The sequence below is a fragment of the Columba livia genome, chromosome 5 (genome assembly GCF_036013475.1).
Source record: "Columba livia isolate bColLiv1 breed racing homer chromosome 5, bColLiv1.pat.W.v2, whole genome shotgun sequence".
Taxonomy (NCBI): domain Eukaryota; kingdom Metazoa; phylum Chordata; class Aves; order Columbiformes; family Columbidae; genus Columba; species Columba livia.
The window spans coordinates 2,150,249-2,222,337 of record NC_088606.1 but is presented as its reverse complement, the minus strand read 5'-3'; the positions used below and the strand labels follow the sequence as shown (position 1 = coordinate 2,222,337).

At 42.3% G+C, this 72,089-nt stretch overlaps 1 long non-coding RNA gene across 2 annotated transcripts; it reads left to right on the top strand.

Moving 5' to 3' along the window:
* The first annotated feature begins 18,339 nt into the window (after positions 1-18,339).
* LOC110363832 (uncharacterized) lies at positions 18,340-63,547 on the top strand. Of its 2 annotated transcripts, XR_002422167.2 has the most exons (5): positions 18,340-18,443; positions 45,094-45,198; positions 47,568-47,827; positions 56,065-56,173; positions 61,544-63,547. It is a non-coding gene; the product is annotated as an uncharacterized LOC110363832 (long non-coding RNA). The 2 variants fall into 2 exon arrangements; XR_010472666.1 differs by lacking the exon at positions 56,065-56,173.
* The last annotated feature ends 8,542 nt before the right edge of the window (positions 63,548-72,089 follow it).

Here is a 72,089-nt window from a genome sequence, read left to right as displayed (position 1 = left end):
ACTCTTTAATTATGTTTCATTTAAGAGAAGAACAAATAAAATCAATTTATTTTCTGACAGGGAAAAGGGAACACGCAGTATTTCTCAGCGATTTGAAAAGCAGCATCCTACGTCTTGAGCATATCTATTAAAATAATGTGCTTAAAGCAAGCAGTCATTTTTAATTAAAAGAGCTACTTGCTAAAAGCAGCTTATATATCAAAGCATCGTATATATTTTCAGGGTGGAAACAGCTGGGGCTGTCCTTAGCTGGCTTTCCTGGTGACCCAAGTAGGCTTTAGAAGGCATAAAACTTAAGTTTAGTGATAAATTTTCATGACAGTATATCTTAAATACCAAAATCCTCCAAAGTTTTTTAAAATTTCCTCTCTTCAGGATGCATCGAGCAAAACATTCGTAGTTGGGATTTTTGATCTCAGTTGTAAAGTTTGGAACAGAAATATCAAAGATAAAATGTGAATGATCTCATATTGCATTTGCATGCACAGCATTGTTTCTCCTCTTAAGAACAGTGACGTTTCTAGTTTTGTTTTGGGACAGTTTTCTCTCTCTTGCTCGCCCTGTGCTGTTTTTTGCTTTAGAACAAAGGGAGGGTATTAAAAATTCCCCTTACTCCAGACAGGGAGAGAGCAGGGAAATGGCAAAAGCAATTCTTCTGCCTTTCTATCACTTCTTACACTTTTTCCTTGCTCTTTCCCCACTGGAAAGATTAAAAGAAGAAATAAGAAGAGCGGGTTCCTGCTTTACTCCTATTCTGTCACTGATAGGCTTTGCTGGGAATCAGGTCTTTCCATTTAATGGGAAATCTCAATTTGGAGGTGGAGGGGAAGGTTTTGATAATAATAATGTGTTTTCTTGGAGTGGGGAAGCCAGAATGTCGGGAAGGATAGATTAATGTTTTCTTTTGAGCATTTTGGGACACTTTGCAGGCTGCTGGGTGTGCTGCAGCCACCATGGGGGAGGGCAATGAGAGGTGCAGGGACACCCCAAAACCATGGTGGGGTCCGGTCCTTCGTGGACCCTCAGCAGCTGTTGGGGATGGATGTCAAGGGTGGATAGAGGATGTGTGCAGCGGCTCGGTGGCATCATTGTCCTCAGAGCTGCCCTCCTGGGGCTGGGGGACACCAAGTCCCTTCCCAAATCAGGAGGCTCTCTCCAGCTGAGTGTTCTCGCAATGGCTTTAGGTTGGTTGTTTTTTCACTGCAGTAGGAAAGGCTGATGGGGTAGGAAAGGGCAAAAGGTGCTTGTTTCATGGAATCATAGAATCATTTTGGTTGGAAAAGCCCCTCAGGATCATCAAGTTCAACCATTACCCCACCCCTGTCCCTGCCCCATGTCCCTGAGAACCTCATCTCTGTTCAACCCACCAGGGATGGTGACTCCACCACTGCCCTGGGCAGCCTGTCCCGGTACTTGACAATGTGTCTGGAATCACTCACAGGCTGAAAGCCCAAAACTCTGTAATGGGAAAATCTTCTCTGGTCCAATCGCAAACTGGGAGCAGGGGTGTGTGAGGCTTCGGGGTCTTGCAGCGCTGCAGCCAAGTCCCTGCCAGAAGCGACTTTCCTTCCCCCTCAAACTCCTTTTCCTTATTTTGCACCCCTGAAGGAAAAATACCAAACGTAAATTACATGCGGTTTGATGGGGCTGAAAGCAGAAAAAGCACCAACACCTTTCTATGCTCTCCTCCGCACGTCACCCATTGCGCAGTGTGGGCAGCAGATGCTCTTCAGCCCACCAGCCTCTGCTTTAGCGAGCACGTACTTCAAAATGCAATTAACAGCTGATGAGGTGGGGATTTGGTTGTTTCAGTCCGAAGATGATTAAACATTTACTGACATGCACAAGCAAACATGGGGTGAGCTGTCGGGGTTTGAAGTGCTCTGACTATGCTGTGTGTGGAGCAATGTGTTCTGCAGAGCAGGTGGGGTAAGGATTAAATGGAACAGATGTATTTACACACATGCCTGTAGCAAACTTTGATGGGGTTACTTTACATAATAGCCCCCTTTCTTTTTTTCTAAAGGTAGGGATGGCCCCAGTTGCTAGCTGGAAAGGATGCTCACACTGTGTTCACCTCTGCGTTCCAGTTACAGCCGCCCCACTCTTGTTAGTTGTGTGTATTGAGGCTCTCTCATTGTGGACACTTTAGTGAAAGTATTTTCCTTTATATTTTCTGTCTTTTTGTCAAAAAAAGGCAGAATCTTATTATTTTTTCCAAGTTGCAATGGAAACACAGAAACCTTCCACCAGAATGAGAAAATGGTACTTAAAAAAAGAAAGCAGAATACAAATGATTGCTAACCCATATGAATAGAAAAATGTCAATTTGCTGCAAAGGTCACATTAGGAGATTTCAGTTTAATAGCCAGTTACTGTGAAGTCTTTGGTTGGTATCAAGGCAAAGGAGAATTTTAACAGTCATTTGAAAGAGTATAATGAACTGGAGGGAGGATAATGCACAGTGTTGTATACAGACCTTACATACTTGGGTCACATTTTTCCAGAGCGATAGGGACTCTATGACAAAGCCAAAGTTGATTTTCTAAACTATTTGGGCTTCACCAGTGCTGGGTCACAGGATTTGTGTGTTTGGTCTGTGCTGTGGCTGGTGTCAGCAGCATCTTGTCATTGATTTTTAAGTGTTTTGGGGGATTCTGTGTCTCCAGATGTGGAAATTTTGCAGTTCCTTGGTTAATCCACAGAAAAACTGGGTGAAATGGAACACTTAATTTAGCTAAAACCAAGCAGTGTCCTTCTTATTTCTACTGTTTTCCTAAAGAGCTAAACCAATAAACAACAACTGAGGGAAATTTGTTTAAAATAGACAGAAACCCCCAAAGCTCAAACTTGTTTCAAAATATAAAAGAAACCCCCCAAGTTGGTTCATTCAAGAAATGAGAAAATGAAACATTTTCACTTTCCTAAGCTATTATTGTTTTTTTCTTCTACACTTTCATCCCAAGCAGAAGTTTTAGAGAAGCCAATATGCATTTGTAAATCATTCTGATGTATCTGAACCTGCAGTTTTTAGCGTGAAAACAAATGTTGATCAAAAATAGCCAGATCCAGGGGAACTGACTGTATTCTTTTGTATGGTGACCTTCCTATATAGATTTGCTTAAAAATGAACAACATTGGTAATAAACCCCAAACCAGGAGATGTTTTTATTCATGTATTTTATGGGGCTCTTTCCCCAGGGACAAATTTGGGAGGATCCATGTGGAATAGCTAATCCCTACTTCAGCTCTATTTGCAAGAAGCAGTGCACAAAAAATAACCCCCAAAAAACTAATTACAGGTTTGGAACATCCCCAGGGGAATATCTTTATTTTTTAGGATTTTCTAATCAAACTATTTTAGTGCTTTGTTACAATTATTTTCCCACTCCATCGTCATATTTCCCATTCCCATACTTTATTTATAGCCCATCTACTTCTTAAAGAATCTTAGCTGAAAAATATTTCACTTAAGAAATTGTTTCAACATGAAGAATGTTTCATTGGCCAATTTGAAGCCTGAACTATCTAATGAATTTGACCTGAGTTTAAAATAGCTTCATTTCCACCAAAACTCGACTCCATGGCAAATTTACTATTCACAAAAGAGAAACCCTGGATTTAAATTCATTGACTTACTTCAGTAGCAGGAGTCTGCTGGCTTAAATTCTGAATAAATTCAGGAAGAGAAAATACCATCAATACTGCGGAGCCCAAAATAAACAAAGAAAGAAAATAGGGATTATCCTGCATTTATATAACATAATCAAGTTCAAATTTACCTAGGTGTAGAGTAATATAATTGGCGATTTGAGTGAATCGCAGAGCCAATGGCGTCTTTCAGAGATAACCAGTCTTTTTAGAAATGAGAGTAAGTGGAGAGAAAGTCTAGTTATGCTAATTAAAGGGGGACAAAAGAAAAAAAAAAAAAGGAGCCAAAGAAATAATTAGATAATTGAATGGGTGATGATTTTACCAACAGGGCAGTTTGAATCCAGCAGAGAAAGTCTGTGTGGAGATGATGGAGCTGATGCTGATGCTCCAGCAGCGCCTGAGAAGCCACGAACAGAATCACAGAATCCCAGAATGTCAGGGGTTGAAGGGCCCTGGAAAGCTCATCCAGTGCAATCCCCCCATGGAGCAGGAACACCCAGATGAGGTTACACAGGAAGGTGTCCAGGCGGGTTGGAATGTCTGCAGAGAAGGAGACTCCACAACCCCCCTGGGCAGCCTGTTCCAGTGTTCTGTTACCCTCACTGAGAAGAAGTTTCTTCTCAAATTTAAGTGGAACCTTTTGTGTTGCAGTTTGTACCCATTATTCCTTGTCCTGTTACTGGTTGTCACCAGAAGAGCCTGGCTCCATCCTCCTGACACTCCCCCTTTCCATACTGATCCCCGTGAATGAGTCACCCCTCAGTCTCCTCTTGTCCAGCTCCAGAGCCCCAGCTCCCTCAGCCTTTCCTCACACGGGAGATGCTCCACTCCCTTCAGCATCTTGGTGGCTGCGCTGGACTCTCTCCAGCAGGACAGGGAACTGCTGGAACTGAGGGGCCACAACTGGACACAATATTCCAGGTGTGGTCTCCCCAGGGCAGAGTGGGACTTCCAGGGGCAGCTCGAGACACATGTCCTCCTGCCGACCACAACAGTTCCAGCAGGTTCAATATACGCTTTGCAATCAAAATGAGGAACCTCTCCAGGAGGAGGCTCTGCAGGGCTGTATGCCCGCCCCAGCACTGAGCACAAGTTCTGCTCTTTGCAAAAATTCAGCGCAGCTGTGTGACACTTTCAGTCCCACCTATTAAACCTGGAGAGGTTAGCAACATTATTTTTTCCCAATTTATTAGTTTTCCAACTCACAACTTCAAAATATATATATATATATATTTTTTTTTTTTCCTAGACTATTTTACTTGTGCTCAGTGGCCCAGCAGTTTCCTCCCTCCTCCTTTTGTTTCCTCAGTATTGGTGGCTCTGCTGAAGTCAATTTTGATTTCTCCATCTTTCCCTGGGCAGTGGACCTGGTCACCCTCTTGCCTTACTTGCCCCTTGGCTTAATGGCAAGTGCAGCTGCCAGGGATGGCGGTCCCAGAGAGCAGCTAAATGCGTATTTTCACCATCTTTTCTACCAGTGGTGCCCTTTCTTCTCCAGTTAGCATTTTCCATAGCCAAAATTTTGAGGCTGACCTCTTCTTTTGCAAAGTCCTACATGGTCCTCTTGTTTGGGAGAGGAGATTTTGGCCAGAGCCTTGTTGCAGCAAAGCTCTGGGTGAGGGCATCACATCTCAGGCCACATCTGCCATCTGAACCATAAGAAATAGGGACCTGAAACAGCTGGAACAGCATAGAAGTGGCAACCTGCAGGGTTTTGTAATAATTTAAGAGTTTAACTGAATTTGCATGAGCAAAAGTGCAAATTTTTGCTCCTTTAAGATACTGTTTGACAGTTCACCACTTGCTAGCCAGAACACACCACCCGACTTACCCTTTTTTAGGGATATCTGCTGCTTTCAAAGGTCATCCTGATTGTGTTCTTTGTCAGTTCTTGGCAGCAGCAAAGAGCTGGTGTGCTCAGAGACCACTGCCCATCCTGACTGATGCTTTATCATCGTTTCCTTGCATTTCCTCACCGTGCATTCATCTGTTGTTGCTTGGACTTGCTGTATCCAAGTTTCTATATTTAGATAATTAAAAAAAAACCCCAGATTGATTAGGGCCCATCTGGTCATACAGCACCATGCAAAAAGGATCCAGCACTTACTCACCACTGCAATACAAATGAGATGTATATACATTCTTTGGAATTGACGGAAGTTTTTTCATGAATGTCTGCGCACACACAGACTCACAGTTTAATTTAGTTGGTGGCTGAAGCAACTGTACCTCTTAATGCCAGTGACTTTACAAGGATTAGGTGTAATTTAAGAGCAGGACTTGGTTCTGTGCAAACAGTGCATGTAATTTAATAGAGGATCTTCTCTGTTTCTATGTCTGGGATGTAATGCTTTTGAAATGCGTATTGGTATACTTACATCTGGTGCATTTACCAACTCTTGACTCATTGAAGGAAGATAAAGGATCAATGGATTTCCTAGTTTTAGAAGAAGGGAATTCTTCCTCCCAGGGGAATCTCTGGATAAGCAAAACATTTTGCTTGTTCAAGCGGAAATATTTATAAGTTGACTCCCAGGGAAAATGTTTGCTCGATTGGTGTAATGTGGTAATTCTCTCATTTGCACCCTCTCTAAGAAGCATCTGTGGTCCCGGTAAGTACAGAAGAGCCTCAGAAATAGTGATAGGATGAAGACCAATCATTAGCGTTGTTGTTTTGCTGGTTAAAATTGAAAGGTGAGCATTTGCTTGTGCACTTGTGCTGAGAATTACATTACAGATAAAGCAGCTCCCTTTATTCCCAAGCAATCATGGTGTGTGCTGTATGTTTAAGCACATTATTTCTTGGCTCTTTGCCAAGGATTTTTGTGCTGAAAAGTTAGCCAGAAGGAACTGTTTGATTTGGAACAGGCACGATTCCACGCGGTGTGAACATTTGCCTGTGAAATTCCTTCCCAACACTGCATTTTATTTCACGGGAACTGGTGGGAAGAATCAGTGTTGTAATTCCATGCATTTTCTGTTCCATAGATGCTGACCATAATTATGATTTATGAATTGGATTAACTTCTTTTTCTCTCTAAGCCACCTTACGCTGTGATGAAGACGACTTTAATGAAATTGCACCTAACTCCAATATCTACTTGAATTCCTTCCTTACCTATGAAGTGCTGCGTGCATTGCTGGTGCTTGCAGAGATGCGGACTTTGGTGTGAATATCCAGCAGATCTGGCAAAGTCTGGGGAAGATGGGGCTATGGGCAATTTCACCCATGGATGCACCTCCAGATCCTGCCTGGGCGTAAATAGGTGAGCATTGGGTAAGAGGGTGTGAAATGCAGCTATTAGCCTACCAAAACCATTATTTCTACTCTCAAAACCTCATTTGTGAGCAAAGAGGAAGCACAGAGTACACATAAAGACCAGGATTTATTTTTAAGATTTATTGAAATCTTAATAGTCTAATCCAAGAATCATCATTATTAGCCCAGATGTGTTTGTTGTAGAAAGACAAAGAATACATATATGCAGAAAATATTGTAACAGTAGAACTAATAATAATAGTAATACAGTTAAAATTGTTACTCGCATACTCTGTAGTTTCTACTCCTCTCCTGGCATTACGGTCCCGCTGCTCCTCTGGGCGTTATGGTGGGCGGTTCACCTTGGGGCATGTGTCAGCATCAGTGGTCCTTTGCTGGGGTGGGATGTCCATGCTGATGGTTTCTTCTTCCTCACCACTTGCAGTCACTTTTGTATGCTTGCTAAGGTGCTTTTGTACGTTTTCCTTTCTTTGTTGGCCCCCATCTCCATATCACATCCCAATTTACTATATGCGGTGCCCTTTGTGCATGTTAGATACTATTTCAGAGTGTCTGAAATGCAGAAAACAGAGATGCCCTTCTCTTGGTTACTCCAGAAACCAGGTCTCCACTTCTCAAAGCCTCCGCTGCAGTAACACCTCTGGATTTCTCTACTCATCAGTGTGTTAGGGAGAAATATCTCACCCTACCTAGAATAAGTGTGTGTTGCTGCCGTCTGTATAAAACTGTGGTTGTTCCGCACAAAGATAAACAAACCAAATTAGCCACGGACAGCTGGTCAACTAGAAAAAGCGCTGTTACAGCTAAAGCAAGTCAGAGAAAGCGCAGGCAGGTCAGGAAAAGTTCAGGCAGAGCAGAGCTGAGGCCGTGCAAACTTTGGGCGACATTTTTGTCCTGTAAGTAGCAATGGCGATGCCCTGTCAAAGTGCATACGAGAAGAAAAAGATACGTGGTTTTCCCGATCTCTCCCTTCTAAGATGCTGAAGTGCGAGGAGAAGTTTGCAGGTTGGTTCTGAAGTGCTTTGATTTGCTGTTTAACACCTGGGAGCCCTGGGGGTTTGGATGTGATGGTGGTCACACCAGACTGGTAAGTGATGGAGCTTCTGCAGACCAGGAGCTGGTCTGGGACCATGCGAGCCTTGGCTCCTTTTATTCAGTGAAACAGAGGAGAATCATCCAGAGCACAGCATTTAATAGAAGGAGGCTGCAGTAGAGGCAAACGGTTGATTTTTCAGGCTCTTTGATGGGTGAGGACCCCAATTCTGCTCACAAGGAGCAAAAACCTCAGCACTGCACTCAGAATTTAGGAAGCTACTTTTGAAAATTGGACATCTGGTGTCGATGAGGCTGTTAGTGCTATTTGTGAGCCGAACACATTGCTTTTCCCAAGGGCGGTGATGCATTGTAATTCTTTGCTGTTCATTAAACAGAATATTTTCCCGGTTTAATATCATAATAGTCATAATTGCTCTGCTCATAGGGACCAGGGTTTACTAAATTCAAATGGTGCAATGGATGCAAAACCCGCGTAAGAGTATTTTATCACTGATACTATAAAGACTTCCCCATAGCAAACATATTTTTATGCTCTGAAAAAAGCTTTAGAAGATTAACAGGAAACATCATGGAAATACTCCTTAAATTAAAGATTGCATTGACGTTAGTGATTTACCCTTCCCTCATACTACCATTCCAGCAATAAAAACATGATTATGTTTACGTGGTTTCTAAACCATAAACCACCCATTTTTCATTATTTCTCCAATCTCATAATGTAGAGTTGTGTTTATCTATAACTCAATACATTTTAAGAAAAAGCCTGACATGTGAGTGAATGCTGATAGCAAACAAGCACAGAAAACAGTTTATAAACAAATTAATAAGATTACTGCAAGAAAATTAATTGGAAATAAAAACTGGATGTATCAAAGAAACATACTGATAGGTAGTTTGTACCTGAGGTGCATTTTTCCATGAGTTTTTAAAAGCATTATCAACATAGGGTTCCAAAATTACCAAAATAGCAGAAAAATATAATGACAATACACTTTTTTTTCCCAGATCTCCTGCCTTTTTGAATAGTCAGTGGCAGTTCCAGGCAGGTGCAAAATTGTCTGGTCCATAATTTGGGCAGAAGAAAAAGTAAGAACAAATAATTACAGCGGAAAGCAATTATAGCCTTAGCACACTTTAATGAACCGGTGACTTCTCAAATATTTCTCTTGGTGGTAGACAGGAACACAATATAATGGATTATTTGTCACTACTCTGGAATTTTAATGTATGTCTGCGAAATAGTTTGCAGGACACCGTTTCCTAATAGGAAGTACCATATTATTTCCTAGACAAAACTTTATTCTGCTCTTTGTTTACTAGAATTAAAAATACTCATCTGCTTGGGAAGCACAAGTCCTCTAACAGCAATTGCTCTCACACACAGTGGCAATACTGGATCCATTAATATAATCGTATTAATGTATAGGGGATGTTGTATATTATTAGGCTAGAGGAAGGCAGGGAGTGGGATTAAACACATCATCCAACCAACTCCGAAGATGTAATTCAATATAAATCATTTTTTAATCAACGGGAGGACGTGTTGAAGTCATTTGTTTGTGGTGCCTGTTTGTATTGAGAAAATGCAGCCATATTAAAAATGAGTTTATGTCAATGGATGTATTTTTTTGTTTTATTGGCCCATAGTACAATAGGCAAATGAAATATTTGTCATCTGAGATGGTTACATGTCTTTTGTAAGGAGCATCCCACCTCAAACTGTTGGTTGAACAAACCTAGTCTTTAGTCTTTGTGTTTTACCTGTTGCCCCCATTTTGCCTTTATGTGATAGCTCCCTTTCACAGTCAATAGCAGAATATGTGGCTGTGCTTGGCTGAGCACCCTGCCCTCAGCACCACTGCTGGAGGCACGCTCCCACTTTATCTGCTGAATTTAACCCCGTTACGCTAACAGATGGCAAAGAAACTATTTAATTGTCTCCTGCACTCCGAAGATTAGCAGTTTTAATTGCATTTAGATAGTTTAATGTATTAGAAGTTATTATTTCAGTGTAAAATGGCATCTTTAGGAGGGCAGGGGGATGTCCTCTCGTACCTGCCTTGAGTCAGTGCAGGACAGCAGCTGAGATGGAGCAGTGCTGGAGAAAGAAAGACTGAATTTGTGCTATTTCTGAAAAAAAAAAAGGTTGGTTCTGTGGGGTGGCACAGCGGCTGCTCTCTCTTCTAAATGTCAGAGATTCCCCCTTCCCGATTAAAGACGTGATGCTGGTGGGTTGGATGGGTAGCCTGACCTTTTCCAGCAAGGAGGAGCTGATTCCAGTAGGATTTTAGCAGTGCCCTGGTCAGGTGTTGCTCATGGTCTGTGGCTTGTGGGACACCCGTGGGACATGAGAAGGACCCCAGGGGCAAGTTGAGAGACAGACTGAGAGAGCTGGGGTGTTCAGCTGGAGAAGAAAAGCTCTGGGGGGACCCTAGTGTGGCCTTTCCAGACTTAAAAGGGGCTGATAAGAAAGATGGGGACAAACTTATGAGCAGGGCCTGTTGCAATAGGACAAGGGGTAATGGGTTTAAACTAAAGGAGGGAGATTGAGGCTGGACATGAGGAAGGAATTGTTGACTCTGAGGGTGGTGAGATCCTGGCTGAATGGGGCTCTGAGCAACCTGAGCTGGTGAAGATGTCCCTGCTCATGGCAGGGGTGGCACTGTATGGGCTCTGAAGGTCCCTTCAACCCAAACCACTCTATGATTCCATAAGGTCTGCCCAGCTCTGCCAAGTCTTGGCTTCTCCATCTCTTTGGGGGAAAAAAAATAAATCCATTCCTGCCTTGATTTTCACATCACTTGATCTAAACAATTTTTCAGCTGCTCTGAGATTTCCCAGTGAGCCAGGGCGGGTAACTGGGTCCAGAGGGCACAAATCTCCCTCTTCCTCTAATGGGTGGTGAAGCCTCCTGACCAAGCACCAAAGCAGCTGGAGAGCAGAGAAATGGCACCATTTAAATCAATTAATTAGCCCTGAAAACCCTCTGGTCTTTCATGTCATCTGCACTGCTGATCACTGCTTGGTAGCTGGAGCAGGATCGAAGAACTGACCTCACTTCTCCTTTGCAATTTTTGCACTCTCAAGTAATTTGAAGGGTAAAGAAAAGATCGTTTAGCTAGTACAGCTCTTAACAATTACTCATTGTATGAGCTGGACCTCCCCAAGACAGCTTGCCTAACAAATGAACCCACCGCACTGATATTGGATTCTTCGGAAAATTACTAAAGATTTTCAATTTTACACGCTTCTTTCCCTAAGTTTAAAATTATATGTGCATGCATTATGGACTTAAATTAATACTTGAGCTATTAATTGCAGATTGCACTTGGCACTAGGTTATTTTTTGTGGTACAACACTCATGTTCCCAGAGATAATATCATGGCTGCATTTTTAGCAGCTTATAAATACATAAAAATATGTTAAATTCTTCAAGAACTTCTCGTATCAAGCTATGAAGATGCTATCTGACCTTGCCCTTTGCCTAGTGCTTCTCTGTGCCATCCCTCTGGACCTGGGAGGGATGTATTCAGTGCTCTCAAGGTGTCCAACACAAGAACAACACTACAGCTTTTTAGCATCCCATTGATTTTTGTGCTGGGAACAAAGGTTTGTGAACCATTCAGTGAACTCAATTCCTTTCTTGTGCTTGTGCATTAGCCAGGAGCAACCTGCTATTTTTACGCCTTCACAAATACCTGCAAGGAGCAGTTCTGCATCTGCGTTGAATGAATAGCTGTTTTGTAAGAAGGTTCTTACATGTATTTATTATTAATCAGGTAAAGACTCCAATAATTGGCAAAACACCGTTTTAAGGGTTTATCAGATAACCTGAGCTCTATAGGTGGTGGAAAAAGTCTTTTACATTTGTGGACATTTATAAGCATAGGGTAGGGTCATTTTGTAAACGATGAATTCATCCAGTGACCCACATAGTGTCTAAACTGTTTATTCATAATATCGCATGAATGATAATAAGTGCTTTCATGTGCACATTACTGTGTGTGAGAATGACTAAGAGAAGAAATAGCCTTAATTTGTCAAAAACTCATCAGTCTTTATTCGGATTTTGGTCCCTGCTGACCTCCTCCTGGTTAAGGAATTTATTTCTATGAGCTCCTTCTGTGTTTCTCCAGCCTTGATCCTTTACACATCTTCCCTGACTGCAGAGCAGGTATTTGCTGTTCGAGCCCGGCAAAGCTCTTTTTGTGCCCTTCTAAATCTGTTATCAGTTATGCAACCAGGATATGTACATGAGAGGGGGAAAACATCAACTCACAGGGGTAATTTCATTAGCAAGTTAAATCATTCCCATGTGTCAGCTGTGTTTTAGGAAGACAAAAACTCCCACTAAACTGTTTTCGGTGGCTGATTGTGTCACTCATAAAGGCTGCTGAAATCAAAGGAGGCCGTTTGAATGGTTCACGCGGTTGCCTTTCTGTCCTGGTTCCCATGAAACACTCTCAAACTCATAGCGTTTTTGATCCATCATTCCAAATACCTCTTGCGGTATCTGATTTATAAGCAAAAATAGACACCTCTGGGGCTGTCAGAGAATACAAATAGCTGCTTTTCCTTTTATTAACAAAATTGTTGTCTTCAACATCTCTGCAAACTAAATCTTGGACACCCTTGTCCACTCATTTCTTAAATGGAAATGTGAGCAACTGTATTCAAAGCAGCGCAGGTGGCGTTTCTGTATGTTGTGTGATTTATGGTTTCACTGTAGAGAAGGGAGGTGTACGTGTTTTAACCTCCAAGTTTTTCCACTTTTCCTCATTTGTATGTTGATTATGAAACAGGCTATACCTGGGGGAATCCAAGCACGGTTGCACAGAGCAAAATGAATCAAAGTTCGTTTCACAGCAGAAGTGAAACACGGGAAAACCTGCAGGAGAGACTTCAGGGAGGGCTGAGGCAGGTCAGCCCAACTCCTGCTCCTTCTCTGTGTTCATCTGGCCAAAATGGACCTTGTGACTGTCCCACTTCACACCAGAAACAAGTGCTGGTTTGAATGTTCCCATGGGCAAAGTTCATGTTCGTTCCTGGTGGAGGATTTGGAGATGGGTCTTCTATTGGCAATAGAGATGTAGTGGTGTCATGCACAGGACACTGGTGCTAAACAGACGGGTAAATGTCCCTCTGCATTGGTCCCTTCTCTGTAGAGTGGCAGCTCTTTGCTTGACAAAAACAATGGGTTTGGAAAAGCCCTCATTCATGGTGACAGACTAACATCTTACTGTACCTTCTCTGCTTGCTCTCCTATTGGAAATCCCTGTTGAGCTACAGAGATTTTACAAGTCCCTTCCAACCGAACCATTCGATGATTCAAACCACTGGTAGCCCGTTGTTTTGCGGCCAACATCACTGGGTTGTCCTTGAATTCAGGTGTTTATCCATGCCATGGAAGAGCCTTTAGCATCTTGTCTGTGAACCACCCTGCAAGTTGCCTTTCTCTTTTCTGCAGTATTTGTATTTTTGAGGGTCCTTGTGCACATGAAGACTTTACTATAAGGGCTGTAAGGGCAGGATAGTTGGCTCTGCTAGGTCTAAACAAAAAGAACAGGTTACAAATTACTGTTTGCCATTTTTCACTTTGATCTCATATTTAAGTGGTTTGAGATTTAGAGTCTACTCAGTAGCTGAGATGTTGCCTAGTTACCATTTTTGATATCTCAGAGCAAGAATAAATAAAATGACATTTTAATATTAAATGCTGTGGCTCGAGAATTGCAGATGCGCTGCCTGTGCGTCAGGCAGCAAAGTCGGAAATTCTCTTTTGAAAAAGCTCAGATTCTTCCCAGGACTCTTTCAAAACTGTCCTGTTCTATATTTTTTTATAACAGTCCCTGCATTGCATTTGCTCTGCAGTAGAGTCTGAGACAGGGCATATTGGTGGCAGAGCCCATTAACCCCAAGCATAAATTCTTGTTACTGGAGCGTGTTGGTACAGGCACAGGGAAGTCCAGCACTGCAGTAACCACCACCCCAGGTGTTGCTCCTAATTGTGGCGTCCAGATACGCAGTCCTATATTTCGACCTGCCATATGCTCATCATACTCATCGCAATTTATTACAGCTCCCCACCAAGCTGCCTTAGGAGAGCAGACAGCTACTGCTGCTCAATGGTGACAACTTATGGGCAGTGCCAGCTTTTGAGGGGCTCTTTGCTGATCCCTTTTCATCCTTGGTGCCTTGTAACACAGGAATTAAACATTCTTCTTGCTTCCTAACCCTGACATTTGAGACGTGCATGCAGGGCTGAGAAATCTTTCATTCTGCAGCAGCTGTCTAATCAGTGGAAAGGTGAATGTCTGTGCGGGCACAGCGGAAATTTCTTGGGTTCCGCCTGATTGTTGAAAATCTTTGTATCTTTAACACTGAGCGTATTTAGCACAATCTGGCATACAAAAGGTGTCAGTCCCTGTCAGTCCATCAGCCCATCATGAACTCAGGTTGCCTGAAGTTGCGCCAGGGGAGGTTGAGGTTGGATCTGGGGAACAATTTCTTCCCCAAAGGGCTGTGGGGCATTGGAACAGGCTGCCCAGGGCAGTGCTGGAGTCACCAGCCCTGGAGGGCTGGACAGATGGACATGAGGTTCTTGGGGACATGGGGCAGGGACAGTGGCTTTTGAGTGAGTTTGTTGTTGTGATGATGTGTATTCAGGCTTTCCTGGTTAAAACACAAAATTTCTGTGTATGCTTTCCCCTATTTAAGAAAACGCATGAAGAAACACAGAAAAAAACCACGTTAAATTATGGAGTTCAGTAAGTACTTCATAATCAAGAATTATAAACCCAGCTGGCATTTATATATAAGAGGAATTTATGAAATGGTAAGAAATGTGTAGCTCAGGAATCTGAAGTGCCTTTCAAATCATTAAAATTTAGAGATATAGAGACTGAAATACTCTAACTGTATGGCTGTTGCATATGTCACCGCATCACTTAATAACTGGCAGGACTAAGCACTATATTAGATGCTGAAGATAACACTAATTCACGAAAAGCCTTTCAATTGATTTTAATTCCTGCAGCAACATAAAGTGATGAGAAAGTTCCATTATAGCCAGGAAAAATCGGTGAATCTTTCCCCAAACATTAACAGCAAGATATAAATGTATGTATATAGAGAGATAAATAACTATAGACATAGATATTTTAAAAGTTTGCAGTGCATATTTTTCCAGTAGCTAGAAATATCACATAGTAGGATTTTTCTACGTCTCTTGTTAATGAATCAGATATTTTTTTTGTGGTACAAGGAATTTTTTGGGAGAAAGTCTACGTTGGAGTTGTGGCTGAAGACGTATTCATAATTTAAGATTAATATTCTTCCCAGGAATCACACTGCGATACTTTATTTCAAAGCAAGCAATGCACAGTATGAGCTTCTCAGGGCACTAATAATTGTTTAGAATTAGGATGAACGTCAAAGCACTTTCTCTCCATTTCTAGTTCTTTCTAGCTCAGAGATAAATGTTTTCTTTTGATACTCCTGATCAGTAGGACAATTGTGTCCTTGTGATGCAGGATTTCAAGCTAAATTGGCACCAGTGGCATGGGCAGAGTTGCTCTGGGTCTCTGCAGGACAGTAGAACTTGACATCCTCAGTTATGAGCAGATCAATCAAAATAAAGCACCATTTCAAAATGGGAAAGAAGATTTTGATTTAAGATGAAAATATCAAGTGATATTGCAGAAGGAAATCGATCAGTTCTTGATGTGTACGTGTCTGGTAAATGTTTAAGCCAAGGGAGTTGAATAAGTTATCCAAGAAGATAACAAGTGCAGTCATATTCGGAAGTCATTCTTACTTCAAATGTTTGCTGTCTTTTTATGGAAGTACTACCCTCAAAATAGTTACATCTCATTAAAGGATGAACATTTGCCATATTTCATTTTTAGAAACCAAATAGACTTTTTTTTGAGCTGTTCATTAAGGATTTTTAATTTCTAGATTTGCTTTGTTGTTGCTCAAATTACTTAAACTGCAGTCGACTCAGCCTTCTCAGTTTTAAGCAGCTAAACCCCAGTCATCTCTCTGAAGATGACACCTTCACTCTGTAGTTGTCCCAAACATATTTTGTAGCAGAATTAGAAGCTATTAAAAAATAAGCTTTTACTCTGAACACTACAAAAAAAAAATCATCTCAGGTGGCAAAAGCTGTCTTTCCTACAATAAAAACCTTTTCTGAAGATCTGGTTAATGGAAACCACATCATTCAGACTTAGCTGGCTAACAATATCTGCCAGTTTATCCGACAGTTTGGGAAATTAATCCATGAAACTTAACTGGCTTTATATTTTTACATTCAAGTAATTCAAAGGGAATCTCCAGTTTATCTGACGGGTCGCCCACGTTTCTCTTTGATGAGCCTCATCATGAATAAAGATGGTTTCAACCAAGATTCAAAAAGAAACTATAAAGCATTGGAGATCTCGCAAGTCTCCAGGTAAGGCAAGCTACTTATCAAAGACTTATCTTCTAAGCTGGATTTTTCATAAATGTTATGTGAAAGGAGTTGATAGTTGATTTCTTTTTCATTCTGTCCCCCCTCCTCATTCCTCCATCCCTTGGCCACAAGAAAAAGTGATTCCCGTTCTGCCTGTTCCCACAGCCTGGGCTCAGAAATCAGCAAATAACTAATTTTGTTGATTCCTGTCCAAATGCCCATGCTGTCCAACTCAGAGTGTGATTATGTTTATCAGACAAACTGCACCTGCTGTGACACCAGCCATTCACATCTTATAAGAAGATGCTCAGTGGTTTATAAGGAGAATTTAGTGCCTGTTGCAAGCCAAGAAATCAATTTTCCAAGCCTCTGCAGACACCCAGGCCATGAGTCCTTCCTGGAACCGAGCTCAGATTGAATTATTGCTTCAATTCCACCTGGCAAAGATGATGTTAATGCGGAAGATGAGTTAGGAGAAAATAAATAGTGACTGCAGTAAAAATGCATGGGGATGAAAGAGAACGCGCTTAAATGAAATAACGTCTTCTAGATGGCATCACATAAAATCAGGAGCCAGCTTTTAACTCAATAGGCAGGAAATTAGACGTGTGATTCCTGTATTATGAAGGGCAGCTGCATACCTGATTTCCAGCAAGTTATGATGAAAGTCGCCCCAAAGCCTCTACTGGAACAGCAGCTTTTCTAGCAACTGTGCTCCATTTTGGTTACAAGGTTAAGCAGCCCACCACGACTCTACTAAATGTGTTTGCTTCCTCTGAAAACCACTCTCTTGGCCCCTTGATCTCCTGGTGATATCCCACCAACAGTTTTTGTGCAAGATTGTATTTTGAGAGGTGGCAAATGCCTTAAAACTAAATTGTAGCTGCAGGGATCAGAGAGGAATTTGCCTCCCTCTGATGGGACAGTGTGTAATTCTGATTTAACATAATATCAGGAGATGATTTCTAAAGGGAAACCCATCCTAACAACAGCTAAAACTTAGCCCATTCCCCTATGCTCGGCAGAATTACCTCTCACCACACAGAGGGGGATAAATCAAACTGCAGATCAGAAAACAACTGAATTTCAGCATTCAACCATTCCCAGGCAAAATTCCTCCTCCCTTTTGGGATCTAGAAACATAATACAAGCCTGGCATCCTTTTAGTACAGCTTCCCCACTGGTTATGTTTTAGACTAACCTCTTTTAGGCCTAATGAGATAGTAAATTATGTATTTCCATAGCATTAGGCAACATCTTGCTAAGTGCTGGCTGGGTGCATCACTGCTGGCATCCCTGGTTTGCTCTGTCAGCGCTGTGGCTGCCGCATCTTCAAACAGGATGGCTGAGCTCCGTGGGAGCCCCATTCCTCATTCATCCCCTTTACCCACTGTAACTGGGGGATTAGGAGCTACCTGAAGCGTAACAAATTAAAAGGACTTGCACTTGCAGTTACCGCTATCCCAGGGCTTGCTTGATCCCAGGAAAACCAATTTCCAGTTCCCAGCAGGAGAGGAAGGTGTTGGCCCACGTGTACTGCACCAGCGAGTGCTTATGGCAAGACTTGGTGCCAGGGGAAAAGTCATCACATAATGACCAAAACCTGCCATGCTTTATGTCTCATCTTCCAGCAGTCTCCTTTAGGAAGTGGCATTGGTAGCACAGGTGGTGGAGAGCAAAGTCATAGTCAAGGTTTGCAGGAGAAGAGCTTGTGTTCATGCAGTGTCCCATACCTTGGATGGCTGGACATGCCCTCCCAGAAGTGCTATTGCTGCCCCTTCCATACAAATGACTTGTGTCAGACATCTGTAATTGCTTCAGGCAAAACCAATCAGGTTAACGAGGACCTGCTGCTTAAAGGCTGGCTGCTAACCCAGTTTAATTTGGCTGAAATGGGCTTGGAAGTGCTTTGGTAAGCAGCTCTGGAAGGACCATCATCATCTCCAGCCCAGGGACAGTTGCTTGCTGGCAGAGGAAGGCACAGGGTCTGGAGGAGGGTAAGATTCTTGCAATATGGAGTGGATTTTTGTCTTGTTTGCATTTTATATACTGGAATCCACTGTCTCTTGTTTGCTGGATGTTTTCTGCTGTGTTGGGGGCTCCAGTGGGAAATTGCAGAGCAGTGATTAATTGCTTCTCTGTAGGTGACTCACACAAATACATTTTGAGGCAGAAGTACAGAGGTGGGTACAGACAGCACGCCCAAGGAGGCAGTTGGCATCTTACTGAGACAGGTTTTGTGCCAAAGCCACAGAGGATGGACCAATCTACTTGTGTTGTCATGTTTCTGATTGAGCTGCTCTCCAGATTTGTCCTCAATGGCCTTTATAGATAAGAACATCCACCTTACTGCTTTGCAAGCTCCTGTTTTTACCAGCCACCTCACCGTTTACTCATTTAAATCCTAGATTGTAAAGATTATCTTCAGAGCAGAGATAATCTTGCTGTATCTCATTTGCTCAGCACTGGTTCTAATCGTGCTGTGGTCCCTCATTATAATCCTTAAGTGCGACTTCAGTTAAAAATTTGCGTTAGCGGTTTGCCAAATTATCTTTGCTTTCAGGCCTGCTGTGTTGTGTCTCTCTGAAGTCGCCTGGCCACTTGATTATTCCTGTACCCAGGAAATCCTTTGGGAAGTATAATAAGTAGCTTCAGGCCATAGGTAGCAGAGAGAAATTTAGCATCACCAGGCTGTCCACAAGATCCAGGAGGACTTGAGCTTAATTTCCAAGAAGCAAATTGAAAACCAAACCAAGAACCTGTTTTTTACCCGATGTTTAAAATCAATAGCCTCTGGGTATCCCAGTTAAAGAATCCCTACATATGCCCTATTTTCTCTTAAACCTCTAGTTCCTGCCGCCATGCGCACAAGGTTTGCTGGGCTCTGGGGTAGCTATTTTTCTGAATTTGGTAATTTTATTGAGCTGTTGCTTTCTTGGAGCATCCCCAAACCTCACAAGTGTTGCAAACAGCTGCTGATGTGCAGCGCTGGGTGTGCAGTGCTCCAAACCCTGCCCAGCTGCGGGGCCCGGTTTCCTGGATCCATCAAACCGCTGCAATCAGCCTGGAGGATTTTTAGACCTGCAAATGCCAACGGTGATGGCAGCGGGTGGCTTGAGGCTGGGAAGAATGATTTGCACATCCTTTCCTTGCACTTTTGTAGCCTCTCTGTGCACGAGGGCTTGCTGAAATGATAAGGGTGTACCTGAGTTTTGGGCTGGAGTGCAGTGCTGTTTAATCAATGCTGAACTGTGTATGGTAAGTGATGTTCAGCAGGCAAAATTTTCTTAGCATTAAAGCTTCAAATAAATCCAGCTGGCTCTAGAAACAAGAGGTCTTCTCATATTCTCTTATTTTCTTTCCTAGAAGTACTTTCCCAGTGAAATCTATACCTCTTAGATACTGATTTTTTTTTTTTTTTTTGGAGAAAGTAATGAATGTGTTTACCACTGTACTTACCCCAAAGGAAAACAAAAGGAAAATATGATCAGAATTTCTGCTTCCTATTTTATTTATAACATTTTTTTGGTGCTTAAAGTGCTAAATGACTGGCATCACACTAAGTAGATTTGTATTTGTGTTCAATTTTGATTCACCTGACTGAAAGAGGCAGTTTTGGTTAAAATGACTTTGCTAGCTGGCCATTGATGAACTTACACCCATGAAGGGAGAAACCCTGCAGCAGGTAGCAGTGAAGCCTGGATTCCCTCTTCCTCTATTCTCAGTTAATGCACATCAGGGATGATCAGAAATGGCAAATTCATAATGAGCAATTCTTTTTCCCTGAGGGGTGGAGACTACAGTGTTTAAGGGAGATAATATCAGCTGGAGATGTAGCGGGGCTTGAATGCCTAATTCCTATGAAAAGTCCATGCTTGCATGTGTAGGTCTGGAGTTAATGGAAAGAGGATGATTGTCATGGGATCTGTGCCACGTCCTTGGTGAGGAACCCATTGAAGGCCACATGAAGATGGTGCCTGACCCTTCAGCGGCCACTTGCCTTCACTGCTCCTCAGTTTTCCGTGTTAATGTTCTCCTGACTTGATGTTCTTCCACCTTCTGCTGTTTGCACTTCACTACCTTCTTTGAACCCCTCCCCTTGCTCATACCCACCTTCTTCTCATCCCCAGGCTTTTGGCCAGGCCCGGTTCTCTGCTCCTCTCCTCTCCTTGCTTCTTGGCCTTTTCCTTGACTCCTCATCATCTGATACATCTTTTTAGAAGGGTGTGTTATGACAGGACAAGAGGTGATGGTTTTAAACTAGAAGGGGGAAGATTCAGATTAGACATAATCTCTGAGCATGGTGAGAGCCTGGCCCAGGTTGGCCAGAGAGGTGGTGGATGAACCATCCCTGGAGACATCCCAGGCCAGGCTGGACGGGGCTCTGAGCAACCTGAGCTGGTGAAGATGTCCCTGCTCATGGCAGGGGTGGCACTGGGGGAGCTCTGAAGGTCCCATCAACCCAAACTATTCTTTGATTCTATTATATGATCTCGTACAAATAATTATTTCCAGTTGTATCCATTGTCATCTTTTCACAGACCCTTTCTGCAGATGGGGGAGGCAGTGAAGGTGTAGGTCTCATTTTAGGTAACTAGAGGTGTTATTGACCTCTGCTGTGATCAGTTGTTTCATGGTGGTACTGGTCACTCAGATGAACAGGCATGCAGAGATTTGGGGGTTTCATTACTTGTATTGCATGCTGAAAAGTATAGTCAGCATAAATTGCCAACATTTCTGGATGTCACTGTGTAGTGTCTGGGCTCATGGTCATTAAAACTCTTGTTTGCAGCAGGAAGCTGTATGGAAAATGCTGCCAACATGGTCTTGGGGAGAAATCTGGAACTGGAAAGTTCTCACTTCCTTTGACTGTATTTTCTGCTGTCCCACCTCACAATATATCCAGAAGTGCATGAAAATTATTAAAATTCTGATTACTCATATGAACATTGTAGAAAAGAACAGCTTTGGAATTAAAATTCAGAGAGAAAATGAATCCCATAACAGAGTCTGCATCTATATTCAGGATATGCTAATATGCTGTTCTGTGAGTTCTTTGAATTCTATCAGGAAATCACCTAACAATAAAACCCTAAAAATATACAGAAGAGAAGGCAAGTGAGAAAGTGAGTTGATGGCATTGATAAACTCTCAGCACAGATGTAGACAAACCAGACTGATAGCTTATTCTTTTAGATATTAATCCATTTATGGATACTAATCAATTTATGCCCGGTTTCTTTTTGTTTGCTCTTGCTCGATGTTGGCACAGTGAATGAACACAGTCTCTCTTTGGCTTTTGTTTTTATTGTTTTTTCTTCTTTTTTCTCCCCCAGCTAGATCTCGAAGTTTTGAAAGAATGAGCTCATATAGACAAAGCAGTAGGTTTCTAATTTTATGTGTTCATTATGTTATAGAAAACCAAGTTATTGCTGCTTGATATGCCTTGTTAACAAGGGAAAAAGACCAACTCGCATCCAACTCCAGTTCTCATGTTTAGTAGCATCACTTGGCTGTTTGATAGGCATGACAGGAGCTGGTTATTCCTCACCACAGAGCCGTGTGGTTACAGGAGAAAATGTTTGTAGCACAATAAGTAGTGGCAGTGCCCAATGTATAGGATCGCTGCTCAGTGCCTCATGCAGCTGTCTGAGTCCTGACATTCAAATATCTGTGGGAAATTAAGTCCATTGATTATTATGCACATTAAGAACTTGTGTGTATTGAAGTGTCAGCGCTATTTTCATCAGAGAGGTCTCTGACATTGAATGACAGCCTCTTGTATAATTTTGCTGGCGGTCTTGCCCAAAGAAACTAAGTGTTATCAGGAGAGAAAAAAATGTGCATTGCAGGATACAAAGGTTGCTAATTGGCCAGTTTGATGGGAGGTACTGAAGGCTTTTTGCAGAGCTGAAGTATCTCCAGAAGATTTTCTAAAGTAAAGAACATCAAGTATAATAGCCTTATGCAATATGCAAAGCACCTGATTGAACAGTCCAACTGTTTTTCAGAGATCTTGGGTTCGTTGCACGTCTGTGGGGAAGCACTGCGGGGTCACTGTTAAACTGCTGGGGATTTAGTGTGACCCTTCATGTTTACGGGTTGTTCTTCATATAGGGGTCGAATAATTGAATTATTCAGAGGGGTTGCCCTTTGACACAGTGCGATGAGGACCAGCAGCTCACACTGTGGCACACAGAGAAAATGCATCATCTCCAGCATGTGACAATATATAATATCTTGGGAACCTAGAATTTTTATAGGAAAATTACTGTTTTCACTTTAAAAATAAAGGATTGTGAATGCTGCACAGGCACTTTCATGCTGCCACAGGTACCCTGATCATAATGGGTTCCTGCATTACACTGAGCAAAAAGAAGTTTGCAAGCTCTACTTACAAAACTATAATAATTTAATCTTAAATGTTAATTCTCATTTACCTTTGACAACTCTGTGATGTGACCCAGCTTTTTCTAGAGTAATTTACCTACTTTTCATGTGAAATTGTGGTTTGTATAAGAACTATCACATTTTTGGCATAGGCTCGTGGTAAATCTGGACCTATGTATTCATCTCTCTGGCAACCCAGGTAAGATAAGATTAATTTCCAGCCCTTGCCCATAATTAAAAATCATCCAGGTTCAATTCTCCTTAATGACTGCAATCCATTGTGCTGTGTCTTCACACTGATAAATGATTCAATAACAGGGGTTTGTGTTCCTGGTTGTGCTTCTGTTGCTTGTTCTTCCTGGTGCTTTCCAGCAACCAGAAGAGTCAACAGAGAGGAAAAGTGAAAAGCTTCAGGTCTTTATTTATTAATTGCTCTAAGACCTCAGTGCCATGGGAAACCTTACAATGAGTCTGTTCCTCTGCAGGTTGTCCTGCTGGGCAGGTTCCTCTCCTGCATTTGAATGTGTCTGTCAAACTCCAGGAGTTTTTCTTGTCTCTAGAACTGTGCACATCCAGATGTTGGTTGGTTTTGTGATGGTTGCTGTGAAGATGAGGAGAACCTGTACTGCCTAATACAGGGTTCTATAGGGGCAAATAGTGATATCTAAATCCTGATGGACCATTTATTTCTAATGACTGCAGTGCCCGTGGAAAAGGAAGAAAGATATTGAAGACATATATCTGGATACTCCTAAATTCTATACTCTGTCCTATTTATAAAAGTCATTCTGAGCTTATATGGCACAGAAGGACAATAATATTCCAATATCCAAAAATAAACTGTACCCTGACTAGTCTGCTTGAGACCTGGGGAGTTCTCTGTGTAAAGTGTTTGCATTGTGGAGCAGCACAAAGTGTGTGTGGTCAGCAGCTCTGGAGGCTGCTTTTGTGAATTAAATTATAAACAAACCAACTTTAATACTGGAGAGCTTAAAATATTTTGCTGCCAGTGCTCATGTAGGGCATGGATGCGGAATACCTCACCTTTGTGTGCTGCTGCAGAGGTGCTGAGGGGGAGAAAACAACTTGTTTTCATGGGTTTAGGTCAAGGAGAGACCTTTCTGTAATAAATAAATTCAGTCTGGTCCTCTTAATTCTTTGACTAATTGTGAAGAGATTTGAAATTCTTTATGGAATAAACATTTCCTCAAGACTATGTAGAAATTACTTAAATTTTAATCCAGGTTTAACCACTATCTTAATTCGTGTACCAGGCTGAGGTTTCTTCATAAAAACAATATATACCTGCTTGGTTGTTGTTATGTGATTGGTTACTACTAATATTAACTACTGCCATACTATTGATTGATACTATACTATTGATTGCTGATAGTACTTTGTAATACCTTTATCTATATATTTGCTTTATTAATTATAAGTGTATTTGTTAGTGGCGGGTTTGGTTGTGGTGTTTTTCTTTTTTGGTGGTAATCTGGAATAAAGCAGAGAGATTTATAGTATAGAAGCCTCTGTCCTTGTGTATTAAGGAATCCCATGAACCCAGGGCTGTAATCTCCATACCCCCTCAGACTGGGTAACCCTTTATACTATGGCAGACTCTTTTCTGTGGTTGTATTATTATAATATATGTTATAAAGATGCTGGTATGTCCCTTGCACAGCTTTGTGCCAGGCAGGGAAGGCTGGATAGCTCAGGGTAGTATGTGCAAAAGATCAGTTTCTGGGCAGTTTGGAGCTGACCTCTCTGTTTTTTGTTGTTTGTGGTTTTTATCTATTTATTTATTTTCTTTTTCTATGAGAAATTGTAAGTACATAGCTGCAAGTTGTGTTTTCCTGGAGCCGTGGGCCAAGGAGCGGCGCTTAGACAGCTTTATTTACTACTGCACATGTAACTTGAAGCTTTAGCTGGAAAATCCTCCCACAAATGCTGGGTGAGATTCATGGGTGGATTTTATTCCTGTTCATCGCTAAGTCTTTTTGTCAGTGTTTTCTGTCTGTGTTTGCCAGTGTGTTGAGCTGTACATATTGAAGTGTAGGCTCTCAATGGGAGTTGTGAGTCTCAAACGAGTACGGCTTATTTCCCCATTACGGTGCTTTGTTTTTTCACAAGATGCTGTTTCAGGTCTGTTTTTGAGGCAGCTTGTGAACCACAAGATGTCCTTTTCTATAGAAGCAAACTCTACATGTTAGCGGTTGGAAGATGGTTTGTTTGGCTTAGTTACATGAAGCAGAACAGCTATTTACCGTGGCTACAAAGGACGATGAGTTGCTTTAGGTTAGGTACAGACTGATGCAGCTTATGGCTCCAGACAGTGTTAAACAAGAACCATCAGGAAAGGGTCTAAGAAATAGTTAAAAACACTTTTAAAATTGTCTTTTGTGGACAATTTTGGAGGAAATTGGGAGAGAGTTTGGCTCAAATGTCTTCTGAACTAATCATGTAGAAAAGGGTTTTGAACTGAGGCAGCACTATTAGCTCAGGCAATTCCTCCTGCTGAATTTATTCAGCTTTTACTGACTATCAAAACAAAATGGTGGGTTTTTTTTTAACCTGGAGTAAGTTGCTCTCTGCCCCTCAGTGATTGTTATCATTGGTTTGACTAACAAACCAAAGTAATCAATTATTCTCGCAGCTCTATGTGAAACATGCTTTGCTCTCCTACCCAAATCACTGAAGATTGTTGAAACAGTGATGAAAATAGCATGAGGTCATTTGGACTAAAATGTAACATATGGTAGATAAGCCAGATGAATATCAGGGAAAAAGTATTATTGTTCACATCTAACAGCTGGAGAATTGTGTTATTATATGGTTAGTTACTACCTAAGGGATTCACAAACTCACGGCAGGGATCTCCAATACAAATGGCTCCCCCCGACACCCCAGGACTGTGATTTTTTTTTTTTTTTTTTTTAATTTTTTTTTAGCTCTATGCAATATTAGCAGCCTTGGAGTAGATTGTATCAATCATTGTATAATTGACTTGTGTAATTTCAGCATCACAACGGACACTTTGAGAGGTGTTCATGTGAAAGAGGGTACTGTCGGGAGAAGACTCGATAAAGATTGAGCCCTGCATATAAAGCAAGAGAAAAACTTGACACCATCTGTCCTGTAGGCAACTGGAATTTATAAGCAGCAGATGATGGTTTTCAGAGACCATCCTGAGTCTTAGTCCTATGGTAACCAAGCTTTAGGAGCTAAAGTATGTTGGCCTGTGGTGGAAAATATTATAGTCAAGCTCCATGGCCAGGTCAGGCACTGCTTGCTGAAGAGGAGAAACATCTTGGGACAGAAAAATAGATGAAGGCCATGTATCCCTTGACATAGAGATCCTGGGGTTTGGGATACCAAATCATAGAATCACAGAACGGTTTGAGTTGGGAGGTACCTTAAAGTCCAACCTTCTGCCGTGAGCAAGGATACCTTCCACCAGACCAGGTTGCTCCAAGTCCTGTCCAACCTGGCCTTGAACACTTCCGGGGATGCGGCATCCACAGCTTCTCTGGGCAGCCTGTTCCAGTGCTTACGATGCAAAATGAACTTGGCTCACCGTGGTCCTCTTTTCTTCTTCTTTGCCCTCAGTTACTCTACAGGGAGTCATAATTTGGCGACTTGTGTGTATCCTGTCTGTTCTCCTCCTTTCATGTGTTGGCATTCAGATAAAGAAACAGAGCTGTTGGCATCAATCACCCACTCAACTGTACATGCACTGCTTGAATTTCAGTGCAGATCTGGTATCTTCTACTAGAACAGTTTTAATGAAGGATTCATCTCAGCAAACCATTAGTTAACGCATTAGAAGGCAATAAGGGGATCTGAACTAAGGAGTGTATTTTGTTTGTCTGCAATTTTAATAAAGTAGTCATTTTTTAAATTTAGCATTCTTTTAGGAACTGAAATGTTCTGCAATGAACAGCGTTGTGTTCCAGGATTGCTGTAATGTGTTTTTGCTGGGGATGCACCAACAATTCAGACTCTGCAGGTATGGCTGAAACATCTGATGAGATAAGATCACCAAGGAATAGACACTTATCAACGTGCCTAATGAAAACCCCATCATACTCTCAGAATTAATGAGATACTGAGTGCTCTAATTAATACTAGGCATTTTGTAGAAGTCTTCCGTGTTTTATGAATTTAGCAGCAAGTCCTAGCAGGTGATGATCAGTAGGAATTGCAACGAAAGTGCTGGATGCTCAGAACATATTCAGAGTTGGATTTAGGCATAGCTAGTCTGGATGCTTAACAAGCCATTTATTATACATTATTTCCTTACAACTAGTTATACTTTAAAAGATGAAAGTGTTGGTATGCTTAGCTCATGTAAGTTTGATCTTTCAAATGAATACTTCCATGCACACTGAGAATTTACATGAATCGGAGCACTGAGTTTACTTAAGCAGAAAGTATATACGTAAACATTCTTGTGTGCAAGACACGCACACTCAAATGCCTATTTGCATAGCTAAATGGAGGAGTTAGAGCTTGGAGATACTGCAGATGTTTTTGTATCTGCATTCAACAGATGCATTAGTTTCCATTTCTAAAAAGTAATGATCTATCAAGTAGTGTAAACAAATCTGCTGTGTGTGTATATATATAGATAAAATCTGTTGTGGTTTTCTTTTTTAACAGAAACAATCAAGACCTACTTGGTAAAACTCTTATTAAATTTGAGCCGGTACTGGAGCTCATACTCAAAGATATTCCCACTTCAAATAAATATATTTTGTTGCTAGTAGTTATATGATCTTACCTTTCTTGCTGCCATCTGGCATATGTGGATACATGTATATTTTTCTCTGAGTAGGAATATGTGCTTAGAATGCAGTTTGGCATTTTGGGAAACAAACCACGACCTCTTATGGTGTGTGGGTTTTCAGAGAACTTCAGATGCTTCTTGTGCATCCCCAAACTTCCATTACAGAAATTAATTGCCAATTGTCCAGTTGCCTTTGCAGATTCATTCAGTCTTCAAGATGGTGATGCTTCGCTAGTTAAGGACAACTGACAAATTTGGGCTTCTCAGTACGTAAAAATTAAAGCCTGAGAAACTTTAAGTTCATTGAATCCAGCTCCATGTAGCCTGAAATTCTGACGCCTTTGACAAATGTAGTCTGAGGCTTATACACTGAAGCCAGAAAGCCCTTTTATTTGAAAAGAAACCTCCTTTTTCCCTTTCTCTAATCTGCTTTCACCGTATGTCCTGTTTCCAGCGACTGAGCTGAAAAGAAAACAGCCATTTGTCTGCACCTCAGTATGATGATATAGATGCCTAAGGGCAAGGGATTTTTGAGCTGAATCTTTATTTGGAAGAGATGTCTGAATATAGTCCAGTATTAGCAATCTAAGACTGAGTGAAAGACACTTGCTTTTAGGTGGTGGTGTCTTATTTTCTTGGTTGATGTAAGCTTTTACCTACTGAAAATCTCCTCTCAGTTTTAAAGCTGTGCATCTCGTATTTAGACATCTGGCCTTTCCCAGTAGCATAAAGAGAATTTAGAGATTTGATTCAGCATCTGATTTCCATACCAGGAAACATTTGCTTCTAATTTGGATGCTACCTTAAGAAAGCCTAATATTATTTGTTTTTGAAATTAATCTTTCCATCTAAATAATAAACTGTACACTTGCTCCCTCTTCACTGCTCTTTTAGAAAAATATATATTGGGTGACAAACACATGATTGCATATAGACATGATTGATGAATTGTTGAATGCATGCAGTTTTTCCAGTTGATTCAAAGACACAAGTAGTCCTATCTTTAAGTGTTGCCAAGGCAGAAGCAGACCTGAAAGGAAATCAAATGCAATCGCTATAATACTTCTGTGGCGTGAAAAGTCATCTCAACATTGGCAGTATCGCTTGTCAAAATCATAGATCTGCTTTGTTAGATGTCAACATCGAAAGCTATTTCTTATTTTACAAAGTCATGATGTTGATCTGCTCTTATAATTCCTGCATTTTTAGTAGCACTATTAAAAACTTCTGGTTTGTAGATGACTTTTGCCAAGGCTTGTGACTTTTTTTGAGGGCAGTCTAATTTTGGCATATGGCTTGCAAAACACCTGCTATTGTGGTATTTTGGTAAGTTTTGAAAATCAGAATTTTGAATTGGGCAGTTCCTCATTGGGAAGATCGGAACTGGATATTTTTACACTTTGGCTTGAGTTTGGCTGATTCTGCAGCTCATGTAAACATTGTTCTGTAAAGCCAGGCTTGTCCCCTCACATTGAAACTCATCATTGGTTTGGCTGATGTTATGATACTGTGCTTAGTTGTAATGACTCAATTTTTCTGAAAGATCATTGAAAAATTGTCGGAAGGGGGGAAAAAGATCCACCGAATGGCCTCGGGGTTGTGGGAAATGCATGATAGCAAGAGACCTCTAGAACACAACCTGTGTAGTCCATCAAACAAAAGGAGATTAAGGTGACCTGATCTCTCTTAGTAACTTCCTGGTGAGGATATATTGGCTCCTAAAGTTGTTTTAATAAAGTAAAAAGGGAGAGAAAGAACCAAGAGTTGGGAGCTGAATTGATAAAAATTTGAACATCAATTAGACCAAATTTTTTTATAGATTAGTTTAGTTAACCACCAGAGTAAGTGTTGGCTTCTGTTGATATCTTCCTAGCACTAGTGAAAATCTGTTTTTAAAGTATGCGTTATCCAGAATGTAATTATTTTTTGGTCATGTATAAGCTATTAGGCTCTATTTAACAGCAGACGGATAAAATACAATATGCAGGATTTTGTTAAGGGACTTGGTGGTCATTAGTGTCAGTAAAAGTATGTAATTTATTGAAGGAATTATATTTATGCTGGGTCAGACCTGAGATCTAAATCTCCTTTCCCCTGACAGGCTGAGGGGCACACAAAAAGCCATGAGAAATAGGGAAATAGAATAAATTCTCCATTAGTGTGAGGTGTTATTTTGAACTCAAGTGTTGGACCAGTGCTGGATGGCAAAAGTATGAAGTTTAGCTCTGATGTAATTTTTAAGTATGAGATTTGATGCATGAAACGTTGAAATACAAAAGCTGACAAGTTGCTCCCTCTCTGTGCTTTGGCCTTAGGAAATAGAACCACTTTCAAAGAGGGTTTTAAATTCTCCTGAACTGCTTTCAAGGAGACAGAAGTATAATGCAAGTTAACATCCTTTGCTTTTTCCAGCATGCTACAGCTTTGGAATTTGTCCTACAGCTTCCAAGTCCTAGAACTGACTGACTGCCTTTGCACTTCTGTATTTCATTGGATATGCTCTTAACACACAGCAAAAAACATGACAAGATGTTATTAAGAATCTGATGTGCTCTTTGTTAGAACCATTTTCTCAGAAAAAATATTGTTTCCTCAGATTCAAAGCTTTTAAAAGAACCTTCCAACTCCAATGAAATTTTATTACAATTGAAAAGAAACAGAGGGCACTTTTTGCTTCATTGTATTTGACACAAAGTTATATAAAACACCTCAGAATAATAAGTATCAGGGATAAATCTGAAGTTTTCTAGGTCCCATTACCCCACATAGTTTAATAAGCTTGTTTTGTGGGAATGATGAGCGTGATGAATGCTCTTGGATGATGACCATGAATTGGAGAGTAATGTACAGTCAATGGAAACATGTTTGCTTTGCTGGGGTGGAATTGCAGGTCTGTGGTGGAATTTGGGAGATTTTTACTCCCAGGTTAAGTCAATTGCCAATAACTAAGTATTTCATAGGTGGCAAGGAGACTGGAGAAAGTAATTTCCTTCAATTGTGATGGAGTTTCATTGGTTTGGTATTCAGGAAATATAGGCAGATGTAATCTGATCTGAAGTCTATAGGTGACACCTTTAATGACTTCACTATATAAACTGCAATAAAATCAACTCTATCTTCGTCACATCTCATGTCGTCAATTTTCCCTGAGTTAGCAGGCCTTTGGCTTCTCTCTCTAAAGCAAATTTTCCTAATATTCATCATCCTGTAGTGATCCTTGTGAGTATCCTCTAACCTTTCCACTTTTTCAGTATATTCCTTGGTTTCCAGCTATAAGAATTACATCTGCGTTGGTTGGTATCTCTGTTCTTGTCCTCCATGTCTTCCACCAGCACTTTCCTCCTTGTCCCAATGTCACCCTGGGAGGTCACAACTGAGAAGTCTTGAGTTTCCAGGTGGGTTCTGGTTGTCTTTTACAGTGTTGTTTTGGCTCCTGACAGTAGGAGCCATGTTCTTTGTCCATGGAAGTCCTGTGACTACTCCTGAGCATCACCCCAGTGGCAGGTTCTCTCTGGCCATCTGCCAGGGAACAGACTACCTGAGCTTGTTGGATTATTGGGTATGCTGCTTATAAAGCTTGTTTAGAAACTGGTTATATAGAATTTGTGTAGTGTAAGCAGGTTTGCTCCGCATAACTTCTGCAAATATAAACCTCTGAACTTTAAAAAAGGCCTTGGAGCCCTCAAGCTATAGAAGACAAGGGGAGCTGTGACCCTGGAGATAAGAAAAAAATGCAGAATGGTCTCAAACAGAAGACCGTTTTGGCTGTTGCCAAGAACTTTTCTCCAGGTGTGGGTGCAAAAATCACAACTGAAGGTCAGGACTGTGATTGACAGCCCACCTGATGAAAATCGAGAGATCGGTGAAGAATGGGGAGACCCCAGACTCTAATTTTGTAACTGGCCTCAAGTGAGGCATGGGGGGTGGGAGCTTGGATTGGGGGGATAGAATTGCCCAAGATTTTTTCCACTGGAGGTCCCACTTCAGGAGGCACCAGCTCAAACTGCTCTATGCTGTACCTTGTGAATAAATTATCAATTTTAGAAGAAATTCTGGTATCTCTGCTGTGGGAAACATGGGGAAAAGGCACTTCTCCAGCACATGTCACACCTCATTGCTCCAGGACATGCTGAGAACCAACATGAGCGGGTCCAGAGAGCTGCTGTGTGTTAACCCAACAAAACCCCCGCTGGAGCACTTGGTAGGCGACCTCAGTTGTCTTCCTAATGTTTAGGGTTTTTCAGGGGTGATATTATCACCAAGGGGTTATTGCTGTTCCCATCTCTGTTGCTAAAAGGACTTCGAGAAGGTTTTCTTGGTGCCCTCAGCCTGTGTTGTTGGAGGCTGATGCCCACCTGCAGCAAAGAAACCTGCGGAGCTGCGTGGAAAAACACAAATCAATAGGACTTTAAGAATAAGGTAGTTGTAGGATCAGAGGTTAGAGCCTGCACTGCTGGGGAATGGGTGATATTTAAAGGGTCATCACCCTGCCATTTTACAAAGAGAATCTTGAGCCTTTGGTACAGAAAAGAATGTTATTCCCAGACACCTACTCTATTCCCTCTATTTCTGTTATTTTCTCATGTGTGCTTGTGTGCTGTATTTCAGATTTTTTTGGTTTTTTGTAACTGAAATTGAGACACCAGCAGTTTCGTCTCTAGCAAGCTACATTTTGCATTTGTGGAACAGGCAGGGCAGATCTGTCTGTGTGTTTATCAGGTGTAACTAAACAGATTTTTGTAAAGGATCCAGAACTTGTGTCCCTTCGGCTTCTCCATTAACCTGCTCACCAACAATAAACATCTCTATGTCGTGGAGCTGGTCAGGTGTAAACTAATAGTAGAAACTCAAGCACCTTTTGGCAGGGTTGCTCCACAGGGGCTGGTACAGTACTGCAGAAGCCTTTAAAATGCTATTTTATGCCAGATGAAGATACGTGCTGTTAGCTATAGCCTCTACTTACTGCGGGCATCATTACATAGTGCTCTTTGCATTTATTTCTGAGTGGGCCATATACTTTTCATTTGGAGAATGAAAGCATAGAGTGAAAGATGTTAATGCAGAGTACGAGAAGATATAGGGGAAGAAAAACTCTTGATGGGTGAGGAAAAAAAATGACATCTGCAGATGAACCTTTCATTAAAATGAAACAATCTGTGCAACCCATTTTTTTTGCCTAGATTTCTTTCCAGTCTGGCTTAACTTGCAGTTATCATAAAACTGGAGATGGGCAATTTGGTTTAGTGGTGATTCAAACACCAGCAGAATAGGGACGTGTTTGCCAGTCCACAAACTTCACAGATATTAGGCTGTTCTCGGCAGTACCAGTTTGCTGTATTATTTCTGCTGGAGAGTCACTTTATGAAAAAGCAACAGCTGCTCACTGAAAAGAAAATACTGCTCTTGATACTGTAAGCAAAATGCTGTCTTTTAATCATTAAATGCTGCATACTGTTTACAAAGCAGCATGTCTTATTGACAAAATTGCAATATTATCACCATCACTCTATTCCCTCCAGTATTGAAGTCTTCTCACTTGTACTGGTTTTCCATGCAGGTGAGTCCTTTGACTTCAATGATGATGTCTTTTAAGTAATTAAGGTAGAATTAGAGCCTTCTAATACCATATCCTAATATACTACAGAATCAATACCTCATTGTGGAGCATGCCCTCAATTTGCTTTCCTATAAATCCTCTTGTTGCCAAAAAAAGTATCTTTGCATTGAAACCCCTGAATGATTAATTCACTATTTAAGAAGGAATGAGCAAACTGTAGAGACTCTAGGTAGGGGAGTTAATTAATACAGGTAGCAAAAGCTTCCTGGTGAAATCTATGGGGAATATACTGCATGTGTGGTGTATTTTTGATTTACTGTCAGTACCTCACTGAGGGACCATGAGAATGCATCTTGAGTTAGAGACTTCACGTGCAGCTAAGGTTCTCCTGAAATGCTCTGAAAACCCCAAAGAATATGCCTCGCTCAGGCAGTGATGCTGCATATACCGTATCTCCCTCGTTTGCTCACGGAAAACCCCTCTTTTTTTGGAGCGCTTTTGATCCCCAGTCCTCTGACACTACCCCAGCACATCTGGATTATTGTAGGACACCTCATGTATGCAACATGCAACCTCGTCTCACACTTTTAAAACCCTATTGTGGTGGCTTTAACACCAGGCATTACAATGAAACAATTGCAAAAGTATTTTAATTACGTGCACTGTTGGGGTTCCACATGGGATCCAGGTAAGAGCTGTGTGTTGGTCCAGGGAGGGCCAGCTCCGAGCTGTGCCTATGTATTAATAAATCACTGCAACATTTAGCGTGTCACCAAGAGCAGATTCCTTTAACAATGTAGACACAGCCCTTGTTAGACTGGCCTGGATTATAAATCTTTATTTTTGCTATTGCAGCTGGAAACTCTGTGATGCATCGTGTTTGGTTAAACCATCTTCTGCTCTGCAAAAGGCAATTACGGGCACAGCCTCTTGTCTTTGCAGCTGAATAAGCTAGGGCTTCTGATAGATCTGGGCAAATGAAAGGAACAGCCTTTTTAGTGGAAAATGTCTCAAGAAATATGTGCCCTGTGTGTGCTCAGAGCTGTGCTAACATACTTGTTAGCCTAAAGCTTTCTACAGGGATTCAGCAGATCAACCATCCATCGTTACATCTATGTCAAACTGTCAGAAACAGCTGATTTGTTGAAACTGAAACTTCATGAAGAGATATGCCTTTTTTTTTTCCCCTTCAAAAAAAGTTATTGGGAAAGATTTCCCTGCTCATAGGTGGAATTTTTGAGCAGACGAATAGTCTTAGTGAAGCAGCTGAGCAAAGTGAGTTTCAAGCTCAGTATTGTTGGACCCCACAGCCAGACCTTTGTCTGCTCCTGTTGCGTTGTCGTGCAATGTTGAGTATTGGGGCCAGTTCTGTTTAATATCTTTATTAATTATCTGGATGAGGGGATTGAGTGTACCCTTAGTAAGTCTGCAGATGACACCAAGTTGGGTGGGAGTGTTGACCCGCTCAAGGGTAAAAAGGCAGATGAATGCTCTTCCAGTCCTTGGAACTGCACCGATGTATTGAGATGTGTTAAAAACATACAGTAACAACTTGTGAATGGCTTGTACTTCTGCCAAGTGATTAAACTATCAGGGAGACCTCACTGGGGCAACTATGGGTTGTTTATCCTTCTTGGCATTGAGTAAAACATGATGTTGGCTGCTTGATTTGCCACCTATGAATCTCTGCTTGCCCCAAGCCCTTGTGCTTTGGTTGGGGTTTGGTGCTTAGAGAAGGATTTTTTAAATGTGATCCTTCTTGGGGCAAACTCTTTGGCTTTGTTCTCATCCCTCTGAGATTTCCAATCCCTTTTGATATCTATCTGTGATGGATGATGCAACAAAAGAAGACTCATTAAATCCCTAAAAATTTAATATGCAAACAGTTTTCCAGAGGAGGGTGAAAAGAAAAAAATATATGATAGGCAAGGCATTAAAACAAATGGCCAGCAATTACAGATTCACTTGTTATTCTCTGCAACCATGAATCCAGAAGGTCTGAACATGCTTTTAAATAGAATATCTGGTCCAGGAAATCTCTTCTAAATCCCTTCAGATTACAGGTTATGATGGTGACTGATCATTCTGAATGGAAATGCCAATTTTTGCAAGTCCAGGACTTGTTGTTCAGATTTCCTGCTATAACTAAGAGACACGTGTGAAAGATTTACTGCCTCTTCTTTATATATATATGTGTGTGTATGTGTGTGTATATTTAAGATTTGATTATTGTGAGGTTACCAAGGGTTTCAGAGAGAAAATGTGAACTATTGTTTCCAAATACTGCCAGCCACCCATACTTACCTGCAGGTAGCTTTTTATTTAGTTCATCTATTTGCTTATGTATTATTTTCACAAAACATGAGGGGTTTTTGACCCGGGGCTGAAACTTCCAATTTAGCAGTGTATCAACATGCGTTAAAATGTACAGGGGAAAAGAGCAGGTTGTTTTGAGGGCTAATTAAGTGTGCCTTTCTCTCGTTCTTGGTTATGGATTTGCATGCTGGTTGTGCCTTGAGCTTATAACTGATGCATATGCAACAAAAACAATTCCTATGCTAAAACTTGGCCATTCAGGGGAGGTGGTGTCCCGGGCATTGCTGTCTGTTCTGGAGGAATTTTGGTGGCTTCTTGGCATATTTGTACCTCTTGGCTTGTGGGTTTTGTGAGAGTGGCCTGGCTTGGTCTGGTGGGAAGGATAAGTCTTGAGCAAAAAAGAAGGGTGAGATCCAGTGGAGATCACTGAGCCAAGAAGGGATTCAGCCTCCACAGTGCCTTGTTAAGATCCCCCTTCCACACCGTTAATTTATTTGGTGTCTTATCTGGCTTTTTAAGAAAAATTCCTAGTGTTCCTATGAATATCCAGTTGCTAGGGATCTTTCGTTTTAATTTCAGCATGACTTGCCTACACAAGTCAAAGCCAGTCCATGCCATCCTTCATGTCACAGAAGCTTTGGTGCAAACACACTGAATTTGTCCTGTGGTTCACCGTGATACCTGTAAGCAGGTGCTTCCATGGATCAGTCCGGTTTGCTGCACTGGTGGCAGTAAAAATGTTGGTGCCACATCCATGCAGACTGATTGGCAGCCAACTTCTGGGGGTTAGTCCAGATACTTTTGTAGCATTAGGCCATAAATTTCATAGATCCCCAAAGTGGTCTTCAAAACAGGTGGGAAATGACTTTCTGAGGCTCTGATAGTGCAAGATTTTTGGGGAGAATGTGTTGATAGTCACTGAGATTTAGAGAGAGAAGGCCAAGAACAGAGCCCCAAGATAGCTTGGTGTTGTGTCAGCATCGCTTGGTCAATCAGTGTTGTTGGAAAGCCTGTGAAAGGAGAGAAGAATGTAACACGGCTTCAAAATCCTTTTTTCTCACTGATGCAATGCAGCTAGGCTGCCTTTTGATGTGCTTTTGTGCTATGGTGATGATGCTTCTGAAAGTCGCCCATCTCACCATCAAGGAAAAGCAAACTGGTGGGAACACTGGTAGGGTCAGCACAAGGGCTTGAACTTTAAGTTGTATATAAATTTAATTGCAATTCTCTAAAACAGCCTGAGCTCTTTATTTGCCCAGCCCTAGTCATCTGGCACTTAGCAATTCTGCTAAAAGGGGGAATGTGGTGCCCGTGGTAGCACTTGGTGCGTTATCAATCTCTGCGTGCCAAAATGACACATCTTTATTTTAGGCTGGCTCTGCAGTCTCTCCCAATGAAATAATCACAGCACTTCTAATATAGTCATTTGATGCTGCGATATCATTTCTACAAGTGCGTGAAGGCAATACTTCAAGAAAAAAAAAAATAAAATGAGTGTGGTTCCCTCGTGTTCAGACTACATGAAGTATATCTGCTATTTAATTTATTGAGTACTCAAGGGCACCTGGCAGGATAGATGTTCCAGTCCCAGCCATCTGAAATAACAAGCCAGGAGAAGTCTCTGCTACTGATATGAAGTGTCAGGAAAGAAGAAAAGCCTGCAGGAAAGAGCTTTACTGAATTTAGGCAACATGCCAGAGTTTAACCCTACAGAGAATCTTAATTTGATTTTTAATCAACCGTTCTTGCAGCAAGTTAGGAAGGAGGGTTTTGGAGGAGACTGAACCCTGGTGATTACGTGGGAGAGGAGGACAGGGCTGCCCTCAAACAGAATCTGTGCTTTTGGGGTGGAAGCAAAATATATGTTCAGCACTTTAGCATATAGATGCCAAGAAATCAAAGCGGGAGGAGGATGTTTAGCATGAATGCAAAAATAATCCATGCAAGAGAAGAGTATGGGGTGAGAGATTGTTGTCAGTGGTGAAAAATCAGGGAGGTGTGATTTCTAAATCAGGGTGAGCTCCTCAGCAGAAGCAGCCTGGAAAGACATGGGAGGCTAAGAGAGGGATGGAGCCAAGAAGCTGCAGCTCCCGCAAGAGCACATCTCCTTCGGAAGGTGCCAAAATGCAGAGAAAGCTTGGAGTGAAACGCAGGGTGAAATGATGGCTTGCAGATGGCAGAGAAGGATGCACAATATCCAGAGTCAGATCACAGGAGGAGATGAGAACTTACAAGCAGTGAAAGAAGAGGATGTATAAGGAAATGGAGCATTTTCAAACCCTTGGCTACCTCTAAACGTTTTATCAGCTGTGCATGAAGGCAAAACACCGGCAGCAAATGGCAGTAAGTTCAGGCATGGATTGTAGGTGCTGATTTAGAGACATTTTAAGAGGGAGTGTTACAGCGGATGGAATGACGGCTCTGGGGCTCTTGTTTTGAGAACTGAAACCAAATCAGTGAAGTATCCAGCTCCTTTCTGCCATGAAAGGTGGTGCTGGGGTGGATGCTTTATACCACCCCATCACATCAGGAACTACGGCACCTTTTTTTTACCTCCTTTCAGATATCTTCATTTCAAATGTTTTTGGTTTTATACCTGGCGATAATAGCAGCCGCAATTCATCTGAGCTGCGCTTGCAACATGACTTAAGGGAAGCATCAGGAAGCTGTTGTGGGACTGGGGGAAACTCAGGCTCAAGTGAGGTGTATTTCTAAATCTGGCATCCTCAGGTGTTTTTTAAACAGGGATTTGTCACCTTTGACCCTTCTCCTCTGGCCTCATTCCAGTAACATATGTTCCAAAATTGCCCCGGGACCATTTTTTGGTTTTCTACCTCATTCCATCCTGCATTGCTCTGTTAGCCTCACCTTCAGGCCCCTCAAATCTGTAATACTAAACACAAACTCTTTTAGGAACTTATCTTTCTTCCAGCATAAGCACTTATGAACTGGAAGATGTGAACTTGAAAATCATGATGGATTTGATGGCTTGTTGTAATGTTTTACTTTTCTTTTTTTCCTAAACCAGCAACTTTTTGCTTTTTCTCATGTTATTTTTCATGCTGATGGGGAAGAGGGGAAATATGTAAAGTGATTCAGACAATGAATTTGTCCAAGTACTATTGGTTGCTGCATGCTGAATTCAAAATTCGATGTGCAAACTTATTCTCCCTTGGCAAGCTGAAATCAGACACTGAGCAGAAAGTCAAGGAATTTTAAATTATAAGTAAAATACAAAACCAAGTAAATGCTCAGTTGTTTAAGGATATCACTGGGACTCAGCATCTCACCTATTTTTGTGACCTTCAAGACAGTGGCTGCCTGAACTTTAAGCTGAAGGGTTGAGAAAGAAACTTCAAAAAACTGCTGGTGAGAGTCCTCTTGTTTGCACATTTCTGTTCACTTCTGTACTCAAAAGGCCACTGCATTATTGGAAAAGACTTTGAAGCTGGCTTGTTCTTCTACCATGAGTATGCGTGGAAGTGCACAGCATGGGACTGATGTAGCTAAGCTCTCCAGGAGCTCATTTAAGGATGTGCCAGACAACTAAATTCACAGCTGGAGCCTGCATTGAGCAGGAAAGTCCCACGTTAGTGTAGAAATATTCTGTCCTGTTTTTCACACAAAGACAAGCATAAGCCAGATCTGTTGCGTTCTTCACCCTTTACTCCTCCAGCCTTTCCCTCCCTGGTGCTGCTTTGATTTCCTTTTCATCCTTTCACTATCAGCTGTTGGGTCTCCTTGGGTTGTTAGTGGTCTAATAAATTATTATGTCTGTGATGAATGGTTAACAGGAAATCAAATTGATCGGATGTGTAAAGTACAATGGCAGAAGGGTGTTTTTCAAAGCACAGCCAGACACTGGAGTAGGAAGTAAATAGTTGGTGGTCCGGCCTGATGGGTCCACGGGGGATGAAATAGTTTGGATTGTGATGTAGTTGGGATTGCAAAGGGGCACTGGAAGGAGACCAGGAATGGGAGCTGGTTCAGCTACTAGGCAAAGCTATGTGGGTTTTGTTGGGGACACCCAAGGAGCTGCTAATGGGTAACTGGCAGCATGGAGACTATTCTTCCCTTGCTTGAAAATGGGGAGCAGAGAGATGAAAAATGGGGAGGGAAAGTGCATCAATTTGACTGCAGCAGAGCTCTGGAGTAATAAATGAAAAATGTGCACTGACCTGGTTAGGGGGTTGTTTACTGCATGAATGCATGGAGTTTGCTTAATAGGGAGCTGCAGGGGGAAAACCTTGAACAATGAGGAAGGGAAAATAATGACTGAGAAAATTCCTATCTTCATTAAAACTGGAAGCTTTTTAAGAGGCAATGTCAGGAGAAGAAAACTTGCAGGCATGGTTAATTTGAAAAGAGAGGAGGATGTTGCATAGTCGAGAGGGAGCAGTAAACAACAGCATCCCTTTTTCCACTGCCCTTTTTCCTCCTGATGGAGCCACTGGCATGGACAGAACCTGTGCAAGGGGGGGTACTTACAGACTGGGACCTTGCACCGTGTTTCATAGGATCATAAAATGGTTTGGGTTGGAATGGACTTTCAAAGCTCCCTCAGTGCCCCCCCTGCCATGAGCAGGGACATCTTCACCAGCTCAGGTTGCTCAGAGCCCCGTCCAGCCTGGCCTGGGATGTCTCCAGGGATGGTTCATCCACCACCTCTCTGGGCAACCTGGGACAGGGTTTTACTGGTTTGCAGGAGTCTTTTATGTTGATCTACAAATATCTGACAGACGTTTGGCTGAGGTTTCCTCTGGAAACTGGCCAGAACTACTCCTCAGGGATGGTTAGATTTGCAAAACTGGAAGGATTTGGGAAAATCTGCAAGAACAAAAGACTTGAGAGAAATTTCATCTCAGAAGGGGTAAAGACTTGAGTCCTGTCACCTCCTGGTGGGGGATGATTCAAAAGAACAGGAGAGGGTCAGCAGTGGAGGAGAGTTTGGGAAGTAGCTTCTATTCTCTTTTTCTCCCTGGGAGAGGAGGAACAATAAAATTGGAGAAGAAACAAGAAATTCAGACATGAAAATTCAGATGCTGTTGGGAGTAGATTATGCAAGAGGAAACTATAGGGACATAATTATCTCGGATACCTAATTAATGAGATGGAAGGGTCTGTGCAGGCCTGCAGCTGTCTTGGTGCAGGAAGGAAAGGCTTGGAGGAAGGGGGGATTTCTGTGCAGTCCTGTTGCTTTGGTGTAAGTAGAGCCTGTGGATATTTTGAGTGGTGGGTGGGAATTAGCAGACCTGGGAAGGTCAAGTGGTTGGGATAAGTTTTGTGGGTATATATAAGGAAGAGTTGGTGGTCTGAAGCAGGACTGGGTGTCCTGGGACAATCATGGATGGATGGGACATCTGGGAGGTAGGTGGCAGTGGCTTGAGAATGGGTGAATTCTGACTCTTTGCTTGTGGGTCAGCTCAACCATGTTCAGCCCATGACCAACAGACAGGTTGGAGTATTGCAGTGGCTCCTCCTTCCCTCAAAAAACTGCATAATCTGCTTTTCTGTAGCGATACCTCCTGCTTCCACCATCTGATTCCAACAAGAGCCTTTCCTTCTCTCCAGATCTGGCCCTCTTTTTTTTTGATGGGGACATTAATAAATAATTTGCTGTAACATAAAGAGATGTGGGTTGTGGAAGCAAGAGAATGATTTGTGGGGTTTTTTTTGTGTTTGATGGTGTGGTGCCTTTCAAAGTAAAGCTGGAGTCTTCATCTGTATTAGATTGTGATGATTAAGGCTTTTTGTCTGAGTACCTTTGTGGTGAACCTCTGTGATTGAAGTGAAAATCATTAACTGGGGCTTTGCAAGTGTTTTTTTAAGACTTCAGGAGCCCTGACTGTACTGGGGGAGGGAAAAAGGGAGAAAACACCCTGGCTTGTCTTTTCTGCTGCACTAAGAAGCTTCCATTAACATGAACGTGTCAAACAGGCAGTGCACAGCTATTGCAGCTCTAAGTAAGTGTAGGCAGATGTGCAATTAAATCAGAGTTTAACAAGTAATCATGTGTCAGCAGAGCCTTCGTCGTTGCCCGTGTGTGAATGTGAAGTTTGCAGCAGAAAGAGGCGATTTCCCGTGGTGTAAAATTGCAATGAGCAAGAATTGCGCTATGTGAAATTACCCAGATTTCTTGTGATCCGAAGGGACGCATGCAAATGGTTTGACAGCTCGGGTGCTGGGTGGCAGCTCATTGAGCTGCAGAAATTTGACAGCATTTCATCCCCCTGAAGCAGGAAGAGCTTTGGAGTCTGGAGGGCTTCTGATGCACTTGCAGGTCACAGTGTATAGAGCATCGTTTGGGCTTTGCAGGGCTGTGAAGCAAAGCAACATTTGAGTTTGCTGAATGCAATGCAACTTCAGGGCCATCAGTGATTCTTCATGTGCTCCTGCTGGGTGGCCACTGCCCCGTGTTGTGACTTTCATGAGTTACAGGACACCGGCTCAGGTGGCAGTGCCATACTGTGTGCTTGTGCATCTGTTAATGGGGCTTGGGGCAAGTCCAGGTCCCCCTGCAATGGATGCTGCTGCTTGTATTGACATGCAGGTGTTTGGGAATGAGCTGCAAGTGACTCCATCCCACTGCAGAATCACAGAACAATCAGGTTGGACAGGATCTCAAGGATCATCTGGTCCAACCTTTCTTGGCAAAGCACAGTCTAGACAAGCTGGCCCAGCACCCTGAGCAGCTGCATCTTAAAAATGGCCAATGCTGGGGAATCCACCACTTTCCTGGGGAGATTATTCCAATGGCTGATTGTTTTCACGGGGAAAAATTTCCCTCTGTGTCTCATCGGAATCTCCCCAGGAGTAACTTGTACCCATTGCCCCTCATCTTCTCCTTGTGACTCCTGGTAAAAAGGGAGTCTTCATCTTCTTTGTAACCACCCTTCAAATACTGGAACACGGTGATGAGGTCTCCCCAGCCTCGCTGGCCCCTCTTTGCCTTCTCACTTGCAAGCACTGAAATGATATGGTAATTGTCCCTGTGTTAGAAAGGCTGAAGCGCAGATGTTGTTGTTGCTATGAAATCAGTTTGTTGATGGAAAAAGGAGTGTGTGGCTGCATGTTGTGACTAGGCCTGGTAATAGGGTGTGATTATTTCTTGCATCAACAGAATTGCTTAATGAAAGAGCCTGCAAAATGACTGCTAAAACGTTTGGTGCAAGGAGGCAGCAGCAGTTATGAAAATGTGGTAACCTGGGGAGGGAGGTTGAGGCAGAGACAGAATTGTCATGGAAAGGGTGGCAATGGGGATATTGTTGTCCTGGATGTGAGGGGAAAATTCATTTATCTGAGGCTGTGTGAAGGGAATGGTGTTGCACTTCTACTTGTCTTGCATTGTTTGCTCCCTGTTCCCACCTGCCAGTCTGTGCAAGGCCTCAGCGTGACCACCGTGGGGTTGGCAGCTCTGTACATTGTGTTTAGCATGGACCTTGCAACTGGGCTTGTATGGCTGAGCTTCAGCTGTGAAAATATTCGGTTCGGGATGATTTTGTACATGCAGCCCTTTGGGACATTGGGCATCCATCATCAGCCTGGGAAGATGTAAGAAGTGAGAGTCTAAACAGTGCATGGCTGAGATTTATCTTGTGGTACACAACTCCTGTCTGTTATGGTGAAGGTGGGTTTAGAGCCAGCAGAGATGATGATGTGAACTGTAACCACGAGTTTGATTTCACTTAAGTTTCATGATATTGATAATATGCAATTGTGTCTGGACTTCACTTCCTTTGGTATAGGCTGGTAGTTCTCTGTTGTGTCCAGGAACGCAAACTGTTCACTTATTTAAAGACTCTAATCACGGCTGTGGTTGGGTTTTGGTTTGTTTTTTTTCTTTAATTTATTTTGCTTTCCTGCATGGTTTGTTTCTACAGTTTTAAAAATGCTTTCACCAGCTAAACTTAAATGCTGGTGGCTCCCCTATTGAAATGAAAAGAGACTGCAAAGGTATTCTTATGATTTGTCTTGATGCTAAGCTGGAGAAGAGGTGCACACTGCCTGCAGCAGAGGATGATAACAAGGGATGGGTGATTCCTTGTTGCTGTTAGGATTACTCAGCCACTCAGTTTAAACCAGCTCCCAGTTAGACCAGTGCAGGAAGCTCCTGAGTAGTTGCTGGGAATGGAGATGTTGATAAATATCTTGTGGAAATGTCTCTTCTTGTCAGTCCCTTGTCTTTGTGTTCCCTGCTTTCATCCCTCCAGGGATAAAAGCCTGGGGTTCTCCTGAATTCAGTTATAATTCAAAAACAAGGCAGAGTTCGAAAAAAGGTCTTCAGTCTGTGCCACTGTGTTGCTGCTGGGCTGATCCTGGCTCTGCTGACGTCATTCCTCCCAGCCTGACGTCATTCCTCCCAGCCTGATGTCAGCAACGAAAAGTCAGTGCTCAGGTTCTCCATGGGGGAGCAGCCAGGGAGTGACTCATCCCTTCTTTTTATATATTTAAATATATACACACATGTCCCCACAAGGTGCCTGCAGGCAGTGACTCACTTCACCTCTCCATCTTCATCTTCATCAATGTGTCAGCTCTGAGCTGCTCAGCAGAGGCATCTGAGCTATGTGTTGTGCTGAAGCAAGGAGGAGGATCGCGCTGTCTTGATTCTTCCCTTCTCTGCTGTCTCTATGCTCTTCTGCCCTGTCCCAGGTGGACTGGATCTTGTCAGGACCAACCCAGCTCATTTGGGGGTTGTACAATGTAGAATAGTTAGATAACAGAAGGCTACGCAGTTCAGGGGATCCTGGATGTTGTCCCTTTGACCCAGGTCAGACTGGTGATAAAGGTAAAAGCAAAATTTTGCTTTTACCATTTTAGGTCTAATCAGCATTCCCATGTTTCTTAAGAAAAAAAGCAAATGCATTGAATTTAATGCGAAGGAGGTAATTGTTGTTTTTGGGACGGAGGAAGATTTTCCACTGCGGAAAGGAAACAGCAGGACTTGTAACTTCTGGACTCAAAGGTATCTTCTGGACTCAAAGGCAACAAACACTCTGCATTCCTTGCTGATGTGAGCCCCTTAAAATCCAGATAAAACAGTCTTGTCTTTCTCAGGCTGCCTTACTGTGGTGCAAGGTGCACTGCTCTTACAATTCTTCCTATTGAAATATCAGAGGAATTTTCCCTTTGCTGGTATATTGTCTTTTTAGTTTTGCTCAGACAGGCTGCAAGTTCAGGGTTTTGCATAGTTTAGATGAGTCTTGAACAACTGAATTTGACCTGCAGTTATAATGGGATGTAAAACTGGGTATTAATTCCCACTAACTTTGACTTTAGAAAAACTGCACATCTAAGTGTGGGGTAGGAAACACCTTTGTCCACAGAAGCATTTTAAGAGGCTTGTGAGAGGCTGAAGAAATATGATTCCTCTGCTCAAAAATGCGACTATTTTAAATAAGGTTTCTAGCTCCATGTTTCTCCAAGTGGTGCAGATTTACATGCCCACACCGCTATGTACAAAAAAACAATTGTATGTGCCCAAGCCAGATAATAAAACATCTAAATTGCCCAACTGCCCAGTCAGTGCCTTTGTCAGGCCATATTTAGATTAGCAGGGAAACTAGATGTAAATATAACTTTCATTTTTCCCCTTTAGGAAACCCACATGCAAACCCAGTTCTAGAGCTGTGAGCAGGCGGTGAAGGGGTACGAAGCAGAGTCCAGCTCAGTCACAAATCATATGCTTTCCATAAAGCTACAGGTACATTCCCCTTCCCTTTTAATAGGAATTATGTTTCCTGGCAATGGTGCACGGTGCATGTTCCATTTGTCAGGCTGCAGAAGAAATCCAGAACTTCACATAATGAATTGCCCCCTCAGCTTGCCAGCTGGCAGCAGGGATTCGAGGCAGTAGCTTTGCTGAAAGCAGTTATTCTCTGAATTTTCAAGCATAAATGAATTTTCAGGCATAAATGAAATCAGAGTCCTGTCACCTGTTGCTTCCAGTTACTATTATTTTATTTGGATACACCAGGATTCACCTTTCTGCTTTGTCTCTTTGCTTGTCATAAGATGCCGATGTTTTCCTTCCCACCCCTAAGAATAATTATACTACCATTAAACCTATTTATAAATAAAATACAGGGCTTTTGTTGGAGGCCCAGGGAGCTTGTATTCATACCTGAGATGTACAGAAATGCTGGACAAGACCATTCCAGCCTCAAAAGAACCAGCATCTCAATCCTGCAGCAGGCAGGTAGTGCACACTGCCACAGCAGAGAATAAACAGCTGCAGACAGGGGCAAGAAATAGGGTTTATGTTGCTAAGAAAAATGCCCTTGTATACAACACTGCATTTTTCTCTCATCTATCTGCCTGCCTTTTGCCTTTGCTGCTATTTCTTTACATATCTCTGCATTTCTTTATTTTTTTCCCCTCTGCATTATTGAAGGAATTGTCCAACAGAAAAAGAGCAGCACACACTTGACTGCTCGAGCAAACAGCCTCAAAGGACCAGCATTTGAATTCTGGGCACAAAGAAGTCATTACTCTGCTGCTCTGTCCATTTGTCATTATATGAAATGCACCCTGACTCGTCTGTAAAAGCTACAAAAAGCCATCTGGTCATATTAGTCTTTCTCTTTGCTGTATCAGTCTGGTTGTATGTCTTTATTATGTTATTTTTAAGAGAATCACAGTGTAAATGCTTGAGGCAGGTGAAGAAAAATCTATGGGTGTATCTCCTTTTGTGATTTTCCATGGGGGAGATTTAATTCATCAAGGAGGTGGAAAAATAATGACAAAATAACTCCCTCCTGTTGCTCATCTCAGGTAAAAGTTGAACCTCCCTGAATTTTGATGCCCATGAATTGAGGTCCTGGCATGGTGCATGTGGAGTGTGAGGGGAAGGAAGAACTGCAGACCTGCAGAGATTGTTCAAACCTTTTCTTCTTGAGAAGTTTGCGTTAAGCAATGTTGAATATGCCCTTTCCAGCATATAAGGGACTGACCCCATGGAGGGGCAGCAGCTGAGAGCTTGTGCGTTGAGGTGACCAAGGGTTTTTGTTCATTGTGTGCAGTCAAAAGGTGATTTGGTTTAGTTTTCTTCTCTGTGGTACCTCAGTGTTCATGCGTTTGCTGTCACACACTGTGTTTCACAACTCAGAACTGAGCTGCTGAGAAAAGAAAGATCCATGTTGCCCGTGTTAACAGCCACCGAGCAGAACTCATTGTGAATTTCTATGAAAAATTTATTGCTGCTTTTCACCGTTTCAAAAACGTCTTTACAGCCTTTTGCCACCGCTCAAGGAACAAAAAAGCTTTCATTGTACAGAACCTTGTAAAACTGCTGTTGCATTTGTGTTAAACGGGCGCATGTGCTGATGGTTTTGGTGGTGGAGGGGACGTGTCCACATATGGCTGCATAAACCCTCATTAAATAGGCAGATAACAGTTATCTTGGGTGTTGATTTGTGAGACAATCCTTTGATAGGATATGAACAGCTCTGTAAAAAGACTTTGCAAGTTGTGATAACTGTTTAATGTGTCACTTAGCAATCCAGCACCATTTGGTAATTTATTTTATACCTTTTTTTTTTTTTCCCATAGATACACTACAGATTGTGGTAAAACAGGAATAAAACATTTTAAGGTCCTTTTGTTCATTACCATTCTGCAAACTGCTGCACAGTTACTTCTACTTCACATATTTCCATGAAGAATTTTTAACCTGTAAGAATATTTTGTTGGCAGCAATCGGGTGATGAATAAGTGGGTTAAAACTTTCAATCTGTTGTCCAGGGGACCCAAGGTCGTTGTTTTACTAGGCATAAAACAAGCTTGTGACAGCTCTTCGGCGGTGAAGTTGACTGAGCAAGGTTAGCCATAGTACTAAACATTTTTATCCCTCCATATAGGATGGATGCCTATAGGTAACCCTTTAAAACCAGTCTTGGGAACCATGTATGGAAATTATTTCAAAGATAGATAAATGGTCTGGGTGAAGCCATGCAAGTCATGTTTGGGTGGGTAATTGCACGGTGTTATTTCTGCTCCTGTTGCAGGGGACTGGCCCCTTGGAAACAGCTCGAGTGCTCTCTTGACCCATCTGCGCTTTGTCTCTCGGCACAGGATCCATGTCATTCACCTTTTGATGCATTTACCGTACACTGAGCAGGAGCAGAGTCACATTTGATGTACGTCTTTACCGGGAGGAAGCTGCCCCTTGTGTTTCAATAATGGACAGAAGAGGTTTTCCAGTACCAAGGAGAAGAGCTGGCTGCTGTAACCCACGTACTCCCAGCACAGTAATTGATTTTTTTTTTGCTTTTTCAAGATGCAAGAAAAGAAAGGAAAATGAGTATCTGTATTTTTCCAAGCTTGTAGATAAGGTAAGCATCCCAGAAAGGGCCTGATGCAGGCAGAGGAAGGGGAGTGGTGATGGACGGAGGTTGCTCATGGGTATTGCTGAAGCTTGGCAGTGATAAGGGCAAGTCTGCTGGGGGCACCTGGTATGGTTGTAGCTTGGAAATAAATGCTGCATATTGGAAGTATGTCCTTAACTTTACCTATGTGCTTCACGTGCTGATGGATGAGTGTCTTGTGTGCTTTTTAACAACATGTGTTTAATATACATCTGTATAAATTACATTTATTCAGACCAAAATATATACATCTGTATATTTTTCTTCTCCAAGATATTGTATGACATGCTCAATGGTTTAAATCTCCATGATATTTAAGCTCTGTGAGGAATTGATTTATTTTCTGCTCTTCAGTGCAAAAGCAGCTAAAAGGTAGGCAATTGGAAAGTGTATTTCTAAGAAATAATATTACCTCATGTCTTGACTGAAACTTTTTGGTTGGATTATCACTTGAAATGGGAGAGGAACAACTTGATTGTGCCTGTGAAATAATCATTATCACTCAGTAATCAACTTGGTGTCACTAAACAGATGACACTTGTGGATGTCATAAAGACACCGCATGGATCACTGTTTTTTTTCCTACTCATGCCTAATTCTGGGGATTACAGCTTTGAAGACCTACGTGGGGAACTGAGCTTTCTGGTGCGCTCTGTGTAGAACCAGTATTCTCCCTTTGGCAAACAATGCAAGATAATACTTTTCCCTGAGCCCACTCATTTTTGGATCTTAGGATACAGACATGAATGAATTTAGGTTACCAGAGTTCGTGTGAGTTTGTCTTTTACAGCATCTCATGCACAGACGAAAGTTAATGCAGTTAGGGAAGTCGCTCCCTGAAAACATGTCTCCTCAAAAAAGTACATGCCAAAACTGAGAAGAAAACCTAAGTTTCTTGATTCTTAGATCCTTAAAATGTATTTACTAAAATGACCGACTAAAATGACTACTTCTCTAAGTTATAAGGCAGTGATTTTTTTTTTTTCCCTCCCCTCCTCCCCCCAATTATTTATCTCCTTTTTCCCTCTTCTTTTTTTTTTCACCATCACCTCTGGAGCATTTTCCACATCACACCAACTTCTTTAGTTTACTCCAAGTGTTCAGACTTCCTAACTCCCCCTAGAACATGCATTTGCCAAGCAGCCTATCTGAGACAGACACGGTTGAGCATCCCTGGATACCAATTCCTGTGGTGTCCCATTGCACCAAGGGGCACCTGCATGGCAGCGTTTGTGCAATCCTGAGGTGCCTGGAAGAAAAAAGAAATTAAAGAACACTACAAATGGTGTAGTTTTAATTTTAAATAGTATTAATATTTTTGTGAAGGGAGTAAACTACCCTCATTCCTTCTCATGGTGCTTTTTTTTGTGCTGCCATCAACTGATGGAATAACCAGTCTGAGCTGCTGGAGATGGAGATGTGTCCCATGCAGGTGACCTTGGCTCTTCATGCTGGACCCAAGGATTCTGCTCCACAGGGTTAGGAGAACCCAGTCCCAAGGCTGAGTCTATGTTATTCTTTAAGGCTAGGCTCAAATACCCCAACCGTACCTGGGTTCCCAGTCAAAAAACAAGCTGCAAGTTCTGCTGTGCCAGCCAAAAGCCCTCGCAGATCCAACAAGAGCTGCCCGGGCTTTGAATTTGACAATAAAAGTGATTTTAATATCTGCAGGCTATGCTGATGCACTCTTCTCCTGCGGTCTGAAATCAATATGTGAAGCTGCTCTGCATGTTTATTACTCAAGCTGCAATGTAACCCCTTGGGCATCTGCTCGCAAGAGTGGTTCACATCCCCGCAAAATATATGTGCTTTCAGTGATGGAAGCTTACGGAAAAAATACCCAGCAAAAAGCTATGGCAGTTTTTTTATGAAGAAAGCTGAGTCCACAGAGGCCCTTTAAAGCTATTAGATATCTGTGTTCTTCATTTTCCTTGGGAAAAGCAGAGAAACATTTTTGAACTCCCCAAATTTTCCCAAATAACAAACTCTATGAGCACTTTGGCATAGCTGGGGCATTTACCTCATACAGGCTGTTTGGGAGATTTGTAGAGGTTATTTTTTGGTTTGTTTTTCTTTTTTTAAATATAGCGAAAAATACAAAGTTCTTCATGAGCTGCTTCAGAAAATCTGGTGACAAGAAACAAATGTTCTAGTCCTGTAAGCAGACGTGCTTGTTGATGTGCTGGGTCAGTGGGGCTGGCAGGTGAGTGAGGAGAAGTTGCCAACCCTGGGAGTGCCAAGCTGTGATTTCCCTAATCAAGGTGTTGAAAAATATGACAGGGCGAGATTGAAAAAGAGCAATGTTGCTAGAGCAGTTTTCTTTGTTCAAGGAACAGATACTGTGTTTTTAGAGTAAAATGGGATATTGCGGGTTGGCTTTGCGCTGTTCTGCTTTTACAGCCGTGTTTACGTACAGCAGACAGCACCACTCTGTTATTTAACCAGTTGTAAGTGAAATGGAGCGTTTCTGCCTCATTCAGGAGCGTTAAAGCAGATGTGCTCTGGCAGGTGGTCTTTGGAGATAGGGCTGCATTTTGCTTTTCTGACCTGTACTTGCTGGTCCCCTGCGCCAGGTCCTCCTCCACTTCCCTCCCAGCATCCTTCACCCAACTTGGACTTGTCGACAACGTTTCCATCACGCCCACCACAAAGCTGCTGCTGGTGGAGAATGGGCAAGATGCCCCTCAAGGTTTTTAAACAGGGGCTAAAACCCTCCCTTGAGTCTCCCACTTGGCTCTGCTGTCTTGCCTGTGCAGTGAAGCTGTCTGTAGCCCTGGGAAAAGATGTCTCAAGGTCTGTTCCAGCTTTACAGATTAATCCTTTCATCTACGGGCAAGGCAAGCGAACGATACTGTCAGGCTTCATTAAAGCTCAGCTACTGTTTAATCCTGTGTTGCAAAATCCAAAGGTTCTGGTTGGGTTTGTGGGGAAAAGGCTGCAAAAACATTTCTCTGGGCTCTGCTGGACCAAAGGCATTGGAGAAGACTATTTAAAGTCTGGTCTTTTGCTGGAAGCACCTCTGATACGCTCTCCTGGTTTACTTCTCATCTGTCTGCACTTCCTTTAGTACCTCACTCAAAAGATTCCCATTCCCTAAACTTAGTGCATGATATAAGAAAACACTTTGTAAAATGCTTTCTGAATTTCCAAACCTTTTACCTTGCACTCAGGTGAGCTGTTAAACTCATTCAGATGAATGGAAGCTGTGAAAGCTGGCATTATGTGTGCCAATAAAAAATAGGGCATGCTTCAAAGAGGAAGGGAATTTACCTTCAGACTCCAGGGGAATTCCCCTGGAAGCTGGAATATTATTGGATATTTTGTGTTCCCTTCACCAGGAAGCATCTAGCCAAGTGCTCAGCAAACTGATTGCAATGAGATCCCAGATAAATTTTCCAAGGATGGTTAATGACTTCATCTCTTTGGTCTCATAGAGGTCATTTATGTCAGCAGCAGCACCCACTTGCACCCTTTCTCCAGGTGCTGTCAGACACGATCAACCACCTGAGGCCACCAGGTCCATCACATTCTCATGGAAATGTTGCTCCTTCCATATGATGCAGAAGGAGAGTCCTGCAGCAGTTCTCCTGCCTCAGTTTCCCTGCATTTCCAAACCACAAGTGGGACCATATTACCTTTCCAGCAAGGGGAAAAGACAAGCCAGGAGAGAATCAACTTTTCAAGCATCAATAGAACAGACCTAATTTCTTGAGCCAGCTAAAACATTGAAAACTAACAACTTTTTTTATTAAGAGATCCTTCCCCTCAACTGGATATTTTGGTTGGAGATAATCCCCGTTTACAGAGGGATTGCTCAAATTTCACAGTTAAATAAGGGATTAAATAACCTGCTGAATATGTGAAAGGGAGCAAGGGCTGATTTTTCCACTGTCAGTTCGACTGGAAATGTCCAGGCAGAAAAACATTCTTGCTGTTCATTTCAGTGATACTCTTGACTAATGGTAGTGGCTGCCTGTGGCCAAATCTATGGTGCGTTCTTCCTTTCTTGGACCTGGACTATGACTAGTCCAGTACACATAGAGTCACTGGAAAGTTGCTTTTACAGAAATCATGTGTTCTTTTGCTGATGTTAACTTGGTATTTTTAATTTGCAGAAAACATAGCAAAGGATAAAGGGATGTTTTCAGTTGTGGTGGGAGAAGTATCTGATCTCCAACTACTGAAAGCTTAAAATGTGAGGAAATAAAAGCCAGCAAGTGTCCCAGCTGCAAATAGCAATAATCTGAAGGAGGTTCAGGGCTGTGACCTGCCGTTACACTCACACGAGGTTCTAGGGGACATATGGATGAAGATCCAGCTCAAAGATTGCTGAACTCTGTTTAGATGTTAGTAGTAATACAGCAAAAGGAAGTAATGGTTGCTTTAGTCTGCAGTTTCTTTTCTAAGCCTCTCTTTCCAGAGCTTTAAGAGAGATTACACTTTTAAGTGGAGGTCTGTCTTTGGGGCATCTTTTTCCCCAAGTTCTCAGTCAATCCTGTCTTAGAGAAGCATTGCTAAAGCAAAAATGCTTTATAGAGGAGCAAAGATTTCCATTTAAGAGCTGGTGAATCCCATTTGGTGGGTAGGTAATCTTCACTAAAGCTTTCTGAAACCAATGGGAGCGTTTAAGCCAGTTACTTACAAGAAAGCCATGTAAGGAGTTGTCTTAAAGCAGAGAAATCAATAACTATTGAGAGTCCTAAAGCTGAAGGAAATCCTGCTACTCATCTCCATTTACTGAAGTTTATAGAATAGTTTGGGTTGGAAGGGACCTTCAAAGCTCATCCAGTGCCACCCCTGCCACGAGCAGGGACACCTTCACCAGCTCAGGTTGCTCAGAGCCCCGTCCAGCCTGGATTCTCTCCTCCCCATAGGATGTTCTCCAGCACTGGAAGTTCAATGCACTGTGGTATAAACTGGGAGATCTGAAGAGTGTGAGAGGTTTGGTGGCCATTAGTCCTTGGGTGGCCATAAATCCAGCAGTGACTGCAGCTGCTCCTCTACGCAAAGACCCGAGCCGTGGCCAGTGAGCTCAGCGTTTTCTGATGTGTTCCTGTCTTTGAGCTTCCTCTGAATCCTTTGATGGTCTCCAGGGTCCACGAGGCAGCTTGTGAAATACTCAGCAGGCAGAAGCATTACTCGCTTGGATCTCAGCATCCCGTTAAAGCCACCCTGGAGATGCGTACGTGTGCGCGTTACCCGGGTGAGGCTTGACATCTTCATCCTGCTGCAGTCAGGATGGAGCAACCTGGAAGGTTTAATCCCCTTCACGCTGTGTTGTTGTTGCCTTCGCTTTCTGCTGCCCTAATTGCCGTTTGCTTGTGCGGGCGATCCGGGCGAGCTGTGATAAAAGCTGAAATTGGAGAGAAAAAAAGAAGTGTGTTTGCTCAGATCAGGTACATTATGTTGTCTGTTCTCTCCATAACTCCCCAAAAGGACGAAACCCACCCGGCTGCCATGCTTGGATGGGTTTGAAAATAGCTGCTGTCATCCTTTTTCTCCTGCTCAGCTTCTCTGTGAATTTATCTCACCAGCCTCTCCACTCCCTGAAGAGGGAGTCCATTTAATCCATACGCAGCACATTTCTAACCACTCTTTTATTTCTTCTTTTGGCAGGGAATTCTTGGAACTTCCTTAAAGTTGGCATTCAAGCTATTTATTTTATTTTCTGGGGTGCTAAGTTAATTTCATCAGGATTTCTCAGGAGTCAAAGTCATCTTTTAAACAAATCCAAAGAACCCTACTACTGTTATGTCTTACAGCTCTCTTTTCAAATGTAATTAATTCTTAAAGAGTTCATAACTTAAGAGCCAATAAAGAAGTCATTGTCCTTTCTGTTGAATTACTGTTGCAGAAGTATCTCTTTTCTGTCTGAGACTGGTAAGGAAGCAGCTACAGCTCTGACAGATAATTGATTTCCCAGTTTAATATTAATTTTTTCACTTAAATCACTTAACCTTTCACAGTAATAGTGAGCACTGACATCAAATGACATTGCAGTATTGTATAAAACCGTCTTCTCTATTCAGATAAAGGGTATCAGGCAGTGGCTACAGAAGAGTCACAGCTGTATCTCCTGTGACCTTTTTTTCCCATTTTTGGGAATTTGAATTTTGCGTTTGGAGAGTGATGGTGAAGACTTGCTTCATAGCTTTCTTAATGACCTGGATAATTCTACAGGCTTCTACAGGCTTCCAAAATTCTGCTGAAGAATAAACTTGTTAAAAGAAGCATAAATATTTGAACAGGTTACTTTGATTTGGGATTTCTGTTGTTTTGGTGTAGATTTTTGTAGCTGACATTGTTTTTAGCTGTGTTAAAGGTCGTGCTTAGTTTAAACTGTTGTCTTGTAAAAGACACTCCGATGTGAGGAGGATGCTCATCTTTATGCAGTGACTTAAATTGTCCTCACTTTCCAGTTTACTCTTTTGCATGAAACATTTTTTATTAAATATAATAGAAAAAGTACTTATTTGAACAACCAATAGTTATATGTGCAAAATTTTGAACATACAGAGCATAAAAATGAATAGTATAGAAAATTCAAGCAATTCAGAAGTTATAAGAGCTGTGTTTCAGAAGCTGTATAAGCACATTTAGATTTTTATGGGCAACCATTCTATCTTTTTTGACACTTGAGACATGTCCCGTGAGCTTTCATTAGTATGTGAGATATCTAAAATATTGCAAATAAGGGGAAACATTTATCTTCCCAAATCACATGTGTATGTTGCAGATAACTTTTTAAATTTCTGTGTTTTTAAGATGCTTAGCTGGGTATCAGAAATAGGAAACCTTCTGCTGGATGAATCTTTTATTCTCTGTATGAGTCTCTCACTGTGTTTGTAAAGAGAAGGAAATGCAAATCATTATATACAACTCAGACCTGGTGGGACAGCATGAGGGGTTGTCGTCTATATATTTCCTATTTTCTTCTAGTTTCTTACTCTAATATAAAGTGGAATCAAGCCCATGCAATCCTGCTGGCATGAGGAACTAAAAACTTGTTTTATGAGATTAATTTAACTTGAAGGTCATGGTGATTATGGCTATTTTTTGTGGGTTTCTAGCCAAGAAAAAGTGACCACTTGGCAAAATTCTAGATTCACTAGACTGCATGTTGTGTCTGTTTTGCTGAGAAATTAAGTAGATTGGATAGAGTCATCTCTGCAGCCTTTCTTGGGGACTTGGAAAGCTCAATGGCGCTGGATCACCAAAATTTGCATGTAATGCAGTGCAAGCCCTTACGTGGTCCTTACAAAAGCAGCTCAGCAGGGCAGTAACAAGTGGAGAGGAACGTCCGAAGTTCTGGGCTAATTCAAATAACTCTCTGCCTGCCGAAAGTATCCTCAGCTGAGGATAAATTAATAAATACTGAGACAAATTCTGCCTAGAGAAGCTGGTGATGGGCAGAGGTTCACTTTTCCAAGCAGCCACAGGTTGTGCAAGTGTTGGTGTTACCCCCATGGCTGCAGAACGAATTTTCAGACTTAATCTGTGCAACAAGCTGGATAGAAATAACAAAATGATGTTTACACCTATTCCCAGCTTCTTAGTTATGCGGTCTGCTGCCACCATCGTTGTTTGGCCAGATTATCGGATAAGTCATTAGCAAAATGACTGACTGTAATTAGCATGATCTGAACCACAGCCCGTCCTTGTTATGGCAGCTCCAACAACTCCTCACTGACCCACAGCTGTCATCGTCACCCTATTTTGTCAGCCTTCCAGGGCAGAATAAATGAGATTGGATTTGTGGGGGCAGATTCGTACAAGGAAGAAATAACGTGGTAGTGCCAAGTCTTGTCTTGCAGAGCCTGGCATTGTGTAATCGCTAAGCGTTGTGTTCCTGGGTTGGCTTGGTGGTGGACCAGTCTGCAGGAGACGTCACCAAAGGGTCTTTCCAGCCTCCAGCTCAGTAATGAGGACCAGTGCATGTTTTTAATGAGACTGGAATCAAACGTGTGAAATAAATAGTCTGTATTTAATTGCTGTTTTGCTGAGATCCAGGCCAAGCAGGAGTCATTGAAAATCTGTGCAAATTCGGCTTTCATCTTTCACTGCTGAGAACAAAGTATCTGGAGTGGGATAGAGAGTGATGTCATCTGTCCTCTTCCAAAATTAATTATACGGAATGTTTTGTCTCCAGTAGACTAAGACTTTAATTGTGCTGTGTGGAGGCTTAACGTTTTCCCTTTTTCAAGGGATTTCGCAGAAGTGATTTCTGCAGAAAGAATCCAGGCTTGGAGTGCAGAGCAGGAGATCTGGACAATGCGGCATCACATGTGTCCCCTGCCTGGAAGACAGGATGAGGTGAGGATGTTCACATGGTGACACCACCAAAAAATAGGGGCTACCTGAAATTAGAGAAGGGGAAAATGTCTATAAGGCTTGGGCGATGTGGAGGGAGGGCAGAGCACCCACTGCAGAGGTGATGCATGTTTCTGGCTACACATGGCAGAGATTTTGGCAGGGTCACTTGTGGGAGATTCACCCATCCCATGGGAAGATGTGGCTTCCAGCTCTGGAAGCCCAAAGCACCGTTTGGTCTCAGCTGTGGGGGGTGTCCTCAGCTCCACGTCCTCCTGGTGCCATTTGGAGGAGAAGTGTTTCTCAGCAACCACCTCTAGAAGATGTTGTGTTTGTTCTTCTGGGTGGCTGCCAGTGGGTCTCTTGGTTGGGGCTTTAATCTGCAAACATTAGCAAGTCACAAATGATTTTCATTTATAAAAGCCCCACATTTTAATTTTTTAAACAACTTCTGGCTCTTTTTCTTTGTGGTGAGGACTGAAAGACTGAGATTCAACAGTATTGAAAATACAGCTTGTGCCTATTTCCCCTTGCTGGGAACAGCTGCAGTAGGATCACAAGAACCATCAGACCAGCAGCCTGTTGGGAACTGGTAGGACTGAAACAATCTAGGTCACCAGTGACAGTTATCTAGGATTTTTCTAGTTATAAACAGGTAGGAAACCTGACCGTTTGACTGTTGTGATCTATTCACCAGTCCTTAAAATCAGTCTTTATGGAAAGATAGACAGATATATATTTTATTATTTTAAATGCTAACATATCTCTGTCTCATTCTAATGCATGCAATGCAACACAATTTTAATTACTTCTTCAAACTTTAAATGCAATATTTAAAAAACCAATTCCCCTGTCTTGGCACCTAACAAAAAGCACAAACTTTTCCTTTACTATTAAGAAAAAAAAGAGTTAGCACTATTAAAAGTAAAATTATGTCAGGGTCCTTTCTTTTTCTTTAGAAGTGGGAACTTTGAGAATACAAGTGCAGATAACTGAGTATCCCAATGAGTGGTGCAAAGGGAAAACTTACATTACTTTAAGAGTCCTCCCACCATCTCCCATGCTTGTAGATGCTATTTTAAAGTAAACGTACACACAACCTAAAACCAAACAAAAATTGTTCGTAAGTCAGCTGGTTTAATGCTCGTAGGAACCAGAACTCAAATCCTATACAGCAATAAATTACGATTATTGCAATAGCTGCGTTTTTTTAAACTCAATAACCTGCGATCAGGTATCCAATAACGCTGCAGGCAGGCTGAATAATTCAGTCCCATCTTTCTTCTAACGCTGGAAATCTTTTGAAATGGACTGATTCTTATCTTCCGCGACAGTCATTAAGGTGTCATTTAAAACCCACACAGCCTTTATGACAGCTTTATGCCTCCCAAAGGATTAAACTATGAAGAGATAAATGCATTCCTTCAGTTTTTAGCAATGAATTCTATATCAAGGGAACGCAGCAGATTGGCATCTTTTAGACTAAAACCCCTCATTAGCTTATATTTGGGTGAAGCTCATTTTGGGTCAGAGAACGTGGTATTATTTGCATCACAAGGATCCGTCTGTGTTGCTGCTAGAGCCTTGACCCTACTTCTTGTTATTTTTTCACTTTCTTCCATAGCTCACACTGACAGCGTCAGCATAAATTTAAAATGGGCTCATGGAAACATGCTGTTTTTTTTTTCCCTAGTATTCTGTGTGAATTTCCAATTTTGGAGTTCTCTATTTTTGTCTCTCCATATGCTTCTCTCATCGGCTGGAGTTGAGCGGTCTCTTGGTTATTGGTAAAATGGAAAGCATCTGTCGGAATCAGAAGTCCAATCAACACTTATCACCCATCAGGGAGCGGAGATTTCTTTTAGTAATAAACGTTTGGTCCAGTTGTAAACATCTCCATACTGAGCCTTCATTTGTGATCCTACAGATAACTCAAAAGCGCTTCTGCGTTAATAGGAAGGCTTAGCGATTGATGGTATAATGGGGCTCAAAGACCTCGGCTGGTTTGCTCTGCTGTTTGCTTGTGTGAAGAACTGGTCCTGAGCATATCTACTATTATCCGGGGCCAAATTCAATTGCAGCCCATTACGCAAATGATTCCACAACAAATTTCCTTCTGCGTTACAGAAGCAAGGATAATAACCTGTGATTGGAACTGCCTGAAAAATGCCATTTGTTGCTTTGGTTTCGTTCCTCCATAGAAAATGTTGAAAGCTTTTGTTTTCTTGTAAATTTTCCCGTGAGCGAGGTGAGGTTTTGTGACAAGAAACTCAGACAAAAAGGATACAGTAAAAATCTCACCGTTCACTGCCTGGCTGGGTTCAAACAAAACAAGACCCTTCAGCTTTTCTGCCGTGTTCTCTGCAGGACCTTGTTCTGTGTGCATCGCTGTGCGAGATGAAAGACAGATTATTGTTATTTTCTTTTAGCTAAAACAAGACGTTTTAACTGATAGAGACCTGGTTTCCTGCTTGCCTTGAAAATAAAATTTAAAAGAAGCTCTAAACCTGAAAAGTTTCTCTTTCAGGCTTTTTTTCTGATGTAGGAAATAAGGATACTCTATAATGCAGAATTTTTCCACCCATGTACAGCAGCAGCTCAGCCTGGTTTAAAGAGCTTGAACAGGGTGTGGGTGAGTGTTCTGGGCTCATCAAGTGTTTCCAGATGAACCTGTAAACACAATAATTAGCACATATAGGCTCTAGTTTAGTACACTACTAGTATGATAGTTGCAGAAGCAGGTTTCTACTTGTAATCTCTCTGCTCTGTTGCCTAAAAGGCATATTTGACTAAAAGGGAGGTGAAGTAAGTGGAGAGGAAAAAAAAAAGTGGGTTTTTCATTTTGGGGGAAGAAAGTGGTGCTTTCTTTCATTAACTCATGATTTTTTAAGAGAAAAATATGCTGTGTAGAAATGCTCAGATTCCTTCCCATTTTAGGAAATCCTGTTGGAATGGATAGGCCAGGGTATATATAGGACCATGCAAAATATAGATGGTTTCCAGCAGGATGCCTGGAGCAAACAGCACAGCTGGGTTTTCATCTCGCAGGTGCTGAGTGCCCTGTGAGACCTGAGGACACGGGGCAATTCTGGGTGTGATTGCTGCCAAGGGACTGCAGGTTTTTGTTACAAGTCAATAATACCCAGTAGAAATCCAGTGTGTCCTTTAGCAACAGCGTGTGGTGAGACATAAATAAATGAAAATAGTTATGTGTGTGAAGGAGGGTCATCAAATTTGGTGCTGAGCTCCAGCTCCCAGCCCTGCAAGATGCTCGGAGGGGTCCTGGGATGAAGATTTTGGAAACAAGTGCAGCTCTTTGTGCCTTTGTATCACATCCCTGTGGACCTCTGAGGGATAGAAAAAGAGATGTGGAAGTCCCTGTGTGGTTTGGGGAAACCTCATTTACTTTTGAAGGCCGAGAGAAAGGGAGGAGGCTCTGGGTGAGCTGAGCTACTGAGACAATTGCCTTCACACACAATAAAAATAGAGAGCTATTTTTGTAAGCTTAGCAGGTATTCGCTCTTGATCACGCTCAAATTATAAATGAATAAGATAATGAGGGCTATTAAAATAATTTTTCATCAAGGCTAATAGATAAATAAGACAATTTAGTGTTGACACCTACATCTTGAGAGTTAATTCTGCAGGGTGCCAAACAAGTTGTCCTCTTCCCAGGGATGCTCAGGATCTGTAGATGCCCTTGGAAAACCCAGCATTAGCCTGTCTCAGTCTGATTCTTCATGAAAGCAGCATGTTCCTGAAATATTTAAGTTATTTAAATAACTGCAGGGACACATTCCTCCTCTGTGTCCTACTTAATGCAGCATTAGTGGATTGGTCACCTCATGCTGCATGAATAATGCAAACACAGATTCAGCAATGTTTACACGAGTAAAAGCAGAGCGTTGAGTTCTGCTGTTTGTTCCCACAAGCACTGGGTGCTCTTGGTGATGCTTTTGAGTCCTGAGTGTTGAAAAATCTCTTTTCCCGAAAGGAAATATATATTTACCTGTGTTTGGAGAGTCATTATTTTTCTGGTTTAAAAATACTTCGAGTGATGCAGCTAGGGAGCTGCTCTAATTCCATGTGTTTTGGCAGCTGATTGTGCTTCAGGAACAGTGAAAGAAGTTGTCAAGAAACACAACATAGGCTGGAAGTCCTTTGTCCAAACTGTTTGGCAAACACCTCAAGCTCCGTTCTGTGTCTACGGGGAGCAGGTGGAATTTGCAGCGGTCAGAGGAGAGGTGATGCACATGGGGGGACCTGTCTGTACCCCTCTCATTCCAGTTAATCTGTCGACTTCTCAGCATCACTCTTTTTTCGACCACGTCTAGCATTGGAAAAGCAGCACAATCTGTTGCATAGAACTTGAGTGAAAGTTTGACTATACTTCAAAATAACCCCAGTGATTCTTTGCAAATAATTTCCACCGGGGTTTCCTTTGTAGTTCTTGATTGGCTTATTAGAACTGGGCTTTTGGCTGCAAACCAGAAAACTCAAGTCCTTTTTGATCATAATTTTTGCCTGTGTTTTTTTTTTTTGGGGGGGGGAAAAGCTTGAAAAGGTGCAAACGAAAAAAACCACTGGAAACCACAGGACTTTGAAGAAATAAAGGGCATATTTTTGAAGGCCGGGTGGTTTAGTGATGCAGAACTCCTTGTTAGCAGCTCCCCAAATCCCTGGGGGGGTCTGAGCTGCTCCGTCGTGGTGCTTCCATGAGCAACACCCGTGGTTTTGCTCCGGTGACAGCAACAACCAGCCCTGCTATGATTCTATATTAGGCATCAGACAGCCTGGAGACAAAAACCTCACTTTATTTCTAAGCATGGAAGATAAGGAGGCTTCAGCTCCCAGAACAAATTTACCAGTTGTCTATTATGCCTGGCTGCATGGCTTGAGCTTGGACTAACGTGTTTGCTAGACAGATTAACCCCTGTGCTTTTGGGAGCAAGAGGGCAGACAAATCCAGGTCTAAAGCTCAGAGAAGATACCAAAATAGCCCAGAGGGCATAAGCATCAGTCACAAATGCTATTTCCGTTCTGGAAGTGCCCAGACACAGCCCTGCATGGGCAAAGGGGGCTACTGAGCCTGGATCACTTCAGGGTGATTTTCATGCCGAGTAAATGATTTCTAGATTGCATTTACATATAGGCACCTAAAGCCAGCCTAAATCCTCCTGTAGGCTCCCAAGCCCCAGCTCTGATCTAGTTTGGAGTGTGATTTGTAATAAGTAATTAAACATTTCAAATAGGCGGCTCCCCTGTGTGGATTGAAAACTGGCTGAACTTGATGGTCTTTCTTTATAATGCAGAAATCTTCTATTTGTTGTTTATGATGTGAAAATATCCACAAGTGCTGTACTTTTCTAACAGGTTGACGACTGCCACCTCCCTGGGAGCAAAAAGCTGAATCATTCAGGAAACTGCTGTGTTGAAATCTACTCCAAAGCCTCATTAATTAAAAGCAAAACCTGGAAATAGCTTTAGCCCCTGAAGATTTTTTTCACTTACGAAATCCCATGTTCAGTTCCTAATTCCTCTGAACACAAACAGCCACTTATGACAAGAAACTTTGATTTTTCTGCTGCTCTCAGCACATCCAAGTGTGTTCCTTGCTGTGATGGTAAATGGAGTAAAAGTGAAAAAAGTGGGGGCTGAGAAGCAGAACTGTTGTGGTTGGGTGTTGGAAGTTTTCTTGACTCCCAAATACATTTCTGGTTTTAATGCTGTGTAGTGTTTGCTTACAACAGAACCTGCTTTCATGTGTGTATCCAGCACCACCGGGGTATGAAATGGCAGCACGTTTAAAGCAGCGCTTTGATTTATCTCCAGCTGTGCAAGTGGAGACTTAAGTGAAGAGCTGCTGTTGAGCTCTGACTGAGAGGAAAAAAGTCACATTTAGGAATTCTTGCCTGTTGGCTGACAGAAGGAGCAAAGCAGAATTAGCTGCACTGGATCACAGGACTAACAAGTATTAATTTCTGCATGGTTAAGCATGCAATGAACTACAACAAAGCGGGGTTATAGAAAGGAATTTGGTGTCTCTTCGTGGCTTCGTGCATGACAACAATTTAAGCTACTCAAACAATTACAGAAATAAAATTAGATAAGCTACGGGTGAACCTTTCCCAGCCCTGTTTCTGGTGATTGAAATCTGTTAGAATTAAAATGTGTGAGCACCTTGGGAAAGAAGAACTATGTTTTAATATTGTAAAGCAAATGCCTTTCAGAGGAGGGAAGACCAGAGCAATGTGCAGCCAAGGCTGGTGAGGCCGGTGGGAAACTGAAGCCACCAGCTCCTGGGTACCAGTTGGTGTGAGAGTGGATTCAGCATCCCATTGGTAAGTGAAAAGATGTTATTACTGGCCTGGATAGTCCATAATAAAACCAATGGTGGTTCTTGTATTTGCCGCAAGAATAATCAACTTTTCTTCTCCTGTTTCAATGTTGATTTATTCCTGATGGAACTGGCTATGATTTTGTGAGCTGTCTTAAAATGTGATAAGATTGCTGTTATTCCGATGAATAAACATCAGGGGTTGTGTTGGAGGGCAGATAAAGAGATTGTCAAGTGCCACATCTGTTCCATGACTTCCAACAAGAAAGTTTCCTTCCAAGCCATGCTCTCTGCTTTTGGCTTGAGCTTTTGTGCCTCACAAACTTGTTTCTTTATATTGTTGGCCTAGTTGTTATCATTATTAAAAGAGAAGAGGATGTTAATTGCTCCTTCCTTGATTGCCTGGTTGGGATGTCCCAGCAGCTGTGGAAGGTTCTGCAGAGCAAACCAGGGTCCTCATAGCTAAGGGAGGCTGGACAAGGGCTGCCATGGGCAACATCCACTTATCCTGAATTAGAATAGTTGATCTGATTATGTCATACCATGAGAATTTGGATCAACTCTGCTCTGGCCAACATGCGGCCATGCAGCATCAAATTCTCCAGTGCTGTTGTGCCAGAAAACAGCCTTGGTGGCAGCACTTGTTCTTCTTGAACATGTTTTCTGTAATAATTAATCATCCTTATAAAGCATAATTGCCCTTTGGACTATGCCTCTGTCTTCTTCCTTTTCCCTCCTGCTTTTTTATTTTTTTTTTTAATAATTAATTTTGTGCAGGACATTTCTGGCTTAATTTGACAAGCACAATAACCTGCATAGGGAAGAGTCGCTCACCTTAGGTGATTTAGCAGTGTTACGGTCAGCAACAAATTACCCTTTCTCCTCTGATCAATGTCTGCCTGCAGCTCTTGTCTACTTTTCTAAGAGAGCAATGATTCTTACTTATCTCAAATTTTAAAACCTATAGCAGAAAACAGACCCAGCTACTATGACATGGGGAAGGGCTAAGCCAGCAGAGACACAACCTCCCAAGCGCAGGATACCAGAGCTACCTTCTCTTTACCACTAGTGCTCCCTGGCAAATGTGTATCTTCTGCTCTAGGAACGGAAGCTCAGTTCCAACATGTGCTCAGAGCCCAGCTCAGGAATAGTTTGGGTTGGAATGGACCTTAAAAGCTCACCCACTGCCACCCATGCCATGAGCAGGGACATCTTCACCAGCTCAGGTTGCTCAGAGCCCCGTCCAGCCTGGCCTGGGATGTCTCCAGGGATGGTTCATCCACCACCTCTCTGGGTACCTGGGCCAGGCTCTCACCACCTTCAATATAATATAAGCTTAGATGGTGAGACATGGAGAATGGGTAGGAACAGGGACCCTGGATGTAGTGGAGGGAGCTTAGCAGGCAGAGGAGATGAAAAAAGAGACCATTGGACTCACTGGAGACAAATATAATCAGGGTAGAGCTCAGAAGATGAAGAAACTCAGAGGGTCAGACAAGGAGAAAGCAGCTTGAGAGAGCCTAGAGGACTCAGGAAGGAGTTTTCACTGTGGGCATCGCATCCCCTTGTTTCATGCCAGGGGATCTTGAGCTGTCCCACTGCCTTAAAGGCTCCTGGGGACATGTTGGGGACCCATGGGATGGCACGGATGCCCCTGTGTTCCACGCACAGCCCCAAGAGGCTGCTGAGGAGTTTGCTGAGGAGTCTGGTTTTGTGCCACTGGGTACCTCAGTCCAGTTTTTCCTCAAACTTCATAGAATCTTTTTGGTTGGACAAGATGCTAGAGGTCATTGAGTCCAACCATAGCCCACCCCCGGCACTGCCCCATGTCCTGAGGACCTCATCTCCGTCTGTTCCACACTCCAGGGATGGTGACTCCAGCACTGCCCTGGGCAGCCTGTTCCAATGCCCCACAGCCCTTTGGGGAAGAAATTGTTCCCCAGATCCAACCTCAACCTCCCCTGGTGCAACTTGAGGCCGTTTCCTCTGATCCTCTTGTCCATGTTCAATAGCATCCTTGCTGAATTCACTCTCCTTTCTATACTTAATATATTTGTTGCCTTAAATCTGGAGACCCTACAATGAGCAAAACAAGGAGTGTTATCACCTGATGGTGTGTGCGGAGAAGGCTTTTTCTTTTAAAACATCTCCAATGTGCTGCTCTGTGATTACAGGAGAGCATGCAGAGCTCCCGTAACTTGACTTGCTGACAAAATGGCTCCTGGTTTGGTATTTAAGAGGGTTTGCCGCTGAAATAATACACAACCCCAGCATATGGTAATTAGAGATAAGCAAACAGTTGAAATAAAAATCTCTTAAATTATACCACACTGTGCACAAGGAAATGTGAGGCACATAAACAAACAAGCTTTCTTCCCGAGCTGCAAACAGGGTGTTAGCAGGTGATTCACTAGCAGAGCGTTTCTCCCTTGTTTAGTTCATTAGATCATCATTAATTTACACCTGTGCTTGGTGAATGGCAGCAAAACATGGGCTTAGAAAACACCCTGTTTTTTGCAGTGCTTACAAGGAAGAAACGTTACCAAACAAAGTGAGCTCCCTGGGAAAATTAGGAAGATGTTGGCTTCTTCCCCCAAAAGCAATTTGTTAAACCAGGTATTTCTTAGGTCTTGTTTTTGAGTGTATTAGTGGGCTTAAAAGCAATTTTGAGATGCCTTGTCCTAAACACAGCATCCTTCCTTTTTTGCCTCTGAGGGGCTTATCAGTTCAGCAGTTACAAAATCTGTTGCTTTACCCAGAAAACATGAAGAAAGAGCTTTTCCTATTGATACAACAGTAACTGCTTAGTGTGAAAAAAAACAACCCACAATTGTAAATTAGGGATGGGGGGGGGGGGAGGGGGGGTGCTTTTGAGAAAATTGTATTTTCCTCCCATTCCTATGCCTGGATTTATATTTGCTTCATGATATTTCCATGTATTTTGGGGGTTTTGTGGGGGAGTCGTTGAAATTGACTGGGTTGAAGGAACATCCCTTGCTAGGGTGCATGAAGAGCTCTGTTATGGTGATCCCCAGAGATGCTGCAACTGGAAACTATGCTTGGTCACCCATTGCTAGATATCAGGATATCTTTTAAAACAAAACTAACAAGCTTTTTAAATTTATTTTTTAATTTAAGGTGCTTGTATCTCATAACCAAGTCAACAAATATGCATCCCAAGCAACGCACTCTTAATCTGCTTAAATTTTCCCTTGGAAGAAAAAATTTTGAGACCATGAGCCACTCTTTATTGAAAATAACCCACTCCCACAGGCAGTATTTATTTCTCAAAAAGCCAAGGTATGAGTCTTAATGCAGCAAAAGTAGTGGATTTTGATTAAGTCAGCATCCTAAAGATATATAGAAATAGTCCTAGACTTGAATAGGAAATATAATAGTGTTTCATCATGTGAACATCTAACCTGACGTTCATCTACTATTAGCAATGCTACCTGCATGGAGCCCAATAACTTTTGATGAAAATAGAGCTGCTATTTTTGCAAAGCAGTCTATCACCACGGCTGTGAGAGCTGGAGAGTTTAGCGCTCTCCTTCATAAGCTGTTTCAGCGCTCGCATCAAAAGCGTGAATGTCTCTTCCTACTTCAGCTCTTCGGTGATTTCTCCAGCTTGAAATTTCCTGGCCAGGAGACAAGTTATTTCTTTGCCTTCTAGATGTCTATGGCATGAGATACAGATAGCTAAATGAGGGCAAAAATGTTGAATACTTTGTCACTCAAAGGGAATTTTTGCTGAAATATCCTGTTTTTCATGCGCTGCTCACCCAGGAATGGGCACAAAGGGAGGCATTCAGCTCACAGGAGACATGCAGAAATTGGGTGTCTAGTCTAAGCCCTCTGTCTGAAGCCCTCTTTAGTCAGTAGAGGGCAACAGCCCTTTCCAACAGGTAGGTATCAAATACAGGCTGAATAAAACATGGGCTGTATCTTCACAACTGCCTTGGTTCGCAGCTCCGTCCCCATCTGCTGCATGTGAAAAAGGCAGCGTCAGCCCCGGAATATTCCAAGTCTGACAACAGCACAAAGACCCCTGACAATTTAATAAGAATTCCTCATGATGCTTCACAAGCTCTTTTGTGGCTTGGACACAGCACCTCGGGCAGGGTGGATTACGTGGGCTCCCGGGCACTTTCCAAGAGGGAATTGGACCAGCTGTGTGAGTCAGCTCAGCATCTCACTTCATCCTCACGGACTGATGCCTTGGATCCTGTAAACTGAGCCTGACTTTATACTCCCTGACCCTTTTTTTTTTGCCACAAGACAAGACAGACGATGTTACTGTCATCTCCTCAAATGGCTGACACATAATCTTTAATAGGACATCGAGTTTAATAAACATGCAGCTATACCCCTTGTATAGGAAAGCTTCGTATCCTTCACATAATCACACAGAGTCAACAGGAATGAACATAACCTTTTATACACTTATTTTCCTGAGATCTGTGAATATATCTCAAATAAATCTCAGAAGAAGGTTTCATTTTTCTTTTGCATTGTTGATACTCGGCTTGCAGGGAGTCGATACATCTGTTTATTTTCTTCATCATCTTGCAGGATATATACAGCACACAGCACCATGAACAAGAACGGGCTGGAAAAGGGATGCTGTTATTTCTGCTTATCTCAGCCTATGATTTTTGAGATGAGCTGACATAAGATTTAATAAATATTCATTTAAAAGGGAAGCGAAATATTTTCTGCAAAGCCTCAGCTTTTGACTGGAGGAAAGAAAAAAGAGAGAGAAATCTGAGATATTTCTGATTTCTAGGGTAGCTTTGTTAAAAAAAGAGATGGGATGGCTGTACCTGGATTAAAATACCAGACTGATATCCTTGATCACTACGTCAAGACTTTCTTAAGCCACGTATGGTAGCAAATTCCCTGTCAGAATTCCACCCCAGTTCCTTGACAATGTTTGAGTGGGAAATAAATATACGACTGGATGATAAACAGATACATAACACAGAGACCAAAGGGGAAGATGGAAAGTGTCAGGGCAAGCAAAACACAGCTGTACCACAGAAATGAGATCCTAAAACTTACTGGGACACAGACTTTTAAAGATTCCTGGTATTTATTAAACAGGTCTTCTCACTGCTGTTACGGCTCCAAGCCAAAAGGTGCAAGGTAGCTAAATAGTAATAGAATCCTGAGTTTTGGAGTTTCTCCCATATCTGAGAGAAAGAAGAGAATCTATCCCAGAGTGAGAAATCCAAACTGTAGGGAGATGTGATGTACAGATTAAAAGGACACTCAAAAAAGGAGTAAATGGAGTGACAAGAAGTACAGACACAAGGTTATTCAAATCCAACGCCCTCCCCTGTTCTTGCTGTCCTGATGATGACTTCTGGGCGCACAAGACACCGGGGAGAAACCAGGTCAGAGCCCTTGATAATCAAAGAAGCTGAAGATTTGGCTCCCAGGTCATGTATTCCAAAGCACCATGTAAAGCATGCAATGACAAAGATACTCAAGAAAGACTCGGTCGATACGATGTGTTTCTGTATGATGAGTATCAGTATGTGATGTGAAAAGACAACGTGGCTGCTGCAGAGGTACCTGGTTTGGACACAGCTGCACAGGTAAGAGGCAGCTTTTGTAGATAAGGGGAGGGACATGGTGTTATTTCAGCAGAAAAACTCCTTATGACAATTCAAATCTGCCCTAGGGGGACGGTGCCAGAGGAGCGGAGCTATAGTTACAGATACTCCTCCATCTTCTTCATTTTTTTAAGTTCCTTCCTTCTCTTCAAACCATTCAGCTTCAAGGCTCCAGGGCTGAGGTCGGTGGCTCCCAGCTGATGTACCAGGCTCAGACATGAGCACTGGTCAGGCTGAACCGCACATCAAAGCACAGGGTCAATCCCCTGCATGGTCACTGCAGGGCCGAGCATCATTTTGCTCACTCCTTTGCACTGAGGGGTTCTGAGTGGCTGCTTCACAGCTGAACTATCTCTTTTTAGCAGTGAAAGAAAACTCACTTCGCGTGACATTTTCAGAGCCATATCTGTGAGACAACCCTAAGTTCCACCACCAAACTTGTGTATTCTAACACGCATACATCATCACGCTTTTTCATTCCTGTTGCTGTTTGCAGATATATGTGCAAGCTGTCTTTGCGGTGCTGCCTGCAGACAGACCTCCCTGGCAGCTACCAGCAGTGTGCTGGGACCTCTGCCTGTCTTGTGATAAGTATCTCTCTTTCCTTGCAGCTTCCATCTGATGTTCGCATTTGCAGCTTTAGATCAATGTGCACCAAGCAGCTGTATTCTGCTGAATTGTCTGCCCATGCAATGCTGAGGGCCGGGGGGTTCTTATGTTTCAGATACATGGATGTGACAACCAACTGTTCAATATGTCTGTCTGTAGTTTTGCTGTTATAATTGGACAAGTCTGTGTTTTCTCTCACTTGTTTTGGTATGACCTGGGAGAGACAGCATGCTGCTCCTTTCAAACATGACCACTAGCTGGGTTGAAACCCAACTTTCCTGCTTTCCCCACCTTCAGTCAGTCCTCAGATTTCCCGTTTCCTTGAGCAGGAGGATGCTGGTGGTGGCTTTGGCTGGTGCACAAGCAGTTCAGCTTGTGTCCATGATCTGTAGCAGCTGCTGGCCTGGACATTTAGCCACGGAAAAGGATGGGAGGGAACAACAACGGCTCTTGATGCCGCATATAGTCATACGCTGGCTCTTAACACTGACTTATTTTGCTCTGGAGGTATCATCTTGATAGACGGGGCCCTGGTGACATCTGGCAGGGAAGGAGCAGCAGAACAAGAGGTAACATGACCATTAAATTTGGCTGATGAACCAGAAGCATTGGCAGAATGTGACTTTGGCCAATGTGAGTGATTTTAGATAATGCTTATTTCAAGGGTTTCTTGTTTGTTTTGAGTTGTGTGTGCGTACATATGAATTTCTTTGTAATGCTGGTTATTTTAATAGAAAATACAACTTCTGACTGAAGCAACTTAGCTATCTTATAAGATTTAAAAGGAACTCATGCTTTTAAAATGAAATCTCCTAGGTACAGCAGATCCTCACTCAAACAGCAAACCAAGGTGTTTCTATTTGCCTTCATTGATTTAAGGAAGCTAGTCTAACTGGAGAAAAATCTCCAAGTTACATATGAAATGAGTTTCTATCCATTACCCACAGCACAGAAAGAAGCTGCAGTAATTAGTAATCACACCTGTTTTATCTAGATCAGCCTCAGCCAGGAAAAATCCTCAGTAAAGTCTTTTGCATAAAAGGAGAGCAGATACATCAAACTTTCCATGTTGTGGTTGTTCCTCCTGGTTTTGGCTTTATTCCTTTTCACTCTTCCAGAGATTTTGAGGGTGTGTTTGCCAGCTCATCAGCAGGCTTTGTGCTGTAGAGCTTCTCTGAAGAACAAAGACATCTGCAGCATCTCCTCCCTGCACTCTGAGAAACTGGAAAACACCAGCATGGTCCTGGAAACTCATGTGGATGCACCTCTTGCTGCGGCTCTGCAAAAGGACATGAGCCTGGGCATTGCTTATCTTGCAATAAACCCCACGCACTGAATCAGGCCCCTGGGATTGAGGAGCCTATATGTGTGTGTTTCTATATGGCTCTACACGTGGGCGCATTGTGATGCAGAATCATGCCCTTTGCTGCCCATCGCCTTTGATGTGGGGTGGCCAAGCAGCCTCCAGCGGATCCCGAGGTGCAGGAATTTGGTAATTACGGTTGTCCATTGGCTGGGACTTAGGTTGCCAAGGTGATGGATTTCAAAAGGCCAAATCTGTGCTCAGTTTTCAAAGGCTGGGTTGTTTCTTTTGATCTGCAGACCAGGGGGAAAGACAGACACAGGACTACTGGCTTTTCTGTTCTGCTTTGTTTTGTTTCTGTGTTGCAACCTTAATGAACTTGGCAACTGAATTCATTGGGTTAAAAACTCAGGGTAAGTCTTGACAGTGAGTCAAGTTGCTAAAGTCACTATCGAACCTGTAAACTACTTTTGCAAAAAAATACTGAGACTGTGAATTCTGTGATATTCTCTAGTTCATGGGCAGAGTGATGCAATTGGGTTGACTTTTAAAGACTTTACCATGTCATTATGGTATCCATGGGCATTCAGGATGCTGTTCAGAAATGCTTTGGGATATAACCAATAGTTGCTCAGTAGAGCCCATGAGAAGCATTCAGTTTGCAGAGGGAGTTTGGGACCAGCAGAAGACCACACATGCAATTACTACATCTCAAACCTGAATAAGGACCTGGCACAAGAAATTACTTATAGATTCCTGGCTTTTAATCATGCACATGAAACATGGCACTAAGTTTTTGTAGCTTAACAAACTGTTACACATATAATTCCCATCTGTGCCCCCAAGCTGTGATAAACACTAGGAAATCATCTTTCTCTGGTCTGCAATGGAAAAAAAAAAGAGGTAAATGTCTTTAGTTTGCATAGTTATGGACTAAATTAATTAATTAATACCTGGAGAGCTCCTGCAGCAAGGCTGATGGATGATAGTTGAGATGCAACACTCCAGTCTCATATCAAAGCCCTCAAATAAACATGTTCTTGCATTCCAACCTGAGGTATGAGCATGTTGTTAGAAAAGCACCAGCAGTGTACTGATTAATCTCCATCTACTCAGGTCAGAGGTTGCTAACGTATAACCTGTTGGAAAGCACATATTTCTCATTGTGCCTACATGAAATTGCTGCCTGGGTCTGGGCGCTGGGCTGGCACCCTGTGCCATCCTTGCACACGAGCTCTTTGCCGCCTGCATGTCAGAAGATGTCAGTGTTGATTCTGATTGCTGTTCTTCTGGCACAGGTAACATTTGCTGCTCATCTAGGTCTTCCGCAGACATCTGCTGTGCTCTGCTGCTGTGCAGGCAGGATAAAAGCGCTTGTTTTTATACCTGTGCTTTCCTGCTGTCTGGGGTTTTGTGTGATCTGCCTTGTGCTGGTGGCCCTGTGCGCTGCCGACCTGACGCCGTTTCCATGTTTGCTGAATCCTGGTCGAACACACGCTGACCCAGCTGTCGGTCACTGTCTGTAGTTCCTTCCCTTTGGCATCTGCATTTCACTTCTCTTTGCATCTTGGCTTATGCTGAGACTTTCACACAAACATGGAAGTGTGAGTCTTATTTTTTTGTAGGGTTTTAACTTAATCTGCTGTGGGCAGCACAACTCTCTGTATGCTGACTCTTGTTGTTTTTCGATATAACACCTTTTTATGTTTCAAATTCGTAGTTCATGTTCAAGTATTCACTGTCTTTCAGAAACAGCAAGACATCTTTTCTTCTACTTGAACTGTGGCTACTTTTAATGCTTTCTGAAATGTTCTGCTGCTGAGAGTATTTTCTTTGTCTGCATGCACCACTTCTGATATCTCAAGAGCAGAGGGCGAGGACAAATATAAAAGGCAAAGTACTTCTTTTAGAGAATATCCACTGATTATTCTGCAGGTCTTCTTGCCTCGCACAATGTGTTCCGGAATTGGAACAAGTCCCATCCTGCTGGCAGTCTTTGGCATTTGCAGGTGTCTGTTTCTGAGAGAGAGTGACAAGTGACATTGTGCTCAA